Source organism: Siphateles boraxobius, unplaced genomic scaffold (genome assembly GCF_051911475.1).
Source record: "Siphateles boraxobius isolate OS27281-9 unplaced genomic scaffold, OSU_SipBor_1 208, whole genome shotgun sequence".
Lineage (NCBI taxonomy): Eukaryota > Metazoa > Chordata > Actinopteri > Cypriniformes > Leuciscidae > Siphateles > Siphateles boraxobius.
In genome coordinates, this window is record NW_027508820.1 from 8,673 (window position 1) to 80,000 (window position 71,328).

General features: G+C 42.8%; 3 protein-coding genes and 1 long non-coding RNA gene across 5 annotated transcripts in view; all 4 read right to left on the reverse strand.

The window, feature by feature from the left end:
* Positions 1 to 6,252: 6,252 nt before the first annotated feature.
* On the reverse strand, positions 6,253 to 10,620 carry LOC143745624 (uncharacterized). Of its 2 annotated transcripts, none has more exons than XM_077237752.1 (5): positions 10,059 to 10,620; positions 9,234 to 9,389; positions 7,378 to 7,589; positions 6,832 to 7,145; positions 6,253 to 6,720 (listed from the first exon to the last, which is right to left on the reverse strand). In XM_077237752.1, the coding sequence occupies exons 1-5, from the start codon at positions 10,238 to 10,240 to the stop codon at positions 6,499 to 6,501; spliced, it is 1,086 nt and encodes a 361-aa protein (XP_077093867.1). In that variant the 5' UTR covers positions 10,241 to 10,620; the 3' UTR covers positions 6,253 to 6,498. The 2 variants fall into 2 exon arrangements, with proteins under 2 accessions (XP_077093867.1, XP_077093868.1); XM_077237753.1 differs by having other exon boundaries at positions 10,046 to 10,620.
* A 23,207-nt stretch (positions 10,621 to 33,827) lies between these two features.
* LOC143745627 (uncharacterized) lies at positions 33,828 to 40,654 on the reverse strand. The gene is made up of 4 exons (XM_077237755.1): positions 40,316 to 40,654; positions 40,126 to 40,230; positions 39,804 to 39,997; positions 33,828 to 34,099 (listed from the first exon to the last, which is right to left on the reverse strand). Exons 1-4 carry the CDS (start codon positions 40,320 to 40,322, stop codon positions 34,013 to 34,015), a joined length of 393 nt encoding a protein of 130 aa, XP_077093870.1. The 5' UTR covers positions 40,323 to 40,654; the 3' UTR covers positions 33,828 to 34,012.
* A 6,928-nt stretch (positions 40,655 to 47,582) lies between these two features.
* LOC143745625 (uncharacterized) lies at positions 47,583 to 58,079 on the reverse strand. Its single transcript, XM_077237754.1, has 5 exons — positions 57,708 to 58,079; positions 57,424 to 57,525; positions 48,448 to 48,680; positions 47,748 to 47,915; positions 47,583 to 47,606 (listed from the first exon to the last, which is right to left on the reverse strand). The coding sequence occupies exons 1-5, from the start codon at positions 57,775 to 57,777 to the stop codon at positions 47,583 to 47,585; spliced, it is 597 nt and encodes a 198-aa protein (XP_077093869.1). The 5' UTR covers positions 57,778 to 58,079.
* A 13,195-nt stretch (positions 58,080 to 71,274) lies between these two features.
* Positions 71,275 to 71,328, reverse strand: part of LOC143745626 (uncharacterized) — an 810-nt gene continuing 756 nt past the window's right edge. Inside the window, exon 3 of the long non-coding RNA XR_013206045.1 lies at positions 71,275 to 71,299. This is a non-coding gene — a long non-coding RNA (uncharacterized LOC143745626). The remainder of the gene's footprint in view (positions 71,300 to 71,328) is intronic.

The following is a 71,328-nucleotide window of genomic DNA, read 5'->3' on the forward strand; positions in this document are numbered from 1 at the left end:
TGACATGTCTGATCTGCAAGTGTGCAAAGTAGAAAAACAATTGGTGCAGATAGCCTTATGGGTAGCACACTGACACAGGACACTGTTGCGCTTCTGGTGTCCCGAGTTCCCTTTCAGTCGATAACGTCGGACGTAGTCGACGCGACTGAAATGGGATCACGCTAGGGAGCCTATCATCTTCGAGTACTATTGAACGAGCCAATGTAATTGGCGTGCGTGATTCGCATCACACACTCCGCCCCCGCGGCGCGGGTATAAATACGGAAGTGGATGCACGCACTAGTTGCCTTTCGCTTCGGAGCCGATCGTTTGATGTCTCTGAGAGTGCTGTTGTCTACAACGAGCGAGTGTGTCGGTGTTCTTCAGGAAGACTCTCCCAGTGCTGGTGTTCTACAGCGCGAGTGCAGCGGTGATCGCGAGCTTTGAGCTCTCAACTGCTGTTTTAACAGCAACAAATTTCTAAATGTTTGTGTGTGTTGATGGCTGGTTAGAGGGCGGAAAAGTGAGTGCTTCACTGTTTCAGTTCTCTGTTCAGTGTTGCCGCGGTCATTTCCCTGTGTGCTCCGGCACTGGTGACGGTCCTATTTTCTGAAAGAGCAACACGGGTGCGTTTGCGTCTTTTTCAAGATGTCATTCCGCCCGTGCGTTTCTGGGTGCGGTCGTTCCCTGTCTCTCTCTGATGGTCACAACTGTTGTGTCACGTGTTTGGCTTACAGCACGCTGAGACAGCTTTTGTGGACAGCTCATGTTTTCACAGTGGGAACATGACTGTCGCAGTGTTGAGGGCGAGACTCGCCTTCGTTCGCGGAGAGCGAGTCCCCATTACCATGCCCCACCCTCGGGTGCTGTGTGGGATGGGTGACCGGAGGATAGTGTTGGATGTCCCGCCCGGTAACCATTCCCTGTGGGCTCCTCACTCCTCCCTTCCACTGCAACCACTGGAGCCTCCTGTGTTGTCTGCTGGTCCATCTGTAATGGGTGGGCCAGCGGTTTCACTCGGGGCTCCCCTGGAGGACAGGACGCCGATTGCAGCATCAGAGGGTGAGCTGACTTCTGGAGATGATGACTCGGCTGCATTGTCTCCCTCCGGGAGTTCAATGTTGCCCGAGCCGGATCCAGAATTATCAGCTATGCTGAAACGGGCCGCCGAGGCTGCCGGGCTCGAGTGGAACCTCCACCGTGTCCCGTTCAGTCTCGGTTGGAATCTGGAGTTTGGTATCTTGGGGCGGGCCGCGCTGGTTCTCAGCTCGCCGCCCCAGTGCCTTTCTTTCCCGAAATGCATGGAGAGCTTATCAGGTGGTGAACAGCATCTTTCTCTGCCAGAAACTGCTTGAAAAGCTTTTCCCCCTCATTACCCTTGATGGAGGAACGGTGAAGGGTTGCGAGGTGTCCCTCCATTGGAGCGGTCTGTCGACACAGGTGCACCTGTGTCCGGCGGCCGCTGCCTTTTGGGGGGATCCTCGTCTCCCCCCTAGGGCCTGTGAGTTTCGTCCGTTCCGACGGGCAGAGCTTACAAAGCCTGTGGGCAAGCCCCTTCCTCTTGCGTGCCATGGCGTTGCTGCAGGCTAGGGCACCCATGGCATGCACGAGGGTAATCCAGACCGTGCGCTCATAGGTGAGCACCGCACTGCATCCGACCTCACCCTCCGGGGTACGGGTGTCGTAGCGTGCGTGATCGGTCTGGCGATGTCCACCTTGGTGGTCCAGTAGCGCCTTCGTTGGCTCAGCCTGGTTGGTATGGCGGATGCGGACAAGGTTCGGTTCCTGGTCTCCCCAATTTCCCAGGTTGGGCTGGTCGGCGACGCGGTGGAGAACTGCATCAAACAGTTCTCTGCCGCTCAAGCGCAGACGGAGGTCATCCGGCACATCCTGCCCCGGTGGCCAGCTGCTGCCTCCACCCGCCGCCGGTGGCAGCTCCTCCGCCTGCTCGTCGCCGTGGGCGTTCTCCGGCCGCCGCTCCTGCTGGCCCTCCGCAGCAGCCTCCACCCAGGCCTCAGCAGGGAGCCGGCCGCAGTAGAGACGCCCAGCCCGCTCCAGGCGCTGCCAAGCCAGGTGGCAAGCGACAGCGAAAGCATTCCGGAGCGGGCCGCCCAGGAATGGATGAGATGCTCTTGGAGTGGCACGATCACTCCCTCTCCCCGGGTGAGGGCCGGGTGGAGCCTTTGTTTGTGTGTGTGTCTGTTCCGCCGCTGGCTCCCTAAAAAAAAAAAAAAAAAAAGCGGAGCAAGCGGTACCCACACTTCAAAGAGAGAGCAATTTCATCTGTTCCTGGGTCCCAAGAGGGCCAGTCTGGCGGGTGTGACCCTGTATAGCCTTACACCCCTCAGCTCCCCCTTGGTCGCCAGCAGGCAGCTTGGTGCGTTCGAGGACCCGGTCATCCGCCTTCTCACGCGCCCCCTGCCGCTTGTGGAGACAGGTAAGTGTTGCACAGCACACTAACACCACTCTCTCTACTTTGCTGCCCCACCTCAGGCTCGGCTACCCCGCTCAAGTCAGTGATAGTCATCACATTAGGTGTTGAGCAGACGTGCTCCTGAAAATTCAGTGACATTCATCACACCGAGTGTTGAGCAGTGCTCCTGACTTGTGCGTGCTTATCTTATCCTGCTGGCGAAGGATTTGATATAGCCGCTCCTCCAGCCGGTACGAAGGCCAGTTGTAAACTCGTTCTTCGTGCTACTAGGTGGTGGGTCGTGACCATCTTGGCCCAAGATTGGTCTGCAGCTTTGACCTGAAAGACATGTGCTTCAGATCTCTACCTCCTGCACCGCAGGCCATCCTGTGTGTTGCGTCTAAGGGTGGAGTGTCAGTACAGTGTCCTTCCCCTCGAGTGCTCCAGAGCCCGTTGGGTCTTCAGGTCAACTGGAAGAGAGTAATCTCGCCCACGGGCTGAGTATCTCTTTTCTAGTTTTGGAGAGGTACTCGGTCCAACATGTCTCTCCAATGAGAATGTGTTCAGCTGGTGTTGAAGTGAGAAAGGGTCCCACTGAAAGAACTTTCAGAGGCTCCTGGGGTATATGGTAGTCGCAGCCTTTGGCTCCCTCCATATGTGACCGCTTCAGCGCTAGCTTCACGATCGAGTCCCGAGGTGACCGTGGCAGAGCAGCTCACCCTGTGTGACTATAGTTCATCCCGGTCTGCTGCCAAACCCTCTTCAACAGAGCGGCCATGTACAAAGGGCGTGTTTTAACGGGGGCCTGGGCGACCCCCGACTACACGGGCATTCGTGCCTCGAGTTGTTAGACATTGCGACCGTTGCGCAAGCTTCCCCTGCATGTCACAAACTCACCCGTCACCTCCTCCTTGGAGTCAGACGCTTCTGAGGGCGCCTTATTCCACTCCTCCCGCTTACTCAATCGTGCCGCCATCGAGCCTCACGACAGTTATAGCCAGGGCAAGTGGAGACTCCATCCCCTGGGTCCGGCTGGGTCATGACCATTCCGGGGCCGCTCAGTTGCCCCCCCGGTTTTATTTTTCCGCCAGTGTTTGGGTAAACCGAGCGGACTACCCTTGGACAAACACTGGGACTCAGCGGCCCCAGGGGCCCGCAGAAATGCGTTTAACCCCAGTGAGCCTTCTAAAAGTGACTGCGACTCATGGTCGCCTTGCGCCTGCAAGTCAGGGAAATCATCACTCTTCATGTTGAGCAGATTTGCTCCTGAAACTCAGTGAAGTTCATCGCACTCTGGTGTTGAGCAGCAATGCTCCTGTAGCTCAGTGAGTCCATCACAGGTAGCTCAGTGAATTCATCACACGCAGTGCTGAGCAGAAATGCTCCTGGTGCTCAGTGAAGTTCCTCGCACTCAAGTGTTGAGCAGAAATGCTCCTGAAGCTCAGTGAGTTTATCACACTCAGGTGTTGAGCAGTAATGCTCCTGAAGCTCAGTGAACTTGTCACACTCAAGTGCTGAGCAGAAATGCTCCTGTCGCTCAGTGAGGTTCTTCGTACTCAAGTGTTGAGCAGAAATGCTCCTGAAGCTCGGTGAGTTTATCACACTCAGGTGTTGAGCAGGAATGCTCCTGAAGCTCAGTGAACTTGTCACACCCAAGTGCTGAGCAGAAAATGCTCCTGAAGCCCAGTGATCTTCACATGTTGTGTTGAGCAATGCTCCTGTCTTTTGTGCCCGTCACTTGCACCTACGTGCCATGTCAGGAGAGGAACAGGTCTTCATAGTTGCCCCTCATTGGCCCAACTAGACCTGGTTCCCTTCAACAGCCTTCCTGACTTCCCCTGGAAACTCTTTCGGGGACGGGGCACGATGGCACACGCGTTCTTCCCCCGGAGATTCCGGGCGGTCTTACATCTGAACGCGGAGGTTCAGGTGGCTATCACAAGATCATGTGTTAGTTACCATCACTTCTGCGAGCACCCCCTAGAATTGGGTAGCGTGCTTACGCCTTTAGAAGTGGAACCTAGTCGTTGAGTGCGTCTTCTCCCCTGAGGAGATCCTGAAAGCTTTCGATCACTTCAGTGCTCTCTTTCCTGCAAAATGGGTTGCAGTAGGCTGTTTTCCTAAATCACCCTCAAAATGATGTTGCCTCGGTGTTTAAACGACGCTCATCGTGTTGCAGAAGTATGCAGAAGCACGTTCTGATCGTCAGGTTCCTGAGGAGCAAGGTCTTGTAAATCCTTGTGTCCCTCTTTATCCTCTTGGGCCTTGTCCCTGGTGCGACTGCACTGCAGAGACCGCCCCTGAGCCACTGCAGGTAGTGAGTTAAAAATTCTGTTATATCAGTTCTCCTGCTCGCGTGGTCTCTACTAGAGGGTAGGGACTTGCTCGCTTTCGGTCAACGTATTGCGCCTGGAGTCTGGGCCGGCTAACTCTCACAAGCTGAGACCCCGGCTCGGATTGTGCCCAAGGTTCCTACCTCTCCCGTAATAGGAGCAGGTGGTGAGCCTGCAAGCGCTGCCCTGGAGGAGGCAGATCCAGCCCTGGCTTCTCTGTCCGATTCGCTTGGACGTGTACAGAATGCAAGTAATAGACCTCAGACCAGCTCTTCAAATATCTGTTGGAATTCAGCAGAGAGGGAAGGCTGTTTCCATGCAAAGTTGCACTTAGTGCTTGCCTTCATTTCGGCAAAGATCCGAGATGCAACATGTCCACTTAGGTGTTGAGCTCCTCTATGATGAGTGTAAAGTGCTCCGCCTGGGCGTTGACGATATACTTTGCTAAACAGATTCTAGAGTTGGGGGCTGGACGACACCTAGTTGAACCGCTGCTTCCCGTGGGCTCCCTTCTCATGAAGCCAGTTTCACCGTGAGCCCGGTTCAAGTGTCGGCTTGCGGCGCCATTCCCCTCCTATGGACTGGATACGTGCGCCTTTCTACTCCAGTTGAGTTCCCTTAAAATTGAACCCTGTTGAGTTCCTCCACACCCCTCCGACGTCGGACGTGCGGAACGTCTGGTGTTAGGCCTACCACTCGTAAGCAGTGTGGAACCTGTGTTAGGCTGGGTCCATATGTTGCGGTCCCTTCGGTGACCCCATATGTGTATTCTTCCACGATACGGCTCCCTGCGGTGAGCCCGTGTCTTCCCTCGGCAGAGTCTCTCTGCCGTCACTGTCCGGTGTGTCTCCCCCCGTCTTAGGCTGGAGCCACCCCAGTGACATTCCATATGTTAGACTGCCCGGTTTCCGCCCAGTTCATATGTGTATTCTCCACATTTCCTCCCTCGGGTTGGATGTGGCTTCCGCAGCGTCCCTTCCTTCCAACGTACGGGGAACGCTTTCCCAGTGGTCCTGTAGGAACAGCAGTGACTTCCCTGGCCTAAGCCCTGTCCTTCCCCGCCTTAAGTTTGCGGGGGCATCAGGAGGCTTTGGTTTAGGCACTGGAAGGTGGCAGCGTTAGTGGCGTGTTCAATGGTTGATCCCATTTCAGTCGCGTCGACTACGTCCGACGTTATCGACTGAAAGGGAACGTCCTGGTTGCGTATGCAACCCACCGTTCCCTGAAGGAGGGAACGGAGGACGTAGTCCCCTTGCCACTACCGCTGGACCACCGCTGACCCCGGGTTACTCTCGGCTCCTCAGCGAAAAGCAACTAGTGCGTGCATCCACTTCCGTATTTATACCCGCGCCGCGGGGGCGGAGTGTGTGATGCGAATCACGCACGCCAATTACATTGGCTCGTTCAATAGTACTCGAAGATGATAGGCTCCCTAGCGTGATCCCATTTCAGTCGCGTCGACTACGTCCTCCGTTCCCTCCTTCAGGGAACGGTGGGTTGCATACGCAACCAGGACGTTCCGGCTTATGGACCTTTCTCGATCACATCCCCCTCTAATTAGGCTCCCACTTAGCTTTTTGTCCATTCTGTACTGTCCTGTCTAAAAAAAGGTGAAAATAACAAAAACTGATAAAAAAAATAAAAATAAAAAAAAAGTAAAAGGCTAGTATATATATATACATATGGCTAGTTTGGAATCCACATCCTCCGAACCTAAAGGAGTTAAATGAATGGTAGGACAATGAGGTTCAGATCCATTTTAGTGATTGTTCACTACTGAATGTTGTTCAAAACACTTTGAGCAACCATCAGTGCCTCCTGGTAAATATCCACACCAAACAAGTCACTGTTTTTGATAGGGTCAATGCTACCCTGGAGTTGGGCCTCCAGCATCTCTCGAAGTGCTGGTTGCGTCATTGGAATGTCAGTTTGTTGACGCGGATCTTCAACAGGAACTGGTCCATCCCAATCAATACCCCAGTCAGACATTTCAACCTATAAGAAAAATAAATAATAGTAAGGTACGTTAATAATTTGTAATAAGATTTGTAAATATAAACATTGGTCAAGAGTTCAATATTGAAGTAAATCTGGAACTGTTTATACCTCTTCAGGGAGCTGTTGTGGTGCAACAAGTAGTCCAGCCACCCACAGCTGCTGGGGAGACTTGTAGCCCTCCGAAGAGAGGGGATGTCGGGCCCAGGTGTCAGAAAAGAACTTCAGATGCCAGTTCAGTCTCGGAATCATCACAAAGTGTAGGCATGTGATATGAACATCACTGTTCGGGTCAAGAGCTCCAATGTCCTCCAGGTGCCGGAAGGCCGCATAGTAAATATGGATGACTGTGCACCATAAATCTCGCCATAGCCTCTCTATGCGTTGATTATGGACACTCTTGCCCGTGATGTAGCTCTTGCGCTCTGACAGAGAATGTACACATTTAATAATCTTAATTTAACAGAAACATCAATAATTCAATAATTCAACAAAAACAACTGCAATCAATGGAAATATTCACTGATAATCTAACTAGGGACAGATGACAGCCAATCCTTTTCTAAATGTGATACAATAATGAACACCTGTGTAGAATTTATATATATATATATATATATATATATGTATTTTATACTCTTGACTTACTGCACCTACCAGGTCCTCGATCAGGATGTTCTAGCATGAACCTTGCCACATCTACATTTTCCCCACCATGGTCACTACGGACACGCTGAGGCAGACCATGAACATGCACAGCTTCCAAGAAACATTGCAGTACAGTAGAGGCCCTGTTGTTATTACTGGCTTTCAGGAACATAATTTTACGGCTAAAGCCATCAATGCCCCCATGGACAACTATTCTCCAACTGTGAAAAGAGGGAGGAAGAGAGAATATATAATTAGAAATAAATTATTTAACAGGAACAGTTGACAATGTGATGGTATAGATATGATGGCTGATTATTGTAATGCCTCAAATGATAAATCAACTTTTTAAATTTTATATTGTGTATTTGCAAATAGAGGGTATGCGCGTGACGTCACCGTCGCCGGAGTGCCTGCAGTTACTCACAGTGAGTGGCAAAAAGACTGAATGAGCCGTGAATGCCGCGAAAAACAAACACAACACATATAAAGTGCGAAAGAGCTTTGCGATTGACTGTACAACTAGATTTGACAAAGAATCAGAGGTATATTTTTACAGACTGCTATAGAAAGAGGAGCAAATGGATCGCTGCAATTCACAGAAACAACTGGACTCCAGTCAGCGAAAGGTGGATTTACAGTTATCATTTTGTGTCAATATGCTGAATTTAGGTGTAAAACCATACCCATATATTTTGTATTGTTATATATATTAACAACTCATCAATTAAATATTTATCATTGCATATTCTGCATTATTGGATGTTTTTTAATAAACACGGACCAAAAAAAATATATATAAAGTTTAAGGGCTGGAGGATATGATGCTATATATAACACTGATATAAGTGATCACCCGGATTTAGACCTACCTATATTGTATTTATATAAAGAGTTCACGGGCAAATTTGCTTTATGTTTAGGTCTATATTGCTTTTATCTCCCCGGTGTCGAAATCAGGCTAACATAAATGTCAGGCAACACGATTCCTGGCTGCATGTCAATATCCATGGATCACTGGAACTTTAGTAAGTTGTAAGGAACACTTGAGTCCAACATTTAGTTTAAATTGATCAAATTGTTCGTTTTAGTCGCATTTTCGCAGTTTCTCCTATTAAATCCAGTCACGCAGCAGATCTTTTGCCACTCAGTCAGGCTGAGAGGGGTTGTTCCGGCGGTAAAGTGACGTCAATGCATTCCCTCTAGAGTGCCGAAGTCATGACGTCACTTTGTAGGACAACTCGGAAGCTAGCGGCGCATGGATTCCCTCGATCGAAAAACTATGCATTTTCCCCATAGACTTTTGGAAAATCGCAAAAAATAAGATCTGTGTTTAACAAAGAGTTGTGACCCTTACACATTTTGTCTATCAAGATAATCTTTACAAGTTCATCCAAAATTTATACATTTTGAAGCCTATATAAAGTTTTTTAAAAACACAAGCAGACACAATACAGTTTAAAAAACCACAAGCAGGTTATAACTGTGTGTTCAATGTCATAGATCAAAATGTGAAAATATTTAGAAGCTTTGTTAACCACAGACCTTATTTCAGGCGATTTAGCAAAAACCCATTCAAGAATCCCATAGACTTTAGAGCGAGGGAACCAGGAGTGCTAAAATGCTAACTCACTTCTGCGTTTTGACCTACAGAGTGACGTAGTAACTTCAGCACTCAGCTATGTATTTACAGTTGTCTATTTTTTTCCCGCATTAGACGAATAATCGAAAAAATAAAAACTTAAAAATACAACAAAAAAAAATTTGTTGTCCAGAAAAAATACTACCTACTAATAATGTTACTAATTACAAAAAAAAAAAATAATGATAAAACATTAAACGGTACCTTCTTTTAAAAGTCTTACCGGATGAGTTTATGGTTGCCATCAATATGCCACAGGGAGAGAGGTGCTGGAACTGAATAAGGGCGTCTTGGAACAATATTCAGTTCCAGTCCACGTAACATAGTTCCAACCGGATCAATGGCTCTCATAACCTCCCGAACTCTTCGTTGTTGTACCCTAGAAACAGAACTGTTATAATGACATGCAAAAGTTTCTCCTCCTTAGTCAAAATATGTTGCTATGCATATCAATGTCAGTAAAAGACAACCTTGTTTCCTAAATTGATGTATTGTATGACAACAACTAGTCTGTTTGCCTGCTCCTGGAGAGTTACCGTCCTGCAGATTTTAGCTCCAACCCTAATCAAACACACCAGAAGGGGCTAATGATGTGTTCAGGGTTGCTTGATAATTACAGGGTTGGGACTGAAGTCTGCAGGACAGTAGCTCTCCAGGAGCAGGGTTGAAGATCCCTGCTACAAGGGTAAACAGAACAGAACCAAATGTATAGCAGATGTCATTAATGTTTCTATTGGCAATAGAAATTAATCAGATTTGAATATCAGAAGGCGAAGTCCTACTTTCAAAGAGAGGTGCCTGGAGCTGGGTATGGAAGAGGCTAATTAGCTCCTGAGCAACACACTAAGCTAATGAATAATACTGAATGGTCTATATAGAGATACCATGATAGGAACCGTACTCCTATGTAGACGTAGATCAGCTGAGAGTCAGCGAATACAAGCTAGAAGTAACATGACATGCTAGAAGTTTGATGAGGAATATAAACCATGTCTCTATGGTTAAGAAGTAACACTCTTTTTGAAACATACTCACGTTTGAAACGTACCTTATACCTCTTGCTTTAAGATGTCCCATGACCATCTTTTGTCCTGTATTAGGACAACTGGCAATAAATTCTATTACATTTCTTTTTAAGTCTTCAACAGTGATATCACTGTAAGTCTGCCTCACAGATAACTGATACTGGGTCATTCTGTTCCGGATTGTTCGTTGACTTAGAGAATACATTGCAGCAATTTCTTTAACTGTGAAATGTTCGTCAAGTAAATATTTCAGTTGCTCTTCACTGAGAAAGAAAAACCTTTCACAGGTTTGGACTGGCAAAGAAAAGATATGTAGCTCATGCAATGCAACATTTAATAGTGAAAATATCTCCTCTTCATGTCGCAGTGGTCTGTACACAACAAATCTGGACAAAACATGGACAATGCTTTCCAGTCTAAAGAAAAAGTTATCACAGTGTGTATCTACCGCAGCCTGTCTCAGCTCTGCACCTAATGACTGCAGGCTCTCAGAGATGGCACTCAGCACCTCCTGAAGAACATGTGGTTCTTCGCTGAAAAGAGAGAAAAAAGAAAAGAAAAAACATCAGATCAATAAAATACAGTCCAGTGTAGCAATCAAGACACTCCTGAGGGATACAATTACAGGGTGATATTACCAAAATATGTAAATACTGCTTAAATTTGACATTTTTACTTTTTTAAATTACAATGTGATAGTTTGTTTCACTGTTTACTTAAAAGGTTGGAAAAGGTTGTGCGATTTTGTCTAAAAAAATAAAAACATGTTCTTGGTGCTATGTAACCAGAGGGTGAAGCTTCCAATAACGCATCTAAAAGCTATCAATCAACTCTCAGACAAGAAAAAGAACACTGTTTCACACCAGAGTATGTGATTGGAGTGGTAATATTTCCAGAGCGGAGAGAGACTTTATGAAGAGGGGGGATGGGCTTGTCTGTTTATTAACCATGGTTTTATCATGTTTTTTGGGCTTATTTACTACAATTAAAAATTTGGTCAGGATTTGTTAAGTGCGAAAGTTTAAATGGTTCCCCAACGAGCAAAAATGCTTAGTTTAATTACACGGGTAACAAAATACACAAGTAAACCGTTTCAATTTTATTTTTATGTTTAGTTCTATAGACAAACTTTAACAAATATCAAGTCAAAAAAGAGCGCCACATTCATGAAAGTAACCGAAAATTGTAAAACATTTTTTTCACTTGAATGTTGCTAGTGCGAACTGACCAAACAACTGGAAAGCTAATGACAGTCACAAAACTCCTGCAAAAAGCGGACTTCCCTCTTACCTTGACATTGATTGTTTCGTAGCCTATACTTTTAGACTACACACAATACATGATTGACTTTTAGTTAGTTGGATGAGTCAAGTTCTTTAACCATAAAGTCTAACTACACAATGAGAGGAAAATAACATTTAACCATCCACAAAATGTTATTACGTTGTTGAATGCGCATGCGCCAAAACTACTACGTCATGATAATGCACTAGGCTACTTGCAGTATTTGTGTGTGAGTGCGCTGGTAATCCCTACGTTCTGAGGACCAATTGACCCCACAAATATAGTAATAGCAGTAAATTTTGACCTTGTGGGAGTGTTTTGGTGTCCATGAGGAAACAATCTTATAAATCATACAGAAATACGTTTTCTAAAATGCATAATATTCAGACTGGTACCTTTTGTATGTGAGGGAGAAAATGGATGTGCATGTAAGCCTCATTGTCCTCCAGACTCTTTCTAAATGAGAGTTTTAGTGTTGTAACTGAGTACAAAAACTGACCATCACTTAAACGAAATATTACCTTGTTGATGCTTAAGCCACTGCAAGGATTCTAAAGAAACAATTTTGATTATATTATGCATTCCTTTGGAGTAATTAAGGGGGGGGGGGGGGGGGGAGAGGTGATTTATTACTGTGCCACCTTTGTGACAGTTCATCAAATTCAGCACACTTGATTCACACAACACATGACTGCACTGGTTCTTATAATGGTAAACCATTCGGATTACACATCATTATGCTACAAAATGACTAACTGCTGGCCGCAAAAAAAATAAAAATAAAAAAAAAATAGAAAGAAGTGGGGAAAAATGTAAAAGAAAATACAACTTGATTCAGGGGAACAATCTTTTTTGTATAGCCTATCCCTTGTTGTTCAAGGGTAATTAACATACAAATACTTGAGAGACAGTGCAAAATCTTACACAAATATTGTACACTTACACTAACAATAGGCCTACACCCTAATGGTTACTTGATGAGAGAAATGAACATATTGTACATACAGTAAACTATCACATAGAACTGATTGTCATTTATTTGCAGACATTTTTAGGGACTGTATTTTACCATAAAAAAAGGAAACCTCACTGTTTCCCAACCCTGTTCCTGAAGATACACCAAACACAACACATTTCCCTGCTCTTTATCATAATCACTTCCTCTCGGATCATCATCTCGATCCACACATCAGCTCTTCAGTGGAGACTCTGAGACATAGCCTAAGCAGTGAAAGGAGGAAGACTTCAGCAACGGGTCTTCAGGGTCAGGAAACACTGGACTACATGACTAGTGAGCTTCAGAAAGAGTTTGGTGACAAGGCCAAGAAAATGTTTCTTATTTTTAGAAGAGGTGAACAATTATACATTAACACAATAATTCAAACACAGTGTTGTAAATATTTATCCCAGACTATTGTTGGGCTGGTGCAGTATAGCACAGGAGTCCTGAAGTCACCCCATCACCACACATGCTCTTATGTATAAAGCCCATGTTAATGACCTGATCTGAATCAGATGCTTTTGATTGAGGAGACAATGCAGAATAAACAGAACAGACAGAGAAACCCATAAAACATTATCCGTACATAAACCATCTCCTTATGCGCTTAGAGAGAAATGCACATAATGGATTATAGACAGTAGTGTATTTATTTTAGTTTTGAATTGTTTCGTTTAAAGACATTTCAAACTGTCTATATAGGCTATTTCTCATAATTTTGTTTTAATTTATGACGAGATGCTCCAGTTCACGAGTTCACCGCGCTCGCGACTCCATAAGTCATAGGGACCCCCATAAAAAAATATATTTTTGGATTTTGGGGGGTCCCAAATAGGCTATATTTTAACATTAAAAATGTGAGGCAGCAATCAGGGCAGTAGCTATAGCACAGGAGTCCTGCCACAGGGCATTTTCATCTAGCAGAGTGAGTTGTTGTTGTGGTGCACCCGCTAAATAAGGACTGTACAAAGTTGCGCTGTTGGGGCTCGGACAGTTATTTATAACATATTAATTTAGAGTTAAGAAACGATATATAGGCTACACACGACCAGAGTGCTGTTTTCCTGAATGCCGTCACGATTGAAACCGAAATATTGATTTCATAACAGTTCAATAAACAAATAGGCCTAGTTAAAATTAAGTTAGGCTACTTACGAGTCAAAGATTAAATTACCCATTATAAAACCGGCTCATTCTGAATAAATGAGCCGTTTGAACGAATCGTTTAAATTAATGACTCAATGACTCGCTCATTAAGACGGCCGCCTGCCGCCTCCTACTGTCGGTTTAGTTTCAAAGTATCATTCTTTTCAACATTCCTTATTTGTATATATATATATATAAAAAAAATATTTAAAACAATCTCATAATCTCATTTAATACAGCTATAATTTTTCAATTTAACTATCCGGTATGTAATTTGATTGGTAGCAGCCACTAGACTAGGCTGTCTTATTATTTTAATTGAATAGCCTATTAATAAAATGTAAGAATTTGAAATGAAATTTAGAGCATACATTAAATAAAATTAGGGGAAAAGTGCCCTTTATAGAGATACAAAAAAATATTCAGATAAGAGTGTTTTCAAAAATTAAACATTGACAATTTAAGTTTAAAGGGGGTAAAGCCTCTGTTTAAAGGAAATGTAATTTTGCCAAAAGAAGAACTTTTCAGTTAAATAAATGTTAATTTTAAATCGGTCTACTTCAGTGTGATATATTACCATATTATCATAATTGAATAATTGTAATGTGAAGATCAGATGCAGATATCTAAATCAAATATGGGTGTTGGCGGGTGGATTCTCAATTATTTTTAACAACAGATTCGAGTGACAACAAAGTGCACCAGATTAATGAATTTATCATGCCCCCCCAGTGTTAGGATTTTGCCACCTCTGCCTCATTTTGAGACAGGAAAAATCCTAACATTGGTCCATATATATTTTGCCTACAGTAGGGTACATAACAAGGTAGTCTTCAGAATTGATCATTTTATAATTACATAGCCTACATTTTCGTGGACCCCCCAAGAGTCATAAATCAATTCGAACGCTGCCCATAGAAAATCATTAGGCTACAAGAACGCTTAGAGTGGTTTAGTGCAGATTAGACTGTCCCGTTATTACGTCGAAATAACTATGTCGAAATCACAGATTAGGCTACTTATGTTGAAATAATGACTCAATATCTCAAAATAGAACTGTCACGGTATACTATTCTCTGGTTCCTTCTCGTCTCGTGTTTATGTTGTGGTATGAATGCACGTGTGTAGTGGGCGTGAGTGTGATGTCATTACCTGATCCGCTCCAGCTGATCATCATATCACCACCAGCTGCAGTCCATTTCCTCACCCTATTTATAACTCACCGGTTTTTGTCCTCTTTGTCAGATCGTTGTTTGATGTCTCCTGTGTCGGTGTTCCAGTCCTGTCATCCCGCTCGTCCGGTGTTCGTGTTCTTCGTGGATTGTCGTTTCGTTGTGGATTATCGTTTGGGTTGTGTGGATTCCGTCTTCTGTGTTTCACCACTTCACGGTTCCTGTCATCACTTCTGGCCATCGAAGTCCCTGCGCTACCATTCCACGCCCGTGTCATTGTTTTGGTCATTAATAAATTGAGTTACTTGCTATTGCTTCCTGTGTTCTGTTCCCCGCCATGACAGAACGATCTGACCAAACCATGGAAGCAGCGAGTGCACCATCGTCTTCGTTGGAGGACTTCATTCGGCACAGCATACGTAGGATGGATTCCCAAGAGAGAAATTTGAATGACACGGGTCGTGCGGTACAATCTTTGGTGGCGCAGGTGTCCGAGCTTACCCAGCAGATCCAACAAATGCGAGCTCCCACTGCGCCACCCGCACCAGCCGTTCCCCCCACACCACCAGAGTTCCACCACCAGTCTGAGCCCCGCCTACCGGTTCCGGAGGCTTATTCCGGGGAGTCCAGGTACTGTAGAGCCTTTCTGACACGATGCTCAATGCATTTTGCGCTACAACCAAGAACTTTTCAGACTGAACAGGCCAAGGTAGCGTTCGTCCTGACCCTTCTGACGGGAAAGGCGGCGCTATGGGGAACGGCGGTGTGGGAGAACCAAGACCCATGCTGCGCCTCGTTCCAGACACTCTCCTCCGAAATCAGACGAGTTTTCGACCGCGCCGTCGCGGGGAGAGAGGCCGCCAGGGTGTTGGCCGACCTGCATCAGGGAGAGAGGTCGGTTGCGGACTTTTCCATCGAGTTCCGGACCCTGGCGGCCGAATGTCGATGGAACGAGGAGGCGCAGTGGGACATGTTCCTGCATGGGTTGGCTGACCGCGTCCAGAGGGAGATCTACGCCCTGGACCTCCCCACATCTTTAAAAGGAACTAATCGAGCTGGCACTGCGGGTGGACGCTCGACTCTCACGAGTCGAGCGAAGAGGGTCGTTCACCCGCACACCGGAAGGAGCCGAGGGTCCTAGGTCCAGCGGCAGGGACGCGGTCAGTCCCGTCTACGATCACGAACCCATGCAGGTGGGGCGAGCTCGGCTTTCCCGGGAGGAGAGGGAAAGGCGGAGGTCCCAGGGCCTTTGCCTCTACTGCGGGGGTACGGGACATTTCGCATACAACTGCCCGGTAAAAGGTCAAGCCCGATAGTAAGTATGAGGCTACTATCGGGTGGGATCTCCGCCAAGAAGACCTCATCCACATCTACCCTCCTCCCGGTAAGACTAAGATGGTCAGTCCACCAGCACGACTGTAGAGCACTTTTGGACTCCGGGGCTGAAGGTAATTTTATGGACAGATCATTTGCACTCAAGTTTCAGATTCCCCTCAAGCCCCTCACTCACAGGATTGCAGTACACGCACTTAATGGTCAAGAACTTCCCACTATTTCACTCACGACGGAAGATATTACCCTCATCACATCTGGCAACCACACTGAGACTATTTTTTTTTACATACTGGATTCACCCCTCGCACCCATCGTTCTTGGACACCCCTGGCTCATCCACCACAACCCCCGTATAGACTGGCAGCAAAGAACTGTGCTGGAGTGGAGCAAGGAATGTCATAAGTCCTGTCTTGTGTCTGCTTGTTCATCTGTGCCTGTTTTTATGTTTCAGGAGGAAGCAGGGGATTTGTCTAGCGTGCCCAGGGAGTACCTGGACCTGAAGGAAGTGTTTAGTAAGTCTCGTGCTGCTTCTCTCCCTCCGCATCGTCCCTATGACTGTGCCATAGATTTACTGCCAGGTAAGTCTCCGCCCAAGGGCAAGTTATACTCACTGTCTGTTCCTGAGAGGGAGGCCATGGAGAAATATATTTCTGATTCTCTAGCAACCAAGTTCATTCGCCCTTCCTCTTCTCCAGCGGGGGCGGGGTTCTTTTTTGTGGGGAAGAAGGATGGTTCTCTGCGACCTTGTATCGATTACCGGGGGTTGAACAACATCACGGTAAAGAATACTTATCCTTTGCCGTTGATGTTTTCAGCTTTCGAGAGGTTACAGGGAGCTTCCGTCTTCACGAAATTGGACTTACGTAACGCATATCATTTGGTTCGCATTAGGAAGGGGGATGAGTGGAAGACTGCGTTTAACACCCCCAGGGGGCACTTTGAATACTTGGTCATGCCGTTCGGGCTGTCCAACTCCCCTGCGGTCTTCCAGGCACTCGTCAATGATGTGCTGCGTGATATGATAGATCAGTTCATTTATGTCTACCTGGATGACATATTGATTTTTTCATCTTCTCTCCAGGAACATGTGCAGCACGTCCGACGAGTGCTTCAGAGGTTGCTAGAGAATGGGCTTTTTGTCAAGGCGGAGAAATGCGAATTTCATGCACAGTCTGTTCCTTTCCTAGGGCACATCATTTCGTCTGAAGGAGTGCGTATGGATCCTGAAAAGGTTAAGGCTGTGGTCGAGTGGCCAAGCCCAGATTCCCGTAAGGCCCTACAGAGGTTTCTGGGCTTCGCCAATTTCTACCGGCGTTTTATTCGCAACTTCAGCCAACTAGCCGCACCTCTGACTGCCTTGACCTCCCCCAGAACGGCGTTCAGGTGGACAGACACAGCGGAAGCTGTGTTTGCCAAACTGAAAGGCCGCTTTGTTTCAGCCCCCATCCTTATTGCCCCTGATTCTTCACGTCAGTTCGTGGTGGAGGTTGATGCGTCAGAGGTGGGGGTAGGTGCAGTGCTATCCCAACGCTCTTCTACAGACGACAAGATGCATCCCTGCGCGTTTTTATCTCATCGCTTGTCCCCAGCCGAACGTAATTACGACATCGGTAACAGGGAGTTGTTGGCAGTCAAAGTAGCGTTGGAGGAGTGGCGTCACTGGTTAGAAGGGTCAGGGGTACCTTTTATCGTCTGGACTGATCATAAGAATCTAGAATACATTAGAACGGCTAAAAGATTGAACTCCAGGCAGGCTCGGTGGGCACTTTTTTTCGGCCGTTTTGATTTTACTCTCTCGTACCGCCCGGGTTCTAAAAACATCAAACCCGATTCATTATCTCGTATTTTTGAGCCTTCCGAACGCCCGTCTACTCCCGAGTGCATTTTACCCGAAACCCTATTTGTTTCCACACTCACATGGGAGGTCGAATCGAAGGTCAAGTCGGCCTTAGAAGGGGTAACGCCTCCGCCCGGTTGCCCACCGAATCGTTTATTTGTGCCGGAGGAATTACGGTCCGACGTCATTCAGTGGGGTCATTGCTCCAACGTGGCTTGTCATCCAGGAGTCAACCGAACCAGTTTCTTGGTTAAGCAACGATTTTGGTGGCCACTTATGGCTCGTGACATTCACAGTTTTGTCTTGGCTTGCTCAGTTTGTGCCACTGGTAAGACTTCTAATCGACCTCCAGATGGGTTACTCCAACCGCTGCCAGTCCCTTCGAGACCCTGGTCCCACATCGCGCTAGATTTTATTACCGCCCTCCCGCCCTCCCAGGGTAACACAGTCGTTTTGACCGTGGTGGACCGGTTCTCGAAGGCGGCTCACTTTATCCCCTTACCCAAATTACCCTCAGCTAAGGAGACAGCGTTGACTGTCGTAGATCACGTCTTTCGTTTACATGGCCTCCCGATGGACGTGGTCTCCGACAGGGGACCCCAGTTTGTGTCCAAATTTTGGCGAGAATTTTGTAGATTACTGGGTGCGACGGTTAGTCTGTCCTCAGGGTTCCATCCCCAGAGCAATGGCCAAACTGAGAGAGCCAACCAAGATCTGGAAAGGATGTTACGGTGCTTGGTCTCCAAGAATCCTTCCTCATGGAGCCAACAACTATCCATGGTGGAGTACGCCCACAACACGTTACCGGTGTCGTCCACGGGCCTTTCTCCGTTTGAGTGTAGTTTAGGTTACCAGCCACCTATTTTTCCCAGTCTGGAATCCGAGGTCGCGGTCCCCTCTGCTCACGCCTTCGTCCAGAGGTGTCACCATACCTGGACTAGAGCCCGTGAGACTCTACTCCAGGTGGGGGCGCGCACCAAGGCCAAGGCCGATCGCCACCGGTCAAGGCCTCCCGTATACATCGTCGGTCAAAAAGTGTGGCTTTCTACCAGAAACATTCCTCTCCGCTCCGTCTCCAATAAGCTTGCTCCCAAATTCATTGGCCCGTTCACTGTCACCAAGATCATTAGTCCGGTGGCAGTCCGCCTCAAATTACCTCCGGCGTACAGGAGGATTCATCCCGTCTTCCACGTATCCAAAATTAAGCCCGTGTTTCATTCGCACATTAATCCGCCAGTCCCGGTTCCCCCCCCGCCGCGACTCGTAGATGGGGAAACCACTTATTCGGTCAACCGTATTCTGGACTCTAGGCGGAGGGGACGCGGATTCCAGTACTTGGTGGACTGGGAAGGTTACGGTCCGGAGGAGAGAAGTTGGGTACCTGCTAGAGACATCCTGGATCACTCCCTTATCGATGATTACAATCGACAGGTAAGGGAGTCTGAGAACGCCAGGAGGCGTTCTTAGGAGGAGGGGTACTGTCACGGTATACTATTCTCTGGTTCCTTCTCGTCTCGTGTTTATGTTGTGGTATGAATGCACGTGTGTAGTGGGCGTGAGTGTGATGTCATTACCTGATCCGCTCCAGCTGATCATCATATCACCACCAGCTGCAGTCCATTTCCTCACCCTATTTATAACTCACCGGTTTTTGTCCTCTTTGTCAGATCGTTGTTTGATGTCTCCTGTGTCGGTGTTCCAGTCCTGTCATCCCGCTCGTCCGGTGTTCGTGTTCTTCGTGGATTGTCGTTTCGTTGTGGATTATCGTTTGGGTTGTGTGGATTCCGTCTTCTGTGTTTCACCACTTCACGGTTCCTGTCATCACTTCTGGCCATCGAAGTCCCTGCGCTACCATTCCACGCCCGTGTCATTGTTTTGGTCATTAATAAATTGAGTTACTTGCTATTGCTTCCTGTGTTCTGTTCCCCGCCATGACAAGAACGTTTTCTTTTTTCACTGCACCATTTGTTTCAGGGCTGCATAGAACACAGCCTGAATAGGTTAACGTTAATTGATTCCAGAAATAATATTTGGCGGTGCTTTGGTCTTTACTAGCCCGCCCTAGCGCCGCCCATTATCAATATTAAACACACAAAAATATATATACATAAATGAGATATATAATAGTGTTGTAAACCCCCTAAAACATGAAGACAGTGTTAGTTATATCCCAAATTAAAAAGGTACAATAGTGAGATGATAGAATTCAGCCTAACTATTAGGTTAATAGCCAGACGTTGATCCACACGTTTATCCACACGTACGTTATCCACACGTTTATCCACACGTACGTTATCCAGATGTTGATCCACACGTTTATCCACACGTACGTTAACCAGACGTTGATCCACACGTACGTTATTCGGACGTTTATCCACACGTTTACCCACGTGTACGTTATTCAGACGCAAAGTAAAAACAATCATTTTTCAGCTACGTCGCCGCCACGCCGCCGCGCACTTTGAGCGCAGCTCCAACACGTGACCGTGACGTGTGACGTCTCAAATCTTACGTCTGACGCCTGAATACTATGGGATTTTGGCCAGACGGCTCGCGAGCGTATACACGTTAGTTCACCTCTCAGTTTGCTTAGCGATCGCCAAAAAGTGCACAAATCACACCTCATATGACGTCTGCATAGATCAACAGCTACGCGTTATTGACGTCTCTACGTGACGTGATATTTGCGTGTACGTCTCCATATAAAACAAATGGAGACGTACACGCACGTATACACGTGTGTTATCTGTCGTGCTTGTCAGTCTCGTCACCGAATGGAACATTTCGAGCGCCATAGTATTAGCGCCATAGTGTGTGTGTGTGTGTGTGTGTGTGTGTGCGCGTGCGTGCGTGTGTGGGTGCGTGTGTGCGTGCGTGTGTGTGCGTGTGTGTGTGCGTGTGTGTGTGTGTGTGTGCGTGCGTGCGTGCGTGCGTGCGTGCGAGTGTGTGCGTGTGTGCGTGCGTGCGTGTGTGTGTGCGTGCGTGCGTGCGTGCGTGCGTGCGTGTGTGTGTGTGTGTGTGTGTGTGTGTGCGTGCGTGCGTGCGTGCGTGTGTGTGTGTGCGTGTGTGTGTGCGTGTGTGTGTGCGTGCGTGCGTGTGCCTATTCATCCCACTAACTGCCTATTCTCAAGGTGAACATACACTGGCTGCCAGTTACATTTACGATTGATTTTAAAGTATTATTACTGGTGTATAAATCACTAAATGGCCAAGGACCTCAATACATTGCAGATATGCTCAGTGAATATAAACCCAACAGATCACTCAGATCATTAGGATCACATCGGCTAGAAATACCAAGGGTTCACTCTAAGCATGGCGAGTCTGCTTTTAGCTACTATGCCAGCCGCAGCTGGAACCAGCTTCCAGAAGAGATCAGATGTGCTCCTACAGTAGTCACATTCAAATCCAGACTCAAAACACTTCTGTTTAGCTGTGCATTTACTGGATGAGCACTGTGCACCTGTTCGTCCGACTGTTTGTATTGTATTTAATTTTTTATTCAAAACTTTTTTAATTATTCTTATTTCTTTTGATTATTTTCAAATCTTCTATGTAAAGCACTTTGAATTACCATTGTGTATGAAATGTGCTATATAAGTAAACTTGCCTTGTCAAATACCCAGCCCTAGAAGGTAGTGTGGCACCGATTATGATATATTAGTAAATATATTGTCTCATACTTTTTTAATATATGAAAAGCAGCAATTCCTTATGTATTATTCAATATATTAACACAATATACTATTCTGTATATTTTCAGATATACTGTTATTTCATATTGATCATTCATATTTGGGAAATATATTTTCTTTTCGCGAGGGCACTTACCATTTATGGGAAACTACACTGTAAAAATGAATCATGGGTCTTGTAATTTTTATTTAAAAAATTAAGGTGATAATTAAAAATATTGTGTATATTTCATTAAGAGAATTGTGTGTTGTATTGAAAATATTGAGAACATGGCACTAATAAAACCAAGAGATACATTTTCCTAATTTTTTTCAGGAAACATACACAATTTTTAAACTTGAATTGAGGAACTGATTAAGCTGATCAAATTAAGGGAAAAAGGCTACCTATTTATTTCAAGAGAACTAGCTCAATTATTCAGTTTTATTTAGAGACACTATTGTTAGTTCCCAGCATACTTTGCTCAGACCTGGAATTAGAGAGTAATGTTAAAATGAAGTGTTATTTTATGTTTCTGATTAAAGGGAAACATCTGTTAATGTTTAATGTTCAGTTATGTTTGACATTTGAAAGTGTTTCTATTTTGTTGAAGTTTTGATCGTTACCCTTGTGCAGAAGAGTAGGGCTTATGGTTAGGTTGTAAATAACTGCATGTAATGAACTTATGTTGCATTGTTCACTGAGTAAACACTTTGTTATAATACTGATGCATTAACAAGTTTGATTCTGTTCTAGGTGATGCACTGTTCAGTAGTGCATGTGAATATGAAAATGGGCCCGATTTATCATATTTTAATTATGTCACGAGAGTAAGTTTATCTCAGGTCAGTGATATCATGAATTCTGACAACAATGACGTCACTCATCCAGCTTAAATAATTGTATTTCAACTGATTAATATGCCATATTACTTTGGAAAAAGTTTCCTATTACTAACTTACTTGAATTTATAGGTTGCTTTTAAATAACTTAAAGCAATCCCTATGAAATACTTAAAAGTTGCTTTGTTGTATACTGTATACAAACTAATATTATGATGTATTGTGATGTTGTATTTTTCTATGTACCCAAATTTTAGATAAAAAAAAAATATAAGTTTACTATGGATGTTCATTGTTTAATATAATAGCATCATAATTATGTAATTGTTCTTTTACAATGGATGAAAAGTTTGATTTGATGTAATTATTCAAAAGTTTTTCAAGATGTATACGTATAAATAATAGGACACTTTTTAACGCTAAAACAAATTATCACTTTATATAGTTACATAGAATAGAACATATTAAGTAAGAAAATAAATATTGCAATAATCATTTCAATGTTGTTTTTTTAAAGTAAAGTAAACCTTTTAAATATACATTGTGAAGATATACACATGTAACTTGTACAAATTTTTTATGATAAAACAAACCTTCACCTTTTAGTTTACATGGAATCGATCATATTTGTAGGGGTAGTTTACCCAAAAATGAAAATTCTGTCATCATTTACTCACTCTCATGTTGTTCCAAACCTGTATTAGTTTCTTTCTTCTGTTGAACAAACAGTTGACGGAACCCATTGACTTTTCTAGTAGGAAAAAATTTCAGATGAAGTGATTTTGGGTGGAGGTTTGGTGATGGTGGAAGTGAGCAATGTTTTTCTTTTGGTTACAACTGTGTAAGGCCGTCTAACTTGATCCAATGGCGGTATTCGAATTAGCGGTGAAGGTCTTTGCGTGTTACGTCTTTTCTCGCGGCAAAGTATTTTTGGTTAAATGCAATACATTTTATCTTATGTATTAACTCGTTTCATCTGACTCCATAAAATGAAAAGGTTTTTCAATGATATCTGTGCATCATTAAATATACGTTAATGTTTGACTATTCCCTTTAACTCCAATGAAAATAAAGTCAAAGTCTGTTAGAATAATCAAATATAACAATTTATTATGTCAGGTAAATGTATTATTATAATTCCATAATCAATTGAAAGATAATCAAATGCAAACCATCAAATGTTCTAGAACAAAGAGGACAATCCTTTACCCGACACTGTATGGCTACGTGAGCTGAGAGTCGCGAGACCCTCAACCACACAGGCTAATCTGAATACAGAAAAACAGCCCTGAGCTCTCGTTGCATTTTCCTTATATAGCCAGACCTTATTTGATATGTAAAACTTGAGTTTAGTGGAAATTTACTGTATTCCCCCACCATTACTGGGGGTAGAAGTTGACCATCTGCTAAGAATAGTGGAAATTAGCATTCATGAATTTACACCTTTGGGAGTGCCTAGAGACCACATTCCTTTGTGTGCCAGTTATTCCTAAACTCTTAAAAACCTTATTACCTTTTGTTTTACTTCTTTGAGAATGAGACATTTGTACCAGTTGCACCGAGACATTTCAAATAATACCAAACATGTATAAACCTTGATGAAAATCATTCACATTAAACCATTTAGATTCTTGTGTGAGTTTGGGAGATCTCTGCCAGGGTGAAGAATGGGGGAGAGAAATGTAGATTAGGATGAGGGAGGTGAGACCTTCGTCTCAATAGTGCATGAGGGGGAGTTCAAATGTTAATTTCCTTTTTCTCAGAGAGTGGCCCTCTCTTAAAGTCCTTACAGTTTTTCCAGTCTTACAACTGTTTCTCTCACTGGCAGTGGTAAGTGGGGCATCAGTGCAGCCTTACTGTGTTGTAACTGTTAGAGAGCTTTTGGACCTGGCATCGCAATGTCTGTTCTTTCTTTTGAAACCTCTGTCCCTGCATTGCTTGGAATGTTCTCATACTCGATCTGCGTGTAGTCGGGTGGAGGGAGGACTGACGGCTGGCATGGTGCTGGAGGCAGCTCTTTAGAGGAGATCGACACAGTCTTCAGGGTGGTGGCAGAAGGCATTTTTGTCGACTGCAGGTTGATGAGACTTTTTTTGTCGACGAATGAGATCACGTACAGCGTGTTTCCCCAGTGAGTTTTGTACAGTTGGTGAAACTTCTGTGGCTGTTTGTGGTTTGTTTCTCTGTTCCGTCGATAAGGTCAGCTTGTCCTCAGTCAGGCCAAATATTCACCAGCAGAGAACAGATCTCTTCCAACTGCTGGAACCCGGCAAGTGGGTTGTGACTACAAGCGTCCTCCTGTTGACAAGTACAATAATTGCATGTTTAGTTAAAGTGCTTTCATTTGTATAGATTAGCTGCATTGTAAAATAATACCCAGGCAAAAAGGATGCTTATATTTAATTCTAATAGGGTGGAGAGTGAGCTGCAGTGGTCTCGTCAGTGGCAAGGGTGATGTGGGCTGGGATGGCAGTCACTGTGTGGTTATCTGCCTCTGTGTTACTGTGGTACGCCTCATCATTCTCATCTGGGTCAAGCTGGCCAGGCTCTGAACTAGGTCTGTCCTCTAAGATTTCACTGAGGGACCAGATTCACCTGTGCTTTGACTGACCAGGTATTCCAACCCAAGTAACTCATTCGACGTCACATTAGCAGGTGCGCGGAAATTCTCCTAGACAGTCACTCCAAATAGCTGCTGGCAGCGGGTGTTGAGGTGCTCAATCAGAGGGGCCGAGTATGTTCTGTGGCGTCGACCTTTGACCCCGTACACAGCATCAGTACAGCGGTCTTAATTCCAGCGAGCGATTCCACTAATCAGGTAAACCTGATAAATAATATTGCCCGTTTAGTAAAGACAATGATATACAAAATAATATCTTGAGTAAGTGCTATCACAGGTTTAGCATTTATGCATAGACTTGTGTGCAAGACAACTATTACAGAAATCTTCATTAAGCTTTTTAACAGAAAAACAGTTATTTTACGTACATTTCTTGATTTTTGTACTAAAAAACATGCAGTTAACTACATGCATGATTTACTGTGACTATACGTCATTGCATCAGCAACTACACAGTTACTGTCTGTTAAATAAAGCTACATGTAGCATTTCATCAGTGTTTCTCTGCTCATCCTGGAATGAAGCACAGGCTCTACACTTCAACACAATGGTGACACACAAAACAGACAATACAGAAACACTTTACATCCCAACAGAACATTAAACACTAAAAAATCTCTCAAGATCTCTGCATCCTCACTTATTACTTTTTTTCTTTCATACTAACATTCTTATTGAGAATTAACAGAGGTTTAGACGTTGATGTTTTATTGTAAATAATAAAGTTTAATGTCACCATGATGGAGATCAGTGTTCGCTTTAGTTGGGCTCTTGACCCTTTATTTTTTAACACTGATTTTTCTCTGGCTGCTTTAACTGCGTGTCTGTGATACATATTTGTTATTGTAGAAATCCAAAAGAAACTCAGATAAGAAGATCTTGGTCACTTATTAGTGAAAAAGGTCATCATCATAAAAAAATATGATCAACTCTGAACTACTATATAGAGATTCAAGTGTCGATTATTGATGTCTCTATACTCCTGAAAAATAAACCAGTTCAAAACATTTTTTATTAAATAAATATTTCTCAAATTTCAGATTGTTACGGAGCCCCCCTAGTCCCACTTTGTAAAAAAAAAAATTAGAACTATCTCGTGGCCTCAAGATAGTAACTCGTGGCCTCAAGATAGTAACTCATGGCCTCAAGATAGTAATTCTAGCCTCAAGATATACTAACTCGTGGCCTTGAGATAGTAACTCGTGGCCTCAAGATATACTAACTCGTGGCCTTGAGATAGTAACTCGTGGCCTCAAGATATACTAACTCGTGGCCTTGAGATAGTAACTCGCGGCCTCAAGATAAGTGTATATAAAAGGAGAATGCACAATAGAGCAGCTTTTCTCCCCAAAGCAGAAAGTGCACGCTAAAGCTGCCACCCGCTTAAGGCACTTCTTGTCAGGCTAATGGCTATGGATAGAGAGCATTTGATAAAGTTGAATTTTAATTTAGGGATGCGTTACCAGGATATACTGAACACACTTGCTTTGCAAGAGATTATTGTCAGTAAAAGGCAGTTATAGGAACACTCCACCGTATTTTGAAATTGGGGTTATTCACTGTCTCCCCTACATTTAGATAGGTGGGCAAATGCATTTTTGTCTCAGTGCATTTAAATTGTCTTAGTCTGGCAGCGCCACCGAAGTAGCAGGCGAAGCACTGATAAATTTGTAAAATCTGACCATCAGAATGAAGATGCCACAGTCATTCCCGTAAGGTTGTGAAGGAAGTCCCTATTTCAAGAGAAAATAAAACATGATCAGCTCCAAAACATGACATATTCAAATCATTCACTTATTGGTTGGAAAACACTGCTTAAAAACTATTACCTTTATGTCCACGCCAGTTCTCTCTGTCCAAATCCCATTCACCCGACTTTTTGCAAAGTCACTAAGAAACCAAAATCAAAAATGTAGTCTTACTAAATACATAAATTCAAGATACTCACAGACGGTCGAACATGGGTACAAATGAGTACAAATCTTTATCATGCATTAAATAAAATAAAAGTATTATATATATATATATATATATATATATATATATATACACACACACAAGGACCAAGGAACATGGCCAGAAACACGCAAAAACAGAACATACTGTATACGGTCAGCAGAACAGGACCATTAGGTAACATCTATAGGTCAGGGGAACGTGACCGCCAAATAACATGCATTCCTCAGATGACCTTATAACATTTTGATATCCCTCATGTTGAAACCCTTGTGGTTTGTATGGATATTTGGAGTCCAGTAACAACATTTCTTGTTGTTGTGGTCTCAAGACCTATAGAGAACATGCACTCTTGATGAAAAGTAGATAACTTATAGTGACAATAGAACAATGACCTAGCAGACTAACACTCCCAAATGTAGTGAACTAACCAAACATTACATTGTTAGAATTCAAAATATAAGATTAACATTTTAATATTATTTCATTGTCTATGGTTAACCAGTCACCAACTGTGTCAAGTATAGATTAAATCCTTGCCCAGTTGACAAGGGCTGTGGGCAGAGCATTTCAAAATTCCATTTATAAAGCACCAGGAAAGGCAAGGCAAGTTTATTTATATAACACATTTCATACACAATGGTAATTCAAAGTGCTTTACATAGAAGAAATTAAAATAATCAAAAGAAATCAGAATAATTAAAACAGTTTAGAATAAAAGATAAAATACAGAAATAATCAAATGAAATCAGAATAATTAAAACATAAAATAAAATACAGTGCAAATGTGGCAGGCAGTACAAGAGAGGGAGGATAGAGAGAGAGTAAGAGAGAGACAAAGAAAAATCGACTACGCCACCCTGGTCGCTAAGCCAGGGAAGTGTCCTATTAAAGACACACAGGTTCGGTGTTTCCCTTACATAAATACTCCGAGACGTGGATATGGAAAAATACAAAAATATATTCTTTATTTAGACAAAAATAAAATACTGACGTGCCAGTCAGTTAGGTTCAATTATAACATCACACAATAAACAGCTCACAGGACTCGTGGTCACCCGAAGCAGGACGAGCTAGTGCCAGACGTCGCTAGTGTCAGCGATGGTAAAAGAGCACCCACACGTGCACTACACGTCACTCAAATCACGTCAACCAAGACCAATCACCTTGGATTGCAGACCACACACTGTGTCTCATCAGGACCCGCCACCTTAATTGGACAACTAGCCCTCCTGCTCCGGGCTCACAGTGCCTGAAACACAAGAAATAAAGAATTACAAAAAAATAAATCAAAGCAAATAAATCAAACAATTATCCTCACCTATGGGTACCCATATACAGGACACAACATGAGAGACATACAATAATATACGTAACTAAAAGAAAACACTCCGCAATCCACTCAAACCTGCACTCATGAGTGTCAGTGATGGTGAATGGATCGCTACGGGCCAACAGGAACAATCTCCCCAGGCCGGTTACCACTCACAATCCCTCTTTCCCTTGGGACCAGTCGGGGATAATCTCACAGTGAGCAAAGAAAATAAACAGTAATTATAATACAAATAAAACACAAAACAAAACCCAAAACTAAGAAAACAAAACACCAATTACCAAGCAAACTGATAAATCAACAAGCAAACCCCAAAAAAACACAAAAGGTAAATTACACAGAAAAACAAAACAGAATTACACACGCAAGCAAAATAACTCAAACAAAAACATTAATAGGAACAGAACAGCAGCGACGACAAGTCCTAGAGCAGGCAAGTGTAGTCTTCAAGTGCCCTTAAAACGGCAAATCGATCCACCTGCAAAAGCCGGACTATGAGCTAAAATATGCATAGCATTAATTTACTGTTGTACAATTGATCGCACATACCAAACATGCAGAGATCGCGCCACTCGCCCAGTTGACAAGAGATGAAAAAGCCCAATGATACGCTGGAATACACAGACCCCATAATATTAACTATTCGCTCATTAATTAAATACAGCCAAAAGGGCCAAAGAGAGACCTACCAGGAAGTCAAGCAGCAATACACCCCCGATGCTGAATGCAATTCATACCGAAACGGTGGTATCCGGAAACAGCACGTGTTGCCAGGCATGCAACCCTCAGCACAACGTGTGCTTTTCTGCGAACAGCCCAGAACCTGACAAAAGTAACACTCAATCTAATGTTCATTAGGCTCAAGCATAAAAACCAGCCGCCACACTCACCTCAGCCAGAGCACCAGACAGTCGCAACAATAATGACGTGCTAGAACGCGGTCGCACATTCACGCAATCTCTGGTGACAACACCGTCACCTTAATATACCCCTTGGAAGGAATTACCATAATTATTATCAATGAATTGAATGCCGATCACCTGCGTGCATCTAGGGCGGAGTCTCACTCTACAGAGAGGACGTCAACAAACAGCGGCACTTCACTACACAAACAGTAGGACGAACAGGTGCACAGTGCTCATCCAGTAAATGCACAGCTAAACAGAAGTGTTTTGAGTCTGGATTTGAATGTGACTACTGTAGGAGCACATCTGATCTCATCTGATCTGGAAAGTGATATTATCAATTAATGATGTGTTGATATGAAACACAGGCCAATAGCATATTAAACCTATGTTTATCCTCATGGCTTGTAATATACACAATAGGAACTAAGTTTGCATAACTTACACACAGCGTGCAGTGCCCAGGGGTCCACAATGGAATAATCAAGGCATCTTTCATGTGCGAATTCACCTAATTACAAGAGGCAAACAAATTGTACAGTCATGTACTAAAAGGATGATGGTGGTTAAATACTGCTCAACACTTTTTTTGATGTAACTGAAATCCTTACATGTCATCCTTACTTCTACTTTAATTTAGCATACAGACGACATACATAGTTGCTAGAGCAAACAGGACTCAGTGATTTGCCCAAGTGTCACCCTGTTTGCAAAACCCAATAAACCCAATGTGTCCCAATAAAGCAGCAAACTGACATTCACAGTCTGATTTCACGAAAACTGTTTCTTACCGGAAAACTGGAAAGGGGAGATTGATTAATGGGTGGGAGCCAAGTTGGAGGAACATAGAGATCAACGATGAAAACGTCTTTTCCCTGCAGAATGTCAATCATTCCAATAAGATAAACGCCTTGAAATTTATTTTTTTGTCCCCTACAAATTTACAGTAAATATAACATCGAACCTGCAACTGTAGAATCTCTCTGAGGATCCTAAAACATCCATTTCCGACCTATAAATGAAATATATTATTTATACGAATCATTCATATAAGTGTATTTGCTGCAAGTACTCATTGTGTGTTTCCGACCGTGGATTTCATTTCTTTTTTCAGGCCGAGGGTTTGAAAGTCTGGTCTGGTGATGCATGTTACTCCATCTTTCACAATCAGCTCATTCCCGGCTTACTCTGATCCAGGACATAGTTTATCTGAAAGTTTTGAAAGAAAACACTAAAATTATGCATGAAAAAATAATGCAAAACAAAGATTGTGAGATACATATGAAAGGTGTTCGATATAAAGTTCATGTGTACCAACTGCTCCTGAAGACAATGATGTCCCAGAGTCCAGCATGATCGAGAAGGCTTGAGGTTTACTGGTAGAATCAACTCTTGACAGTGCTCACCACACTGGTTTTCAGGTTCTGTTGCTGAAATTAGATAAATGTTGTTGAAGACATTGTTAACTCATTTGATTGAGTATACATTTATCAGTGTACATTAATACATACTTGATGCATGTCATTGAGTACTCAATTACAATTTAGGAACATAATGAATTTATTTTTTATAAACAAACAGTTTAACCTTGTACATAAGTTTTTCAGATAACAAAACATCTGTAAAGAACCCAATTTTGCATATGTGTGGTCTAAAAATACATATGCTTTAATTTATGCTTATACACATACTTAGTCTCCACTTTTTAAGTATCATGTTTGTTTTTGTCTAATGTTGCAGGAACAAAAAGATAATTATTAAAATAATAAATAAAACATTAGCCCGGTTTTTGAATCTGTTTGTTGAGAACCTTTGAACAAAGTCAACAAATTATGATTCATAAAGAAATAGTAACAGGCTTTATATTTGTTTGAAATGTGATAAATTCCAAGATATATTTTGTGTTTTGTGTTTCAGTGTGTGATAGGTCACACTCATGAAATTATTTGGGTGCTACAATGTATTATGTAAACCAGTGAAGATCAATTATTCTGTATGTGTGAACCCTAATGGGCTATGAGTAATACATTGACATGTGAAGTAACAACCGTTTTAAGTTCTGTGATTTTGCCCGGTGATATTTTCCTAATTTGTGTAATCTTTTATTATTTATATGTCAAGTCAAGTCACCTTCATTTATATAGCGCTTTTTACAATACAGATTGTATCAAAGCAGCTTCACAGTGATAACATGAAAATAATATAACAGAGTTTGTTTCTAAAAGAAAATTGCGTCAACGTCCACCTTAAGTAAGGCAGATCAATAATATTATTGAATATTAAATGTCCCCAACTAAGCAAGCCAAAAGCCAAGGCAACAGTGGCAAGGAACCAAAACTCCATCAGGTGACAGAATGGAGAAAAAAACCTTGGGAGAAACCAGACTCAGTCGGAGGGCCAGTTCTCCTCTGGCCAACGAAGGAACAGTGCATGATTTATGATTCGGGCAGCATTACAAGGCAGATTGCATCGGAACATTTAGAATATTTATCCATTTCCATCTTTTGGAAGTCCAAGTAATCACGCCGGTGTTGAGACGAGTTGTTGAGGATCAGTGCCGTCCACCATAGAGGGTCCATATCGCCGGTGTTGAGTCGTCTCTTCACAGGCTTTGTGATTGGGGTATCTGAAGTCTCCGTGAAAGGCTGGATACAAACTGGAGCTGACGAACGCCGTTTTTCTCGGGACTCGCGTCCCGAGATAACAGCAGAAAAGCAAAAAGGGAAAATAATTAGCGTTCATAATGATTTCCATAACACGGGCGTAAATGATAAAAAACTTGAAGACAGTGTTTCTTGCGTCCCAGAGTCACCCCCCTCCGTCCCCCACTCAACTCAGCCCTGCTTACTGACCTCTACATCCCTCCTGCTGCTGAGACCCAACCACAATCTCACAATCTCTCCGCAGCCCAACCATACGCGCCGACCCGTTTGACTAAGGCTGTCGAGCCCCACTGTCGTTGTTAAAGCAGGTTCAGTGGCAACGGTTCCGTATGGCATACCACCTACCGCAAAACACAATATCTACCCAACCACCCGTCATTCACGCAATATACACAGGAACGTAATGACTGTAAATACTATTCAACCTATACAAATAACCTACAGACTCTTCAAGTTTTATAATATTAAATGCATTTGATCTGATTCAGCAGTGGTATAAAAGGTAAGCATTATGTAAATGCTTGGCTAAAGTGATGCGTCTTTAATCTAGTTTTAAACTGGGACAGCGAGTCAGAGCCTCGAACAATATCAGGAAGGCTATTCCAGAGTTTAGGAGCTAAATGTGAGAACGCCCTTCCTCCTTTAGTGGACTTAGATATCCTAGGAATGACCAGAAGCCTCGAATTTAGTGATCTTAAAGAACGCGATGGATTGTAGGGCGATAGAAGGTCCATTAAATACACAGGAGCTAAACCATTTAGGGCTTTATAGGTCAGTAATAGTACTTTGTAATTGATACGGAACTTGATAGGTAACCAGTGTAGAGATGATAAAATTGGTGTTATATGATCATATTTTCTTGACCTAGTAAGAACTCTAGCAGCTGCATTTTGCACTAACTGTAGCTTGTGTATTGAGGATGCAGGACAGCCAGCTAATATAGCATTACAATAATCTAGTCTCGAGGTCATGAATGCATGAACTAAAAATATGTGCATTTTAAGCTACAAAACCATGAAATCAAACAGTATGTTACAACTAGAATGTAAAAACATGAGATTGCAAGTGACTTACCGGTACATAGAACTGCCTGGCCATAGTCATTGAATTCAGTGTCTGTCACAAATGTCTTTCTGGCTCTTTTGATGAATTCATTGTTAGTCCTTTGTTTGTGGTGGTGTACAATGCTTCTCAAAAGGAATATATTTGTTGCTGGTGCTGCATTATTCAGGAAATAATTGTTTTTCCTCATTTGCGAAAAAAAATTGTTCCACAACTTGGCTATTTATCTTCCCAGCAAGCTCAGGAACCAGAGAAATCTTCCTCAAGATGTCCCTTGTGTCTTTGGTGTTGGACTCATGAAACGTGTTGTACAACACAAAGTGGTCAGCAGATCCAGTAATAGGATGACCATTTTCATCTGGTGTTTCTTTCTTTTCACGGAGCCATGACAGATGGGAAAATATCTTGCCCTCTCTGGCCATGGAGATGTTTTCCGTAGTTGGCTCAAGCAATCTTCCCTCAAAAGGCTGAAAGGGAACAATGTCTGGGGCCCTAGTCACATTTGTATGTGCAACCAAACCTCTCGCAAAATCATAAATACATTTTTTAGGAAGATGTTTCCATGACAGAAGTAAACCTGCATAGTCTCGTGGGCTCTCAGCTCGAATCCGGAATTTTAGGCTGTACACAACACCACAAGGGCACATTATGGCACACCAACCACCTACATGAATACAGGAGAAAAAAAACTGATGAGCAATACAAACCATGTAGACTTGAAATGCATATTTCATATATTTACACTTTCCAAAACACTGACCTGATGCACCCCATATTTTCTGGAAAATCTTGTCGTAGCTGTGCCGTGTTTGCATTTCACTACGCAAGCGTGAAATGAGGTCCAGTTTTGATCCAACTGTGTCAAGACCACATTCCTTGCACAGTTTACGAACAACATCAACCTGATCAAAGTAGGATTAGGAAAATACATTTTGATGTGCCCCCAAACAAATTCAATTCAATTCAAATTCAATTCAAATTTATTTGTATAGCGCTTTTCACAATACACATTGTCTCAAAGCAGCTTTACAGAAAATGCATTTCGGAAATGTACATAGAAAAATACAGTTAGTTAATCATGTATTAATTTATGGCATAACATATCGCCGGCTTTGAGTCGTCTCTTCACAGGCGTCGAGTCGTCTCTTCACAGGCGTTGGGGCATCTGAAGTCTCCGTGAGAGGCTGGATACAAACTGGAGCTGACGAACGCTATTTACCTCGGGACTAGCGTCCTGAGATAACAGCAGAAAGGCAGATGGGAAATAATTAGCATAGCTGATATTCATAATGTTAATGCATTCGAACTGATTCAGCAGTAGTATTAAAGGTTAAGCATTAAGTGAATGCTTGGTTAAAGAGATGCGTCTTTAATCTAGTTTTAAACTGGGACAGCGAGTCTGAACCTCGGAAAATATCAGGAAGGCTATTCCAGAGTTTAGGAGCTAAATGTGAGAACGCCCTCCCTCCTTTAGTGGACTTAGATATCCTAGGAATGACCAGAAGCCTCGAATTTAGTGATCTTAAAGAGCGCGATGGATTCTATGGCGATAGAAGGTCCATTAAATACACAGGAGCTAAACCATTTAGGCCTTTATAGGTCAGTAGGAATACTTTGTAATTGATACGTAACTTAATAGGTAACCAGAGATGATAAAATAGGTGTTTGAGGATCATATTTTCTTGATCTAGTAAGAACTCTAGCAGCTGCATTTTGCACTAACTGTAGCTTGTTTATTGAGGATGCAGGACAACCAGCTAATAAAGCATTACGGTAATCTAGTCTCGAGGTCATGAATGCATGAACTAACTTTTCTGCATCAGAAACAGATAGCATGTTACGTAGCTTAGCAATGTTTCTAAGGTGGAAAAAGGCTGTTCTTGCAATATATGAAATATGATTTTCGAAAGTCAAGTTGCGGTCTAGTATAACACCCAGGTCTTTTACTGTAGTGGATAAAGTTGTAACAGTTCGAAATAGACCCAAACGCGAATAGCAGAACGGAGGCGGAGCGCAGGTTTAATACACGAGACATGAAAAACAGGATGGACACGTTTGAGGGAGTGTGGTAACCTGAGCCGTACAGCCGCCGGACTGATGACCTTAGTGATGGCATAAGGTCAAATGAAACGGGGGGCCAGTTTCCGAGCGGGTGCCTGAAGGGGTAAATTCCGTGTGGAAAGCCAAACTCTTTGCCCACAAACATACCTGGGAGCTTTGGAACGGCGACGATTGGCGATACGACAAGTGCGTTCCCTGGTCCGGCACAGAGCTGACCTCACCCTCCGCCAGGTGCGACGACAGCGCTGAATAAAGGCCTGGACCGAGGGGACGGTGACCTCTGGTTCCTGAGAGGGAAACAGAGGTGGCTGGTAGCCCAGACAACAAGAAAACGGGGAAAGGCCAGTGGACGACGAAGGCAGAGAATTATGAGCGTACTCCGCCCATGTCAATTGTTCACACCAGGAGGTGGGGTTATGAGCCGCCAAACAGCGGAGCATCCGACCGAGGTCCTGATTAGCGCGTTCAGCTTGCCCATTACTTTGTGGATGAAACCCTGAAGACAGACTGGCGGTAGCACCAATCTGTTTGCAGAATTCCCTCCAAAAGTTAGAGACAAACTGGGGTCCCCTGTCCGAAACAACATCAGAAGGAAGCCCGTGAATTCTAAAGACATGGTCCACAACCGCCTGCGCAGTCTCTTTAGCCGACGGAAGCTTGGGGAGTGGAACAAAGTGAACCGCTTTCGAAAACCGATCGACGACAGTGAGAATCACCGTATTGCCGCTGGAGGGGGGAAGCCCCGTAACGAAGTCCAGGGCAATATGGGACCAAGGCCGGGAGGGAATAGAGAGAGGGCGAAGCAGACCATCGGGGAGCGAATTACTGGACTTCTGCTGGGCACAGACAGAACATTACGCAACAAATCGGCGTACCTCCCGTTCCATGGCAGGCCACCAGAATCGCTGGCGGACAGCTGCCAAAGTACGACCCACCCCCGGATGAGCGACCAGTTTAGATGAAGGACCCCAACGAAGGACGGCCGGACGAGCGTACTTGGTGACAAATAGCTTCCCCTCAGGACACCCACGGGGAACGACAGTGTGAGAAAGAGCCTTTCGCACCAGCTGTTCCACCCCCCAGGTGACGGACCCAACCACACATCCCTCAGGTAGGATGCGTTAAGCGTCAGGCTTAATGTTCTTTGACCCGGGACGGTAAGAGATAGTGAAATTGAAACGCCAGAAAAAAAGAGCCCATCGAGCCTGTCTAGAGTGAAGCCTCTTGGCGGAGCGGATATACTCAAGATTACGGTGATCAGTCCAGACTATAAACGGACAGGAGGATCCCTCCAACCAATGGCGCCACTCCTCCAGGGCCAGTCGAATAGCTAGAAGCTCCCGGTTACCCACATCATAATTACATTCGGCAGACGAGAGTCGATGCGAGTAAAATGCGCATGGGTGAACCTTCTGATCAAGAGCAGAGCGCTGCGAGAGAACCGCTCCCACCCCGACGTCAGACGCGTCCACCTCAACGATAAACTGATTCTTAGGATCAGGCGAAATCAGAATGGGAGCGGATGTGAACAAACATTTAAGACGCTCAAAAGCACATTGGGCAGCCTCGGACCAGACAAAACGACACTTTGCGGATGTGAGCGCAGTCAAAGGGGCGGCAACCTGACTGAAATTTCTAATAAAACGGCGATAAAAGTTTGCAAACCCCAAAAACCGCTGAAGCACCGAGCGAGACTCAGGAACAGGCCAGTCAGTGACCGCCTGAACCTTGGAGGGGTCCATGCTTATGCCCTCCGCAGACACGACCGAACCAAGGAAAGTAACTGACTGGAGGTGAAACGCGCATTTCTCGGCCTTAACATAGAGGTGATTCTCTAATAACCGCTGTAATACGCGACGCACATGTTGGGTGTGTACCTGGAGAGATGGGGAGAAAATGAGAATATCATCCAGGTACACGAAGACGAAAATGTTGAGCATGTCTCTTAATACATCGTTTACGAGCGCTTGAAAAACGGCTGGGGCGTTTACCAGCCCGAACGGTAAAACACGATATTCAAAGTGCCCCAACGGAGTATTAAACGCCGTCTTCCACTCATCCCCCTCCTTGGTGCGCACTAGGTGGTACGCGTTGCGAAGATCTAACTTCGTGAAAATCTTTGCCCCCTGCAGGATCTCAAAGGCTGATGACATCAATGGTAAAGGATACCGGTTCTTAATGGTGATGTCATTCAGCCCACGATAATCGATGCAGGGGCGCAAAGAGCCGTCTTTCTTTTTCACGAAGAAAAATCCCGCACCGGCAGGGGAAGAGGAAGGGACGATGGTACCGGCCATAAGTGAAGTATCAAGGTACTTCTCGAGCGCCTCACGTTCAGGAGCGGATAAAGAATACAAACGCCCGCGGGGAGGAGTGGTGCCAGGGAGGAGGTCGATACTACAATCATAAGGGCGATGGGGAGGGAGAGAAGCGGCCCGGGGATCGACTGAACACCGCTCGCAGATCGAGATACTCCTCCGGAACCCCAGATACATCAATAGACTCCTCCTGAAAAACAGACAAAGAAGAAACAGAGGGAACAGCAGACACAAGACAATTGGTGTGACAAGACAAGCTCCAAGAAACAATAGAACTATCAGACCAGTTAACATGTGGATTGTGCTTAGTTAACCATGGATGTCCTAGGACAATGGGGGCCATAGGGGACTGAAAAACAAAAAAAGTAATCTTTTCTTGGTGGTTGCCAGATGTGGTGAGACTCACCAGGGCAGTAGCCAGGTGAATATTGGAAAGAACGCGACCATCCAGGGCGAGGGCTGTGGGTGTCTCCTTTAATTCATGAAGGGGCAAACCATGTTCAATAGCCCACCTCTCATCAACAAAATTTCCCTCCGCCCCGGAGTCAATAAGAGCAGAGCAGACAACAGAACTGGTACCCCAGCGAAGGATGGCTGAAATCATGGAGCGGGAACTGAAGGATGGGGATAGTGGGGTAGCGCTCGCCAATATTCCCCTAACTACTGGCGAGCTCTCTCTTTTACCGAACATGTGGCAGCAAAGTGACCAGTGCCACCACAGTAAAGGCACAACCTCTCTCGAATACGGCGCTGGCGTTCAGCAGAGGAGAGGTGTATTCTCCCTAGCTGCATATGCTCAGATTCAGGGTGAGGTTCAGGTGACACAGTCTGAGTGAGTGGGGCTCCCCGGAATCCCGTGACGTCAGAACGAGCACGTCGGTGTAGGTCGAAACGGTTGTCTAAACGGATGGCTAATTCAACCAGCTCATCCAGACTGGAGGGAAATTCTCGAGCAAAAATATCGTCCTTAAGCTCATCATTCAAGCCCTCCAGAAAGCGTGCCGTGAGCGCAGCTTCATTCCATTCGCAGGTAGCAGATAAAGTCTTAAATTCAATGGCATAATCAGCTGCGGAGCGTCTTCCTTGACGAAGCGCAGCTAACTGACGAGAGGCCTCGCGCCCGAAGACATCTCCTCTTTGAATGAGTTAAACTGGTCGCAGCAATCAGCTCCAGCCTCCCAGACAGCCGTTCCCCATTCACGGGCTCGACTAGTGAGAAGGGAAACCACATATGCAACCTTGGCGCGGTCGGAGGCATACGTGACAGGTTGAAGAGAGAATATCACTTCACACTGGGTGAGAAATGCACGGCACTCAGTAGGCTCACCAGAGTAGCAGGGAGGATTGTTAATATGAGGCTCAGAGGTGTGTCACGACCCAGAAGAGAACTGGTCTTGACGCAGGTGATGAAGCTGACCAGTAAGATCCGACACCTGGGCAACGAGTGAATCCACGGCGTGCTTGGCGGCGGCTAATTCATCGGAATGTCTACCCAGCAATGCTCCCTGCAGTTCAACGGCTGAGCGGTAGTATCGTAGTATCGTTCGCTGGGTCCGTCATGGTCGGTTTATTCTGTAACAGTTCGAAATAGACCCAAACGCGAAAGCAGGTTAAAGATTTATTGAAAAGAAAGAAGATAAATGCAACATAGGCTGTCTGCCGATCACAGGTAGTCTTGATGAACGCAGAACAGGTAAACGATCTCCAGACAGAAACCAGGCAGGATGATGGATGCAGGAAGGCAGTCAGGGAGAACTCACAGGAATAGGCAAGCGCAGAGTCCACCAGGCAGTTACCGCAGCACAGAGAATCAGACTTGACACAGGATAGCCGGGGCAGAAACTCATCTGACATATGCGTACACACAGGACAGGAAACAGTAGCAATACTCAAGCGTCAGTAACAGACATGAACAAACAATAAACCGACAAGAGGGAAAGAGAACATGAGGTCTAAATAGCCAGAAAATCAGGGCAAGGGGAAACAGGTGTGAGAAGAGCAGGAGAAAACGCTGATTGAGAATGGGTTCAGCTGTGCGAGAGCACACGTAAGAGAGAGAGAGAGAAACAAGCAGAGGAATAAAACTAGACTCCTGACAAAAGTAACAGGACATCCTTCTAAATTAAAGTTGTATTGTAAGGGATTTTGTAGGTAGTTTTTTGGGCCAATAAGTAGTACCTCCGTTTTACCTGAATTTAATAGCAGGAAATTACACGTCATCCAGCATTTTATATCATTTAGACACTCTGTCAATTAAGATAAGTAAGTTTTTACATCTGGTCGTGATGAGATATATAATTGAGTGTCATCAGCATAACAGTGGAAATTAATTCCATGTTTTCTTATAATATTACCAAGTGGCAGCATGTATATTGAGAATAGCAGAGGGCCTAACACCGATCCTTGCGGCACTCCATAGTCTACTGACGTTATCTTTGATTTTTCCCCATTTAAACAGACAAAATGGTAACGGTCTGATAAGTACGATCTAAACCAGCTTATGCATGTGAAACTAAACAAAAACATATAATAAAAATACATTATTCAAAACAAATATACCTTTTGGTTCATGAGCTCCTCCATCAGTCTATCTTCTGTAACATGGTAGACTTGGGACTCTTCAGACACCTTAGCAGTCTTAATCTTTTCAAATTCTGTGTTGAGCACCTCATTGGAGGACCTTGTTTTGTGCCCAATCCAAGGAGCCCAGAAATGGTAGGAGGGCAGTACCTTGAATGGATTCTGATTATTACCTTTGGACACACAAGGTTAGTATAAATAAATATTTCAGTTTTGTTTTTTAAAAAGCTTGTCATTTGAATTGAAAAAAATTAAAATTAGAACTAAATACAAAGAAATATGGGATTGAATCCACAATTACTTGACACAAATCCCCGTCCAATCATCTCCAGGGACACTGCTTTCCAAAACGCCTCAATGTTTACCCTTCCTTTGAAATCCTTCGGTGTCTCTTCAATGTCACTCACTATAACAAACACAATGAAATATTAAAAAAAAGTGCACTGAATGGTTTAGATATTTGTCAAATATGTCATATTTGCAAAAGTTACCAGCCATGGAAAAAACTCCTCTTTCCTGGTAAGCACTGTTCCATCGTCATCTCCAGTGAGTGATGTCTCAGCCTCTTTCCTCGTAAGCGCTGTTCCATCGTCATCTCCAGTGAGTGATGTCTCAGCCTCTTTCCTGGTAAGCACTGTTCCACCGTCATCTCCAGTGAGTGATGTCTCAGCCTCTTTCCTCGTAAGCGCTGTTCCATCGTCATCTCCAGTGAGTGATGTCTCAGCCTCTTTCCTGGTAAGCGCTGTCAGGGTATATCCTGGTAGTAATGTTTGGAGCTCTTTGCCAGGTGCTATACAATGGCTTTTACTTAAATGATTGAATAACCTATTCTTATGGGAAAAAAAAGATTTACAAACACAATGAAAGTGAGCCTGTGCCTTGCAACCAAGGCTGCACTTGTACATGCAATAGCCTGTGGAAACAGACACAAAAAAACATTAACTACCACTGCATGAAAAGTGGGATTTTCGTCCCCGTAAACGGCCGGAAATCTCCATTATTTTCGTCAGTTAACGACAATTTACAGCATGTGAACGTCGCGTTCGTCTGAACCACATATTGACGGAAACGAACCATGACGTATGTGGAGAGCTCGAGGGAGGTGCAAATGGCTACAATTAGCATATGAATAGCAGCACGCGCGCCTTTCCAGAGAATGGCTTGAATTTCCTCTCAGTATTGGTTGAACCACTACATTTAAACAAGAAAAATCACTCGTGATTGGTTGGCAGCTCTGTTACTATTGGTCACCCTGCCTCATTATAAATTTAAACCCCAAAATTATAATAATAATTATATATATAAATTATTTATATACATATATATATATATATATATATATATATATAAATTATTTATATTTAATTATAATTATTTATATATAAATAAATATATTCATATCATATGCTATCATGTTGTATATATATATTGTTATACTATGGACAACATTATTATTATTACCATCAAGGACGAATGAATTTGAGGAAAATTAATTGCCAGGGACATGCTGTTTATTCAAAGAAAAAGCTTTATTTTTACAAACACACAAACTATACAAACATATGAGATCTGCCCACACAACAAATTGGAAGCTCACAAGAAGCCCAAAATCCTACAGCACCATGAAGTGTCTGTTTCAGCTTCGGAGCTGTAGGTAATTCTTTCCGAATTTGGTCCATTTTGCAGACGTCTGTGGTGCGTTGCCCTGTATTTTAGCATCGCCTCTGATCTAAACTGCAGTGTGGCACAGAGTTCTGTGAGCTCCTGGCAGCGAAAAGATGGAGGTCGCACATTCCATCCAGACACCCCGCCAACGATGCCATCTTCCACATCCGACATTAGGTCTATGGAAGCGCGTTTTGAGGAACCCATCCTTGACCCTCTAGCAGAACTACGGCCCATCGTAAAGCAGTTTATAGTTGTTAATGTTGTGTCAAAAGGTTCTGCATTCAAACATGTTATTGCGCAAGTTTCCTGGCTTCATCCCCACCCGGACAGATATTTTTATGGAAAGCCAATAGAAGTTTGGAGCTTGCAGGGAACAGACACGTCATACCCAGCATCATTTCTGCCTGTTGAGCGCATTGCTGGGAGATGTGTGGTTAACACATCCACTGTGCATTTAAGCAAGACCAAAGAAAAGGTCACTGTAGTCATGCCACTATGCACAGTGGTTGAGCTCTAGGAGACTGTGATGTTGTTTGCGTGGAATGCACATTTTACCTTTGTGGCAAAGCCTGAATAAAATTAATTGTTGAAATAAATTGTTTTGTGTATCTTTTTTACACAATATTGGCCATTGCTAATGACATGCAGTAATTAATCTAGCATACTTTCATTAAATATATACATTTAAAATGTAGGCAAGGCAAGTTAATTTATATAGCACATTTCATACACAATGGTAATTCAAAGTGCTTTACATAGAAGAAATTAAAATAATCAAAAGAAATCAGAATAATTAAAACAATTTAGAATAATAAAATAAAATACAGTAAATAATTAAAACAGTTTAGAATACAATACAGTAACAGTCGGACGAACAGTGGCACAGTGCTCATCCAGTAAATGCACAGCTAAACAGAAGTGTTTTGAGTCTGGATTTGAATGTGACTACTGTAGGAGCACATCTGATCTCTTCTGGAAGCTGTTCCAGCATAGTAGCTAAAGCAGACTCGCCAAGCTTAGAGTGAAGCCTCTGTGTTTCAAGCTGATGTGATCCTAATGATCTGAGTGATCTGTTGGGTTTATATGCAGTGAGCATATCTGCAATGTATTGAGGTCCTGGGCCATTTAGTGATTTATACACCAGTAATAATACTTTAAAATCAATCCTAAATGTAAGAGTCTATAATTACGCTATACTGAGCCTGATCTATTTCTACCAGAGATTTTCTTAGGCCACGTCCACACGAAGCCGGTGCGTTCCCTATCCGATTATTTTTTTTCCTCGTTCTAAAAAAAAACTCCGTAAACACGGCGTCGTCTCAAGAAATATCTGCGTCCACACGAAACCACTGAAACCGACTGAAAACGGTGCAGTATATATGCCAGACCAGTATGGGGCGCTGTAATTGTGCCACAGAGATACACTATACACGGAGAAGAAGACTTTGAGCATGCGCCGACACGTGATGTGATGACATCATCGTTTCACCAAATATACGGATTGGCTGTACACACGAAACCGCAAGGGTGTCGTTTTCAGATTTATCCACTTTGGGACCCGATTTCAAAAAATAGCGGTTTCACTCTCCCAAAATGCCGTATCCGTGTGGACGAAACGCCAATACGATAAAAAATGTATATGTATACAGCGAAACGCGTCTTCGTGTGGACGGGCCCTTAGAATTAAGTTATACCTTTTAGAAAAATGTCACCTGGGGTAAAACTCCCCCTGCTACCCTCATTTGCATTTGTATAGCTCACAGCATTTTCATTTACATGTTAAAGCCTCCCCTAGAATTAGGAGGAGGGGGGTCATGGGGGGACAACTGCCAAGCAAGGCCCACATCAATTTCCGACAATTCACGGCAGTTTTGGGTGTTGCCTGCAAATTGCCATGTGCAGTCGTAAACCTGAACTTCCACGACAATCTACAGTGACACTTACTGACGAAAATCCCACTTTTCATGCAGTGTACAGATTCAAACATTATACAAATGGTGTGTCATATTGAGAAAATTTACCCACCTTTGTATTTTACAGATCTCGCAAGGTGAGCCTTTAAATGAATGATTACACGGTATCGGTCTGTGGGTTTAACATTTTTTGAATTGCACAGCGGGCAGTGATACCGGCTGCAGCACTCTGTGCATTTCTGTATTGGTGGTAGCTCCGTCCCTTTACACACACTAATGTGATTTGCCTAAAAGAAGAGGGAAGTATTAATAGATTGTTTACGTAATAAGTATAGTGACACATATGAAATACCAGTAGTACCTTATAATTCATAAGAGTTTACAAAAATCCAATAACTTTCCCAAAAAAAAGAAGGAATTGAACAATGTAGGTGAAAAGTTGTGTGTGGTAGATGGACTGTAAAAAATAGTGAGGTAAGAAAAACCAAAAAAAACTTAACATTCTCCTATACAAAATATGTAAAATGGTAAATGGACTGCATTTAGGCTATATAGCGCTTTCAACAGACCCATGGCCACCAAAGCGCTTTAAACATCATCATAAACATATTAAACATCAGGCATTTACACGGGCATAGGGAAAAGTACTACTTCAACAAAAAACAAAAAAACATAGCTAGCTAACAAACTCTCGTGTGCATAGACAACCTAGCATTTTAGACTATTCTCTGCCAAGACTGTTCTATGAGATCTCGTTAACTGGGTACAATCTTCACACATCCAAGTGAAAAAAACGCATTTACAATATTAAATCATACCACTCAAAGAACGATTTAATTGGAAAATCTATTGTAGCAACCTAGCTCTAGAATTGAGGCACACCAGAGTTCACTAATACCTTTAAAAAACACGACACAGTACCTTGAAAACAAGACGATTCTTTTTAACTAGCTAGTTTGTGCATTTGAATTCCGACATGACCTATAAATCATCGACAGTTTATTATTTTTTTCTTACCGCTGACATCTGCATGACGCGTCAAATTTGAAAAGTGAATGACGATATGGAAATTACGTCATTTTGAAAAGTGAATGACGATATGGAAACTACGTCAAATTTGAAAAGTGAATGACGATATGGAAATTACGTCAATTTGAAAAGTGAATGACGATACGGAAATGACGTCTGCTGTCCATCCACTGGTGTCCATCCACTGGTGTCTAGCAAGAAGTGAGTCTGCGGGGCTACAGCTAGATGCCTCTCATGTAGCCTGCAAGACAGTCAAATGGATAGTGGATACTAGACAATAGACAAAGTGATGTGATGGTTGGGGCAGCGAGAGACTCATGCTGAAAAGTCCATTTCTCCCCTACCCTTCTGTGTGACATTGAGTTGCTGGTTTGCCCTGGGGACAAAGGACCTCCTCAATGTTGAACATGACAGAAGCCTTCTACTGCAAATGATCCTCGGTTTGTTAAATGATTAACTCCAGCTCCATGCCAAACACAGAGCCAGCTTTCCTTCCCAGCCTGTCCCAGCGGCCCTCTTCGTAATGCTGCCTCCCCCGCACACCACAGCATAAACAAGGACTCTGGCCATGTTTAATCTTGCTCAGAGTCACTACTGGTATGGTATTCTTCAGAATCACTATCAAAGTTAATTTCTGTTTCAGTCAGGACTTGAACATAACAGTTCTTTGCATGCTTTGCCAGGCTGTTGCTTGCTTGTTCTTCATCGTCAAGCTCCGTAGACCTTGGATACCATCTTGAAGCAGGCCCCACGTCTCACCTTACATGTTAAAACATGTTGAGCCTTTATTAATTAGAAACTTTCAGAAATATTGTAATGTATGCCAAGTATAACCAATACATACCTGATGTCATCATGATTAGAAAGCTGGGATGACATCTGCTTCAGGGTGTCTGCACGGGTGCAAAGAAACTTCCAATGCTTGTTCATCTCTGCAATAAGAATCCTCTTCTCCTCCTCAAGTCTCCTTACTGCCATCACTATGTCGAACGCCTTCCTCTTTGTCCTTAGATCTACAGAGTCTGGATTACATTGATGAAACATAAGTCGGCTGTATTTAAGATCAGTATTTAAAGATTTTCTGGGGTTACAATCGAGGCATGACAGATTTTGTGCCACTATGTGACTATTTCACATAGTCAACACAATTGTGTACATACCACCGTGTGTAAGCTGCCATGCCCAAATAATCTGGTCAGATAGAATGGTGTCCAAGGTCAGTTTTTCTGCATTAGGAACCAAGGTGTAATACATTTCCACTACAGAATTTACATTTATTTTTCCTCCCTGATCTTTCGCCGGATCCGGGCGCGTCCTATGCATCCGTCACTATCTTTATAAAGACGCTGGGACCTCCTCTTACCACTTGCCACCAGCTCCTCAATTCGGCTGGCAACAGCAGCAACATCAGCATCATTTGGGGATGTTGTTGCTGAGAGGAAGAAATGAAGAGATAAGAAATATGATTCTTGATTCCATGAAAAAATATTATTTCTGGTGTATGAGCAAAATAAAGCCTCAACAATCTTTTCATATTTCTCTGTAACTGAGGCTACACTTGTAGCTAAGGTTGAGTATAGTTAGGTTAGTTAGGTTCTTTATTGTCCACATCTTTTCCACACGTCATCAGCAATCAGAGTATGTGCTCTTTGACTACGATTACAATGAGCCTCTTTGGAATTGCAGCCAAGCTTAGTCAGAAGTGATACATCAAGCACCATATCAAACAGTATAAAACATTATATTCTACCTTCTGGCCACTCATTATATCAATGATCCAGCTCTCCAGTTGATTGTCTGTGATGTCCATTTCCGTTTTCACGGCCTCCAGGTTATGCAACTGGCATTGCAGGGCTATTGTGGCCTTCAAACACAAATGACAATGAGGCTACAACTTTGACTATTGTTGATATGGATTGTAAAGTACCTTCACTATTAGAAAACCACATACAACACTGATTAAATATACAGTATATTCATATATATATGTGGACTATCAATATATGTGGTGTGAACTTTTAATATTTTATATCAAGACACTGAAAAATACAATTGACAGTACACATGCAACCATCCGTATATTTAATTGTATTGAAGAATATCTGGGCAAGTCTTCCCTATATTTTTAATATATGCCACTTTATTTTACAATATCGCTATGCATGTTGCATAAGGGAAAACTGGAGTCTTTACCTTCCGATATCGGCGGGCAAGGGTGGAAGCCAAGTTGTCAAACTTTTGTTGGTTTCAGCGCAAGGCCATGACCGTCAGCATGTCTATGTGTCTTGCAAATAAAATAGGATGATGGTATTGTAATCGATCCATCCATTTGTGTTGAATATTCTGAGCTTTATATTTTCAGAATCAAAGTGGCTCACCATTGTCATCAGGATCAAAATGTACTGTTTACCTTACCTGCTTTTGACATGTGCTTTGCGGTAACAGCAATCCTCGAGAGGAAGGCGTTGCACTGCTCCACCTCTTCCCCAAGAGTCGAACCAGCCCCCTCCTGATATGCTCCACTCCATTTTACCTTTAAAAAAGACAAGAAAAAACAAAACCTAAGTGGCAACAACCTTATGCTGTTTTTTTTAGGGAAAGAAAATGTCATGGACAATCATTTTTTCTTGCCTCACATTTGAAATCATGAGCTTTGGCATGAAAAACAGAGAGAAATGGCCTCATGGTGAGGAGATCCTGAAGCTCAGGGCATTTCTCTGTCACTCTCCGGAGGTAAGGCCAGTACTTGCATGCCAGATCCATAGCGAAAAATGTCACTGGCTTACAGGCCATTTGCTTTTGGAAGTACAGGGGGTAGGCAAAAATCTCCACCCTGAACATATTGAGGGCACGAAGGAGAACCCCATGACCACATACAGCGAGTTCCAGACCCTCCTCGTCTGTTTTTCCTGAGGACTTCTGAGACGTTTCACGTGCCGCTGACCACTGCCCTCCACAGACACCTCTTCCAGAGACCTAAAACATGGAAGATAGTTAACAGTCCAAACTTGTTCGAACAAAGTCCTCTCTAGGACGTGGTGTTTTATAGGTAAATATAGTGAAGTTGTGCAAGTTTACATGACTGGTTGAGGTATGGACATAATCCACGAGTCTTGCGACATCATCATCATTCGCGATGAACACGCCATCAAAAATGGCTTGTTCCTCCGATCTAAATAAGAGAGATCCATATCACACTGTCGTTTTTTGAGAAAATTAAAGGCTTTTAAGTGCGCCTTTAGTGCGGAAAATACGGTAACTTTAAATATTCATTTAAAAATTCATATGATGCACACACAGGATTTGTAAGTACCTTGAATCTGTAGTGCTTGAGGTTTCCATCAATGGATACTGCAAGCATGTCTGGGCTGCACGCTGGGCAGTCAAAGTGGTCCTCCTGGCATAATTTGTCCAATTCGAATCGGACAGCCTCCCACTCTAAGAAGCTTTTGCGGAAGCTGTCTGCTGTGATGTTTCCGCTCTATTTCAAAGAAGAGAAATGCTCTAAATGGATACATTTCTTGATGTTTGTACTAATTTCGTAACCACTCTTTAGAATACATATCAAAGGAAATAAACAATGAGTAAACTTCACTCACACACTATACACTGGTGTATTTGGGAGAACTGGCCATTAAACATGCAGGATATACAGGATACAAAGAGGGCTACAACAGCTTCCATATTGTTTAGAAGTAAGCCTGTGCAATGTTTGGCCCATTAATCCAAGGGAACACTTCTGGGATCAGGAAATGATATTGGGGAGAAGATGTCAAAGTCTGTAGCCAATGGAGTTGAAGTTGAGATCTTCAGAATGACCTGTTTTTTCAGAAATGTCTCAGTGCAAACTGCATGACTGATGAGAGAACATGAGTTTATGGTTGTTTACAAAGGGTCTAAATTTAACACAACTTTTTTCCTAAACAGTGCAAATGTTCATGTGTACTATCATTATCATCATGCCCTCATAATATTATTTCTTGAGTTACGCAATTATTACCACAAATACTTACAAGGCCAAAGCCAACAGTGCGTTGATCCAGCATTCTAAGAAATGCTTGGCTAGACATCCCTGGAGCTGGCATCTTCAGCTCTTCAAAAGAAAAAAGGATATCTGTCACATACACAGTTGAATAGTGAGAAGTGGCAGACCAGTAGTCATTACGGATCAGGTCATCCACTCCAGGACTCCAAGTGGCTTTACATGCCTTGCATCTAATCTGAGGCAATCTGAGATCATATTGCCCTGGAAAAAGAAGGAAATATATACTCAAAGTTAATTCTGACAGACGCAAACTGTGTCATTCTGACAACTGATATGGGAACCTTTGACTAAGCATGGATCAGGAGGACAATAATACAAACATTTTGTAAGGCACTATATTGGAAGTCACACATTTGTCAGGCAAATTAACTATCCCCATTCAAACAAAGCTTAATTGTTTTCCTCCACATAGGTGGGCCCAGCCAATCTAATCAACATACAACCTATTGACACCTCTGGATTTCCAGCCATGATAAAGAGCATTTTTGGCACAAAGTAACATGTATGAATGTAACATTCATGAGTCGTATATGTGCTTAATTCCCTTACAAAAATTAACCATGTATTTTTTTTGTAGAAACTATGTGTTTTTTTGTAGTAACCATGGTTTAACTATGGTTTTTGTAGTAAAATCATAGCAACTACAAATGAACCATGGTTTTAGTAATAAAGCAATTTTTTTTAAATTCACTCTCAGAAAAAAAAAGGTACACGATGGTAGAAATAGTCTTCCTCAAAGAACAGTTTTGTACCTTTTCAATAATAGTGCCTACTCGGTTTCTATCGTAACCTCAGTTCCCTGAGAGTAGGGAACGAGTATTGCGTAGCTATTCGCAGTGGGGAAACTCCTTTTCCTCGATTTACTGAAGCCTATAAATGTAAAACACATTTTGCAGCTGCACAGCGAGTGTCTGGCTCACTCGTTGGCTGTGCTGCGGTAACTGCACATCCAAGGGGCGAGGCCTTAACCTATATTAGTCCCCCGAAAAGTGCCATTATAGCAGGTTTAAATGACTGAAGCGACAACTTGCCAGATTACTATAGTGCGGCTGGCGACGCAATACTCATTCCCTACTCTCAGGGAACTAAGGTTACGGTAGTAACCGAGTAGCAAACTTTATAAATGTGGAAGGCGAGGACCAGCCGGCCGCATCACAAATATCCTGAATGGGAAAATCAGAGGACCAAGCCCAAGACATGGCCATGCCTCTAGTTAGGGCTGTATTCAAGACCACCTTTGTCGAGTCCAAGACAAGTCCAAGACCAGGACTAGTCGAGTCCAAGTCAAGACCGAGTCCAAAGAGCTTCGAGTCCAAGACAAGACCGAGTCCAAAAAGGTTTGAGTCCGAGTCAAGACCGAGTCCAGGACAGGAAATAAATGTCTTATGCATGACATTATCAAGACAATCATTTTGGGTTATTATTTGTTGATCTAAAAGCAAAAACAGTGTCACAACACCCAGGTTTTTTAAGTATAGACATTCCCCTTGATATCATATAATCTTCTAATCTAAAGAAAAAGAATGATGACCTAACCCTACATATTTTCTATTCTTATTTTGCAAATCCAAATTGGCGGAGAGCAATGTCGAAACGGAGATCACCACTCCTGACAATTTGAGAAGCGATGTGTGGAAGGTGTTTGGATTTCAAACCATAAATGGGAAAATCACAAATAAAGAAGTGGCAATCTGCAGAATATGCAAAGTACAAATGAAATATCACTCTACAACTAGCAACCTGAGGTCACACCTGACAACGTTACACCCTGACAGGCGATCAGTGCTTTCCATCACCACTGACAACGCGGCTAATTATATCAATGCTGTCGAGAGGCACCTGCAGGCCGTCAATGTCCCGTGCATGGCACACACCATTAACCTGGCTGTGAGTATAAGGCTGGCAGTGCGAGCTATAGAAACTCCAATCAGCAGACTGAAGGCCACAGCAATGCATTTTAACAAATCCACTACCGACAGCTACTTTTGGAATCCAAGCAGAAGCTGCTTGGTCTTAAGCCTGCGAAGCTAATTAACGACTGCGCTACCCGATGGAACAGCACTTACGACATGGTGTGTCGGGCAACCGAGCAACAAGCTTCGGTAGCAGCGGTCATCATGGAGAAGAAACTTGGTCATCTCGAGTTGACTACCAGCGAGCGGACCCTTATGGAGCAGGTGAGTAACAAAAATGATGTAGGCCTACGTACTGTGTGTATGCATAACCAGGTGATATTGATTGACCAATTAATAGGCTAGATGTTTCATTAATAATACCCTACAGAAGAGGGAATAGCAGCATATGCATAACTGCGTTACGTTGAGCTGCTAGCCATAAAGTTATTCTAATTATGTTTGTGTGTATTTTCGTAGGTGAGAGCAGTGCTTAAGCCATTCAAAGTGGCCACTGAGGCGTTATCCACCGACCAATTTCCAACAGCATCAGCTGTTCTCCCCCTGAAGTATGTACTTTTGTCACATCTTCAGCCATCCACCGGTGATCCGGCAGCACTCAATGAAATGAAAACGAAGATAAAGACGGACCCCTACAATCGATACAGTCGAGACAAAGATGCCTTCAAGCTGCTTAATACGGCTAGCTACCTTGACCCGCGTTTCCATCAGCTAATTCATTTGGAACGAGACCAACGGCAGGAGGTACGACAGAAAATAAAAGGTGAGATAAGTCAGCTGCCAGTGTTTGCGGAGCGAGCAGCCTTGGCTACGGGGATAACGCGCCAGGAGAAAATAGCTCTCAGTGCTATGGGGGACCTTATTGGTGATGTTTACCGCCAAGGAGCAGACGCATCAGAAAGTCCCTTAGATATAGGAGCCGTGCTAGAGCAAGAAATATTGATCTACGAAAGTGAGACCCCACTACCCCCCGATACCAACCCATTATCATGGTGGAAGACGTCACAGTCAAATTACCCCTCCAGTGGTTTAACCTCAATTTTATGAAGCGATGCAAGTGCTTTGTTTTGGGCAAAAACCCCAAACATAATTTACCTCTATATTCACAAAATAATATTATCTGCACATTCACAGAACAACTTCCGGTCTTGAGTCAACACAATACGCATGCGTTGTAGTGCTCCCCCTACTGGGAATCTATGATTCCTAAATAAAGTGCTAAATTGTTTTTTTTTTTGCAAAAACAAACAAAGCACCCGCATCGCTTCATAAAATTGGTTAAACCACTGGAGTCACATGGATTACTTCAATGATGTCTTTCCTATTGTTTTGTGCCTTGAATGTGTTAGTTGCATTGCTCCCAATGGAGGGACTAAAAGCACTCAGAATTCCATTAAAAATATCTTATTTTGTGTTACGAAGGTGAACCGAAGTGGGAGAGGGAGTGCGCAGTGATTGGCTGGTGTGAGAGCCAGGCAGATCTATAACCAATTCAAATTGAATTTGAATCTAAAATCTTGTTCCGTGTTGTTAATATATTTTGACATCCACACAGAATTGTCTATCCCATGCACAGATCTTAAGCATTACATTTAATGACTTTGGACAACTTGTGAATGGCAAAAATATAATTTCTAATTATCATCTTCTTTAATACAGACAAGAGAGAGTGTGTAACCATCAGCTGTTTGCCAGGTAAATAGTGAAGTCATAGTGACTTATCACAGTAGAAAACCTTTTTTTTTTATGTTCCTGCAAGTTTATGTCAGATTAGTGACAACTAATTGGCATCAATTCACATGTACTTGTTTTGCAGAGAAGAGTTATTTCCGTTTAGGGCAGCAAAAATACTGCTCGACCAACCTAAATCTGGGTGCGTCTGTTTTACCTCTGTTTTAATTTAATGTTACTTTAGATGAGTGTATGTGGGAAACCGACATGGCCAATCCAAAGCTATTTGGTTAGGAATAAAGTTGGTTAATTTATATCTGTAATAGTGGCCATAGATCTGCCTGAAGCAAACGTTACTTTAAATTAAGTGTATACAAATTCAAGGGGGCTATATAAAAGTATTTTTGATTGTGTAAAGGTGAATTCGACCGTCTAAGATATTAGCCAATTACCTCTGTTTGGTGACCGAAACTGGCGAGATTGCGATCATGAGATCGGAAGACGCGAGGACCTCTGAGTGACATAGCTTCCTAATCTTAGCGGGTAAAACATAATTAAAGAGTTAAAAAAGAATAATCAAACATTCGCTCACTTTTAATGATGCCCAGATATCATTAAAACCTTTTTCATTAATGGAGTCAGATGATTAACGAGTTAATACATATGAGGAAATGTATTCCATTTAATCTTCTTGTGTTGCGTAAAAGGAAAGACCGTAACGCGCAGAGACCTTCACCTGTATTATTGGAAGACCGCCATTGGACCGATAGTCGGGCTTTCACATGGCTACTCGATGTGCAACTGACCAATAACAGTTGAGTATTCCAGCAAGCCGTGTGTTAATGTGGTGTGTATTCTTCTCACTTTAGGTCCTGCGTCCATTTGGGCTGAAAGACCGAACCAAACCAAAGCCGGACTGTAACCTACTGGCCTACATGACAGACTCAAACTGACACCTACTGGCATGGATGCTGCATCACCTAGAATTTAAAGTGTGGAGGTGACTCCATGTCTCCATCTCTTGTGAGTGGATATCATTTAAAACATTCTTAAAAGAACTGCTCATTTCTTCTGAATTTATAGTATTTATTGTTCTTGTTAAGTAATATTGTTGTAATCCTGTTAATGTATGTACAGTATAAATTGCAAACATGCTTGTGTTGGGCAAGTGTTTACAGGTTATATACATTTTAGAGGTGTCACGATATGGGTTTGTGTCCTGTCATGTTCTTTGGTTCCCTGTCTTGTTCATTAGTTTTCCCAGGTGTTTCTGATTTTCCCACGCCCCCTTGTTATCCTGTTAGCTCGTTTGTCCCTGATTATTTAAGCCCTGTGTTCCTGCCCTGTCTTGGTGAGTTGTTGAATGTATGATAGATGTTAACGTTGGTTATTTCTGTATCCTTGAGTCCTGTTTCTGAGTCTTTGAATCCTGTTCCTGTCTAAGTTTGTTAATAAAGCCACACTGCGTCTGGATCCAGCCTCATCGCTATTTCTAAAGCACTACGTTACAGAACAACTCACCACGAAATGGATCCAGCAGTTGTCAGCAACCGGGCTCTGGGAGAATACCTGTCGACGCTATTGCAAGAGGGCCAGTCCGTCCAAAGGTACGCGAAGGATTTTCTGTCCATTTGCCATCTGGGAGCGCTAGATGAGATCCAGCTCATGGACCTGTTTTGGAACGGGCTGGATTATAAGATCGCTCGATGGATGCCGAGGGATTTTACTGAATGGACTCTTGACCGGTATATTGCTCAGGCTTGCTCCTTGGATGATCTCTTCTCGATTACGGGCTTGTTCTACTCGACACCTGCCGGGCTCTCGTCGCCTCTCGTAAGCCCAACCGAGGCCGCGCTTCACGTGATCCTCGACGAGCATGCATTTCACGTGAGCCCCGACGAGCATGCATTTCACGTGAGCCCCGACGAGCATGCATTTCACGTGAGCCCCGACGAGCCCGCACTTCTCGTCTGCCCCGCCGAGCCTGCGCCTCATGTGAGCCCTGCCGAATCCAGTGAGTCAAGTGCCGCCGAGTCAAGTGCCGCCGAGTCAAGTGCCGCCGAGTCAAGTGCCGCCGAGCCAGGTGCCGCCGAGCCAGGTGCCGCCGAGCCAAGTGAGTCAAGTGCCGCCGAGCCAAGTGAGTCAAGTGCCGCCGAGCCAAGTGAGTCAAGTGCCGCCGAGCTAAGTGCCACCGAGTCAAGTGAGTCAAGTCCCGAGTCAAGTGAGTCAAGTCCCGAGTCAAGTGAGTCAAGTCCCGAGTCAAGTGAGTCAAGTCCCGAGTCAAGTGAATCAAGTGCCGAGTCAAGTGAGTCAACTGCCGAGTCAAGTGCCGCCGAATCAAGTGAGTCAAGTGCCGCCGAGTCAAGTGAGTCGAGTGCCGCCGAGTCAAGTGAGTCAAGTGCCGCCGAGTCAAGTGAGTCGAGTGCCGCCGAGTCAAGTGAGTCGAGTGCCGCCGAGTCAAGTGAGTCGAGTTCCAAGTCAAGTGAGTCGAGTTCCAAGTCAAGTGAGTCGAGTTCCAAGTCAAGTGAGTCGAGTTCCAAGTCAAGTGAGTCGAGTTCCAAGTCAAGTGAGTCGAGTTCCAAGTCAAGTGAGTCGAGTTCCAAGTCAAGTGAGTCGAGTTCCAAGTCAAGTGAGTCGAGTTCCAAGTCAAGTGAATCCAACCAAGTGAAAGTTTCAAGCCCAGTGAAGCGCCGTCGCAGGAGGAGGAGGACTCGTTTTGCTCGCCAGGCTCCGGAGGGCGTTCCCAGATGCCTCGCCCTGCCGGCCCCGCCTCTGCGCCTCGCCCTGCCGGCCCCGCCTCTGCGCCTCGCCCTTCCTGCGCCCTTCAAGCTCCGGGAGGGCTTTCCTGAACCCGTGGATTTCCTCAAGTATTTTTTGGGGGGGGCCCAAGGGTCCGGTGAGGAGACCATGAGGGCTGCGCCGCCATGGTCGTCTGCAGGGGCTTCACCTCCATGGCCGCCATCACGTCCTGCTCCGCCCTGGCCTTCGCCTCGTCCGAACTGGGCCCTCATTAAATTATGGAATAATTGTTAAAAAATAAATAAAATAGGCATATTTGTGGAAAAAATATCTAATATTTGAGTTACATAAAAGCTTTTTATTTGTTTTCTTCCTAATTGTCCTTGAAATAGTGGTCAAGAACCCCCCCACCCCCAAAACAAAAATGGTTTGGCCACTGATCAAAATTTGATGTTGTCATTTGATTTGAAGTTCAATAGGATAACGTTACGCTCAAAATGTCCGGTCAGCACAAGTCCGGTGCTCAGAAAAGAAAAGAAAGGAGAAGAAGAGAAGAAGAAAATAGAGGCCTTTGAGATGTCCTAAACAAATATTTTAAAAAAGGTGGTGACTGTGAAGTTGGAACTAACGTTAGTAAAGTCAACGTAGAGCAAGGTAAGAAACAGCGCAGCCAACGTTTTTGAGTGTTGTCGAAGACCCGGTACTTCGGTACCAAGTCGGTACTATTTTTTTTTTAAACGTCACGCCACAGTACCAGGTTTTCTCAAACCCGGTACTTGATGCGCGTGCATGCCCGAAGCGCGTGCAGTTGCGTCCTCTTCATAAAAGTGCTGAGACATTGAGACCGGCGGTGCTGCTGATGTGGTAGCTGTAAATCCACTTGTTGATAAGAAAGGAGGAAAGAGCCACATATGGAAATATTTTGGATATTAGCTCATAATAGCGACGCGGCGCGCTCGTTTTGACAGGCGCGCCTAAGTTCATTGTTGCATAGCAACGACAGACGCCACGGGAGAGCACGCGCTCGTGGAAAGGAGAAAGCGGTGCGAACTGCGCTCTACATGATGACGAGGAAGTATTAGCAAAGAATTAATTGATTTCCAGCCCTTGCATTAGCTTTACTACTAGATATATAGCTACAGTTAGTGCAAAATGCAGCTGCTAGAGTTCTTACTAGATCAAGAAAATATGATCATATAACACCTATTTTATCATCTCTACACTGGTTACCTATTAAGTTACGTATCAATTACAAAGTATTCCTACTGACCTATAAAGCCCTAAAGGGTTTAGCTCCTGTGTATTTAACAGACCTTCTATCGCCATACAATCCATCGCGCTCTTTAAGATCACTAAATTCGAGGCTTCTGGTCATTCCTAGGATATCTAAGTCCACTAAAGGAGGGAGGGCGTTCTCGCATTTAGCTCCTAAACTCTGGAATAGCCTTCCTGATATTGTACGAGACTCAGACTCGCTGTCCCAGTTTAAAACTAGATTAAAGACGCATCTCTTTAACCTTTGATACTACTGCTGAATCAGTTCGAATGCATTAACATTATGAACATCAGCTATGCTAATTATTTCCCATCTGCCTTTCTGCTGTTATCTCGGGACGCTAGTCCCGAGGTAAATAGCGTTCGTCAGCTCCAGTTTGTATCCGGCCTCTCACGGAGACTTCAGATGCCCCAACGCCTGTGAAGAGACGACTCGACGCCTGTGAAGAGACGACTCAAAGCCGGCGATATGTTATGCCATAAATTAATACTTGATTAACTAACTGTATTTTTCTATGTACATTTCCGAAATGCAATTTCTGTAAAGCTGCTTTGAGACAATGTGTATTGTGAAAAGCGCTATACAAATAAATTTGAATTGAATTGAATTGAATATTTATGGAGATGAGAAATAAAAAGCCGGCTGAAATGCGTCACTGTCATCATCGGTGAACAGATAATGGGCCGGATCCGAGTCTATTTTTGCTGCACTGCTCATGCTTAATTAAAAGTGAAAGCACACTTTTGATGGACAAAAAATAAATATGATTTCACACAAAAAGTGCCCAAAATGCACAGATTTTGCATGTCTGTGTTTTAACAAGAACTGTAGTAGGCTATGTCAGAAAAGAAAATGAAGTCATTTATAGAAAATGTACCCATTTAAACGTGTTTTTATTATTCAGTTTGGGTAAAAGTATATGGTGTTTTATAAAAATAAAAATAAATCGTGGGGGGTGGGGGTCCATCTAAGATTATCTTGTCCCGGGCCCAGGCAAGACTGTCAGCTGGCCTGGTTGTAACTAAATGGCTTAAATGTAATTCAAGATAATTTAGTAAAACTGCAGTTTTACTATAGTATTACTACAATATAACTGTAGTAAAACCATGGTACCAAAACCATGGTTTTTAAGAGCCATTGTTCGCACCAAAATACCATGGTTACTACAGTCGTAGTTAACTACAGTTTTACTATAGTAAAACCATGGTTGATTTTCATAAGGGTTGTGACAGAAAGTGAGAGGGAGTATATACGAGGTGTGATCAGCAAATAGCTGTGGGTGAAATTCTGCAGCCACTTCTACAGAAGTGACCCCCACCCCACCCCACCCATAAGTTCTTCTTACCATTCATTGTAACCACAACTATGGACTGTCCTGCGATGACACTGGACGATCCTCGTAGACAACCGCATATTGTCTCTGGCATCTCCAAATGTACAAGACGCTCTTGAAAAAAACAAAAAAACACATGGACGAGAATTAAAGAATAACATTTATTTACTGGAACTATTTTTAAACCAGATGTACTTGATGGCTTCATCAACCTATCAGAAGACAGTATTTAGTTTTTCAGGTGATAACTGGAATTAACAAGTCTGAGAATGAGACTTTCAAAAACTACAGCTTACCACACTGGGTTAGAACCCTCTCCACAATACGAGTTGTGGCAGGCAACGGATGAAAAAATGCACGTGTCATTCAATCCCTGTTGTGGAACACTTGACCTCGGTGGACCCTGACATCACACTGGCCACAGAAGAATGGGTGTGGTCGGCAGTCACAACAACGGATAACGGCTGGACCGTTTCCACACTGTTGGCAGATCCGAGTTGCCGCATGTTGTCGAGCCACCATGGTGTTGACCAGTCGGGGTCTCTCTTTCTCCCATCACCCTGATATGAGGCTCTTTCGGGTCGACCAGTCTGTTGAGGCTTGAAGTGCCGTTTCATCCTCATGTATGTCCTCACCCAGTGAGCGTTTAAGCTCTTGAAGGAATGACTCTGTTGAAACAATGCACAATATTTAAATAACAGTAGTTTATTATAACAAAAGAGAATGGCATTAACAATGGTCATTTTATAATAAATGAACATACTGTTTCGAACCAGTGCAGTCAAAATAAAGAACACACCTGCAGTAACAGAAGGAAAGTCACTGGTCACTTACTCACTGGTTTCCGGAGCCCTGACATGAGAGACACCAGTCTTCCAACTCTGGCTGTGACTGGGACCTGCTGTATCAAAAAAGCTGTTGCTTTTTACACTCAATGACACAAACTTTACATGTTGCTAGGCACAGGTGTGTAATAATAACCTCAGATTTGTTCTAATTCAGACCCATAACCTTGTGATCATATTATATACCATTCCAAGATGTAAAGCTAGATCTGGAGATAAAGTCTACATTTTAATTAACATGAATTTAAAAAAATCTGACCTGCTTGTTTTCGGGATGATCTGGACCTGCCGTAAATAATGTTTCCATCACTGTCCCTCTTAAAGGATTAGTTCACCTCAAAATGATTTTTTTTAATAATTCACCCCCTTCCAATGCCATCCAAGATATCCATGTCTTTCTTTCCTCATTGGAAGAGAAAACAAGTTTTTTGAGGAAAACATTTCTGGATTTTTCTTCGAATAATGGACTTCAATGGCAACCAGAGTGTTGAAGTCCAAATCAATACAGTTTCAAAGGTCTTTGAAGTGCTTCAACACATGCTGTGCACGATCGCAGCTGAGGAAGAGAGTCTTATCTAGCGAAACGATAGGTCATTTAAAAAAAAAATATATATATACAGTGTATATATATATATATATATATATATATATATATATATATATATATACATATACACATACATACTTTTTAAGTACAATTGTTCAGACTGAGCTGATCTGCAACGTGCCGGGAACTACGTTATCACGTTGAATCACTCCGTAATTTTTTGGTCATACACATAAGAGTAGAGTAGCCTACATCGTTCAAAACTGTATCGTCCGTAACAGGGAGGTCTTCTGCATCGGCACTGTACTGCCGGCACCAGTAAGTTTCGCATTCTACCCGCTCGTGTCGGCAATCCGACTGAAATATCCAGCTCCAGATTGCCAGTACTGCCGGCACCAGTAAGTTGAGGAAGCTCAGGAGGAACTATTGTTGTTACTATTGTATTGTTGAACTTTTATTGTTAACATAATTATTTTTGTTGATATCATTATTGAAATAAATGGTTCACATAATCACATTTACGTTGTGTTCCTTATTAGTGTTTTATTCCACGTGTATGTTAAATAAATTTGGACGACCAACATTCCATCAGTGGAACTAATGTTACTAACCTACTGTTACCTTACATGATAATAGATAACAAAAATGGTCATGCCTACATATTTTTATTCTTATTTTGCAAATCCAAATTGCATTACAATGTTCGGACTGAACATTCAACATAAATAGAAACGAGGAGTAATTCAATAATGATTTCGGCAACAAACTAGATTTTTTTTTCTGTGAAATGAATTTCAAACTCTGGCGGCACCCAGCCTTGTAGACGGTAGAGTGCTTTCTCTGAATCTGATAGGCGGATACCTCCTCAGCGTTGTTCTGGATTAGTGCGAGTGGCTTGCGGAGCTGTGCAATGTGGTGCATTGTGGGAGTTGTGGTTTTCAGTACAAATGCGCCCTAAAGTTACTTTCTGTCTTTACTCGGTCAAAAAGGCACCAAATTCGAAAATGTTATTATATTTCGACTACATACATGACCCACTTTCAATAAAGATGAATGTTCCCACGGGTGAAATGCTCCTTTAAACAGGACACGCATTAGCTGAATAAACGTTAGCCAATACAAACATATTTCTAGAAAATAGTTGACAATTAATAGACAGGAGTCCTGTCACATAACCAATAATAGCAAAACGAATCACTTATTCTAAAAAGAATATCAAGTATAAGTTTAGATGAATCTGAAATATGGGGCTGTGTTAACAGTACAACGTCTGTCTTTTAACGAATTTTAAAAACACGGATGGATAATACACAATGCTTTCTGACATTTTGACAGAAAAAAAATTTAAACTTAGCCCGTCAATTTACAATTATCTTCTCTCTTCTCTCTCTGTGCGCGCGGTCTGTGTTTGTGAGAGAGCTCGCGCAGCACTGATACGGTACTTTTTAATCCATAAGTAACTAATGCGCTAGTTTTCATACAAAATAATTATGTAACATAATTAGGTACTTTAGTTATTATTAACACAATAACGTAACATGCAGGCTACGTTTCTCAACACTGAGAATGAATAAATAAACACCTCACGTTTATCAGTAATCCACAAGTCACAGAACTTTCATAATCACTAAGCCACAGCGATTTTAATTTTATTTAGATTTATTGTTCATCAATGCTTAAGCATTTTATAATTTGCATGGCTGAAGGATGTTTTCCTCTTATCTGAGTGACCGTGAATGACGGAGTATTTTAAGATAATCCATGCGATCACTCCCGTGAGATCATCGAATCCAGATTAAGTTAACTAAAAACAATATTTCAACTTTCCACATCCACCCAAGCCCATTTACCTTCAGTAGTCAGAAGTGCTGTGACTACTGTGGCCTACTGTCCTTGCTGATGAACTCAGTCAGTCTGCGGGCCGCGGGAGTGGAAGAGGATTGAGCGGGATTCTTTATTGCTGTCGATTTTCAGTCTCTTTTTAATGATAGGCCTTACGCATCTGTCAATTATCGCTGCTTGATATATGATTGGTCGAACTCCACTTCTTTTGCTGTTGCTTGATTTGAGGACTGCGCGTGCACAGAAGCGTCACCAGGTTTTTGCGTAGTTTAGAGTGACAAATCGTACCACCGTACTTTGCGGTCAAAATGCGAATGGGAGTGAGCAGTGTAATATATACAATATATATAGTAGTATAAACAGTGCTCTTTAATTCGCGATCAACCTCGTTTTATTGTAAGGTGAATTCAACTAGGCATGCTGTGTCTTTGAAGTAACAAAGGCTAAATAATTTGTTACAGTTTTTTCCATGATTTGTATGGATGACACGCAGCGCCATATACAGTATTATCAGCTGTATGATGTGTTTTTACCCTGAAATGTTTAATTTCGAGAGAGACCCGGCTCGCGCAGTGAGGGAGACAGAATAAACTTGCTAAAAAGAGATCCAGCGCGAGAGAGAGGCAAAGAAAAACACATGTTCTTAATTTATGTTGCTTTGGACTATTTTCATTTTGGACTATTTAATTGTTTAATTTAGGTGCAATTTCTTTTGCAATACAAATTTAAAATATTGCAAGAATAAGATTCTGTGTTTCTTATTTTGCATCGCAAAGGAAATAAACTCTAAACTCGATGCAACCCTGTTTTAAATAAATAAACTGTCCCGACACTTTATTTAAACCTTCAATTGTGCGATGGGGTTTCAAACTTCATTAATTTTAGTGTTCTTTTACATTTTCATTGGTTTTTATATTGAAAGCAATACTATTTAGTTAGTCTGTTATTTTGTGCAGCCAAGTCAACAAAATCAGTCTTTTTCTGATTTGTTCAATGTATGGACATGTTTTGAAAAAGTTCTTCCGTTGCTATGGCCGGGTATCACTGTCAGTCATCTCAATTTCCTGAATGATTCACAAAACAATAATTTAGCAGATTAAAGACGAGCTTCTTCATTCTCATTTTCTGACGCGATCGGCTGACAGTCTTCCTTCATCAGTTTTGTCGTCTGTGCAGCGGCTCTACAGGAATGTTGCAAATGTATGTTGTAATGTGCCATTGATAATTAAACATAACACTTGACTTTAAAGGAGCTGTATGTAAGAAATTTATTTCAATTAATCATAAAATGGCCCTGATATGTCACTAGACATTAAGAAATCATGTTCATTTCAAATACTTATATCACTGACAACAGTAGTCCGGCCAGGATATTGTCATTTAAAAAGTGAAGTTGCAGCCCTCAACTGATGTTGATGTTGTCATGTTGTGTTTTGGTCTGATGCGCCACCCTCCACCTATCTACCAATCACGAAGTCAGTAGTGTTGCGGCATCCGGGCTGCCAGCTCTGCTCTAGTTACCACAGCTGCAGCTACAAACGTGTCGGAATTGGATAAAAAAAAAATGTCTAACGTTGCGAAACCAAAAAAAAAACTTGTTATGAATCAGAAATACTTCGAGTCCGAAATAAAACAAGGATCTGTATAGGAGATGCCTTTGAAAGATGGAAACGGCTGAAAACGGAGAAGAATTTGAAGACAGACGCCAACGTTGCTAATTTTCTCCTGGACAGGTAAGATTCATCTATGTTTGGCTAACTTGTACTTGATGTAAATGGACATTTCAAATATTCATGACAGTCGAACAAAGTTATGCATGTTCGTGCAAAGTAACGTTACGTTAGCTCATATGGAGGAGGTGGGTCATCGAATTAGAAGCACTAGGCGCAATTCCACGGTAAAATAACTTTTTCTAGTTATTTCTTTTGCAGCCTACTTGTTTATCATGCAAGTTCCACAGCCAAAAATAATAGAATGACATGTAATCTTTCACATCACATATTTTAGCGTTATGGATGTGTACTGCAGGGTAAGTTAAAAGATACAGCTGGTCGCTTTCACTTATAGCGTCAGCTAAATGAATAGCTGTAGGCTATCTTTGATAACCATTACACACAGTGACCGAGGCTTGTGCTTGTACTTACGTTAATGACAGATACCTACCGTTACAAGTTATACAAACAGCTACTGTTCTAACAATGTACTGTCACATACGAGCGTACATCTTTACGATACGAAGCTTAAATGGGATCTGTGGTCTGACCTCATCAGCACTAAGACACAACAAAGAATGTACTTTTTAAAGAACCTGTTATCCTTTAATGTCCACAACAAAATGCTGCAGATGATCTATTGTTCTTTTATTGAAAGTGTTTTGGCTTTCTGCATCACCTGCTGGTTTGGTAATGCTACTGAGGCACAGAAGAAGTCTGTAAGAAAAACAGTAAAAACGGCCAGTAAACTATTAGGGATCAAGTTACCAAGTGTGGAATGCGTTTACAGGGAAAGAGTAATGAACAAGGCAAAAACTATTGTGGGAGACAAGAGGCACCCCCTTGCCTCTTCATTCGAACTGCTGCCATCTGGGCGACAATATTGCCTCCCTCTGTTGACCAAAAATAGATCTAAATCTACATTTGTGCCTCAAGCAATTAAGTTTCTAAACATGTAAGTTTAATAGTTAGGATACTCAGCTGGTTTGGTATGCCTAATTTAATCGGTAGTAAAGTGCGGGGTATGGGGAAATATGTGTTAAGTGTATTAGTATGTGTCTTTGTATTTTTAAAGGTTCTCTTTTTGGTGTATGAAATAGGATGTATGTTGAAATGCCTACTTGATAGCCATGCAAACAAATGTTCCTTACAGGGACAAATAAATGTACTTTACTTACTTATTATATTTGGCTAATCGCCAATTCGCCATTAGTAAATTTTTGCGATATATAATTACAAAACATCTCTCATTTGAAGCATAAACATAATTAACAGAAGAAAAACGTACTATGTAGGACTTGTCACTTGCCATTGGAAGCTTCTTGTAGCAGCCTACGTTCCTGCTGGATCCTGCATCCTATCTGGCAACCTCGTGTCAGGGAGGAGGGGAAGGGGATACAACGCTCTACAGTAATTTGAAAGTGATTGCAGTACCAGTTTTCGCCACAATCCTACATACGGCTCCTTTAAATAAATAAACAGTTAATATACTTGCTAATAAACGGTTACCAATTTAAGCATCAAGAACGGTAAAACATAAACGCTGTCATCGATTAACAGCATGTCGGCTACAATGAGATTCGATCTCGGATGGCATGAAGCTCCGCGAAGCTCATGTTGTTGCGTTGACCACAGAGCTAACGTCTGAACGCTGTTAAGTTAACGTCTTATGCTCTTGCAAAGCCTCACTGATGTAGCCTAATATGTTTCTATTGCAATGTTTTATGTTGAAATGTTTTCATTATTTATTCAATTTAATTTAAGTAATTTCAGTATTGTGATTTTGAATTCGTTTAACTACAATATTTCACTTGAATTCATCTGCTACCAGCTTTCAATCGCTCTGAATGAGCCGCGGCGCGGCGGCAGATTACGCAATAGAGAGAATAAATTGACACTTTTCAAAGTCTGTGATTGTAGCGCCTCTTAGCGGTAAAAGGCAGCAAATACACCCCGATTTAAGTTCCTTTTAATAAAAGTATTATTCAGGTTGAGTACCAACTGTCTATACCTGGTGACTTGAAGAGGCTGACTCCCCTTTCGTCGAGCCCAGCAGGACCTTTGAGCTCATCAATGTCTATCTGGATAAGCCTAAAGGTCTCCTGAGCACCAAGTGTGACCCTGCGGACGTGGTGAAGCTGCACCATGTCTTCATCAGTGACATTATGCATATAATAATTTATGTTTAATACTAATATTACTCACCGGGGAGTCACTCAGAGACGGTTGTGCAGAGGAAAGATAACTTTGGCTATGGATGAGGACGTCTATGAGGATGGTGTAGATGATGCTGTAGATGAGGACGTCTATGAGGATGGTGTAGATGATGCTGTAGATGAGGACGTCTTTGAGGATGGTGTAGATGATGCTGTAGATGAGGACGTCTTTGAGGATGGTGTAGATGATGCTGTAGATGGGGATGTCTTTGAGGATGGTGTAGATGATGCTGTAGATGGGGATGTCTTTGAGGATGGTGTAGATGATGCTGTGTGTGGCTGTAGATGATGCTGTGGATGAGGACGTCTTTGAGGATGGTGTAGATGATGCTGTAGATGAGGACGTCTTTGAGGATGGTGTAGATGATGCTGTAGATGAGGACGTCTATGAGGATGGTGTAGATGATGCTGTAGATGAGGACGTCTTTGAGGATGGTGTAGATGATGCTGTGTGTGGCTGTAGATGATGCTGTGGATGAGGACGTCTTTGAGGATGGTGTAGATGATGCTGTAGATGAGGACGTCTATGAGGATGGTGTAGATGATGCTGTAGATGAGGACGTCTATGAGGATGGTGTAGATGATGCTGTAGATGAGGACGTCTATGAGGATGGTGTAGATGATGCTGTGTGTGGCTGTAGATGATGCTGTAGATGAGGACGTCTTTGAGGATGGTGTGGACTCAGATTTTATTACCTCTAATAAGTGAGTGCCATCCAGCCATGAGGGGTCATTTATGGAAGAGCTTGATTTCTGTGTAACAAAGTCAAAAACATCCTGATTAACATTTTTTTATCACGAAAGAAGTAATGTGCTGAAATTGTAATAATTTTAAAACACTGATTTAATGTTGTGATTCAGACACCTTACTTGATTATTCTTGTCATAAACAAACTTCCTAAATCTTTTCAATTGTACACTAGTGATATTGGTCACAGGTGTATCGAGCCACCGGCTGACAGAGCTGAAAGCCTTCCTGACCAAATCCCTCTCACTCAAAGATAAATCCTCTTGCCTGGCCTTCTGGACAGAATGCTGGTTATAGAGATCCCACATCTCCTGAAAAGTATGGTTCTCTAACCCTTTCTGTTCATAAGCACATTGGTGGATGTTGGCCTCCAGGACAGATGACAGTTGTGGAAAGCTCTCTGCATACTCTGCCAGAAAGTCTCTAATCCAGGCACTTTGACCTTTTACATGTTTGTTGCAGAGTTCTTCTCTATGCTTGTCAACTAAACTGCAATACATCAATTGCAAAATTAGCATTGAAACTTTGGAAAGATGAAAATATTATTTCCTTTTCACCTTTATTTATTTTTTTATAATCACTTAAAGGGTTAGTTCACCCAAAAATGAAAATTATGTCATTAATGACTCACCCTCATGTCGTTCCAAGCCCGTAAGACCTCCGTTCATCTTCGGAACACAGTTTAAGATATTTTCGATTTAGTCCGAGAGCTTTTTGTCCCTCGATTGAAAATCTATGTATGGTATACTGTCCTTGTCCAGAAAGGGAATAAAGACATCATCAAAGTAGTCCACGTGACCTCAGTGGGTTAGTTAGAATTTTTTGAAGCATCGAAAATACATTTTGTTCCAAAAATAACAAAAACGACGACTTTATTCAGCATTATATTCTCTTCCTGTTCTGTTGTCAATCCGCGTTCACAAGGCCAGTGACGCTGCTGACGTAAGACGCTGCTGACGTGTTATCTGGTGCATCCGTGTATTCGTGTTCAAATAAATATGTCTGGTTAAAAAAAAATGCAAGTCTTCCCCTGTGTGGAAATCCTTAGACATGTTTGCAAAGATTGTTTTGTTTACAGCGTGCGTCTCCCTCAGACTGTAAACGAAGCTCGGGCGCACCAGATAACACGTCAGCTCGTCTTACGTCAGCGGACTCATGAAAGCGGATTGACAACAGAACCGGAAGAGAATACAATGCTGAATAAAGTCGTCGTTTTTGTTATTTTTGGAACAAAATGTATTGTCAATGCTTCAAAAAATTCTAACTAACCCACTGAGGTCACATGGACTACTTTGATGATGTCTTTATTGCCTTTCTGGACAAGGACAGTATACCGCACATAGATTTTCAATGGAGGGACAAAAAGCTCTCGGACTGAATCTAAAATGTCTTAAAATGTGTTCCGAAGATGAACGGAGGTCTTACGGGCTTGGAACGACATGAGGGTGAGTCATTAATGACATAATTTTCATTTTTGGGTGAACTAACCCTTTAAGCTTAAATAAAACTTTAGCTTAAATAAAATATGCTTACTACTTCATCTATCCCACATCATGTGACAAAAGCCAGTGAAATGGGGCATTGAGGTATTGGCCAAATGGGAGTACCAGCTTGCCCAGACACTGCTGTGGTGATGGTGCTGGGACCCCATCAGCGTGAAGTGCTCTTCAGCGAGGGCTAGTGCAGTGGACTGGTTCTGTCGTGTTGTTGCTGGGACCCCATCAGCGTGAAGTGCTCTTCAGCGAGGGCTAGTGCAGTGGACTGGTTCTGTCGTGTTGGTGCTGGGACCCCATCAGCGTGAAGTGCTCTTCAGCGAGGGCTAGTGCAGTGGACTGGTTCTGTCGTGTCGTTGCTGGGACCCCATCAGCGTGAAGTGTTCTTCAGCGAGGGCTAGTGCAGTGGACTGGTTCTGTCGTGTTGGTGCTGGGACCCCATCAGCGTGAAGTGCTCTTCAGCGAGGGCTAGTGCAGTGGACTGGTTCTGTCGTGTTGTTGCTGGGACCCCATCAGCGTGAAGTGTTCTTCAGCGAGGGCTAGTGCAGTGGACTGGTTCTGTCGTTTTGTTGCTGGGACCCCATCAGCGTGAAGTGCTCTTCAGCGAGGGCTAGTGCAGTGGACTGGTTCTGTCGTGTTGTTGCTGGGACCCCATCAGCGTGAAGTGCTCTTCAGCGAGGGCTAGTGCAGTGGACTGGTTCTGTCGTGTTGGTGCTGGGACCCCATCAGCGTGAAGTGCTCTTCAGCGAGGGCTAGTGCAGTGGACTGGTTCTGTCGTGTCGTTGCTGGGACCCCATCAGCGTGAAGTGTTCTTCAGCGAGGGCTAGTGCAGTGGACTGGTTCTGTCGTGTTGTTGCTGGGACCCCATCAGCGTGAAGTGCTCTTCAGCGAGGGCTAGTGCAGTGGACTGGTTCTGTCGTGTTGGTGCTGGGACCCCATCAGCGTGAAGTGCTCTTCAGCGAGGGCTAGTGCAGTGGACTGGTTCTGTCGTGTCGTTGCTGGGACCCCATCAGCGTGAAGTGTTCTTCAGCGAGGGCTAGTGCAGTGGACTGGTTCTGTCGTGTCGTTGCTGGGACCCCATCAGCGTGAAGTGCTCTTCAGCGAGGGCTAGTGCAGTGGACTGGTTCTGTCGTGTTGGTGCTGGGACCCCATCAGCGTGAAGTGCTCTTCAGCGAGGGCTAGTGCAGTGGACTGGTTCTGTCGTGTCGTTGCTGGGACCCCATCAGCGTGAAGTGTTCTTCAGCGAGGGCTAGTGCAGTGGACTGGTTCTGTCGTGTCGTTGCTGGGACCCCATCAGCGTGAAGTGCTCTTCAGCGAGGGCTAGTGCAGTGGACTGGTAGGAACATCACCAATGTAGCCTGCTGACGACCCTCTGGAGCACTGGGGTTATGAAGACGGATGACCAGCGTTGACATATCAAGGTACACAGAAATAAAAACACCACATTAAAGGTAACTATATTGGACTCATAATAGTAAGATTTCTATATCCACCAGTCTGCAATGTATTCTCTTTCAGCCAATTAGTTAAGCCTCATAAATAAACATCACAAACATCAACATTACTAATGTTCATATGCAAAGCCTTATAAATTACAGGTATGTAATGTGCAGGTCATTACTTAAAATAACTTATTATCGATAGAAATATCATGAAAGGATGATTAATGTAATCTCATTCATCTTTATATTTAAATATTCCTAAACTACTAAAGTATGCTTTATTAAACCATGTAATAGTTGGCAGTAGGTTAACTTCAAAAATCAGAGAAGGTGTATAATATTAAGTGTATTTTGGTTTTGAATTCTTTAGTAATTCTGAATTCAGCTTTTGTACACTGTCCTTTTGTACTATTGTCCTTACAGTCTGTAAAAACCTAAACTTTGACTGTGTCCTTCAATGTTTATTTAGAAGCACAATGTAATATTACATTGTATTGCTAATATTAATAGTAGCTACACAATGTGATAGCATTTCAAATATCTTCCATTTTTTATTTCACCTTAAACAGGGAAAGCAAACCTAGCCTGTAGCTAACTGTCTGCCATCATCAATTTACTAGCTAGATGTGATGTGGACAATTAACAGAAGCTGACTTACCTTTTTCTCACTTTTGTGCTGAATGTCTTTTCACACTAGATTTTCCGTCTGTAGAGACAGAAAGAAAGAATTACGATCCAACTTGATAATATGCTTGCGCTCGTAACTGATAGATGTCAAATCACATCTGAATTAGCGGTTGTGGTCTCTGATTGGTAGTCTTCAGTCGACATCGACCGTGTGATTGGTAGTCTACAGACGGAGTCTACTACTCTCGGCCAATCAGAAGGCCAAACTGAATACACTAGACAGCCCAGCATCTCTGGTCTCTGATTGGTAGTCTACAGTCGACATCGACCGTGTGATTGGTAGTCTTTCACTAAAAATATGTAATTCATTGTGTCATAGACTAAATAATTTAGGGCATTTTACATGATTTATTTAGGTAGATTCCATGACAGAAATCAAGCCTTAACTGCTCAAAAAGATTACGTGTAATATTGTAACCATATTTTTAAAGTAAATAAGAGTAACATAATGTAGTGTAGTGCTTATATTTTTCAATATACAATATATGCATTGACCATGCATGGCCATATATTAATTTACTATAAACACAATGAATTACAACAGATATCTAGTTCCCATCATGCTTTGCTTCTGACTGTTAAAGGAGAGCAAATGTTAAAATTAAGTGTTATTTGATGTGTTTTGCTCAATATTAATATACAGGGGAGATCTGTTAGTGTTTAATGTTCTATTATTTTGGAATTTAAAAGGTTTTCTGGAATGTCTGATATTTTGGGGTTACCATTGTACTGAAGAGTCGAGCCTGTGGTTCGGGTGAAATTGGCCTATTTCACAACAAGATAGTAATCTCTGTATTTAAAGTTGATAACATTATTCACATCAGTATAGTACTAATTTTATTGTTTTATACTGCGGTACAAACATACTGTTGTGCTTTTGATAAGTAGCTTGTAAATATGAATATAATGTATGTAATTTAAAAAAAATTCAGAGATTTATGACATATGTTTCTGAATGTATTTTTCTTATAATGCATGAGTAAATACATCTGCAATATATTACACATACAGTACCATATCTGATCACATATGCATCTATATATTATTGAATATAAAACTACATACATTAAGTTCTACTATATTACAGTTTTTTACAATCACTTTGCTACTATTTTCAGAACCTTGATGTCATTTTTCAAAACTCTAGACACAAAACTCACAACGGTTATCACTTGTAACACAGGTTGTCTAATGTTCAAAACATTGCATTGTGCATTCACATCTTTAAAGAAATCTTGCACTTGCACAATCATTGGTTCAAAAAACAAATTTACTGTGAAATATCATTGAAACACAACTATAGATCACCCACACACAACCAACCGATAGTTTCACTCTGTCATTGTTCGTACAATCATTAACTATTGTAGAACAAAATAGGTGATACAGGTTTCATTATGGTACTACATGTACAGTAAATACCTCTGTTATGGTAAAGTACTGCAGTAGTAGAGAGAATACAGACAAAGTGGAATCATTGAAGAAAGTTTGTAATATATTGATGCAAAACACTACAGTACAATCACAACATTGGTTTATATTTTAATCAAAGCAAAAATACAGTAATTAGCTATGAAATAGAAAAGAAAAGACAGTACTGTAAACCATCAAATACAATGAAATAGAAAAGAAAAGACAGTACTGTAAACCATCAAATGCAGTGTTCCTCAACTTGCTTGCACTGTAAGAAATAAAACAGCAGTGATTACTGTACTTCTACATTGTCATCAACTCTGTGTTGTGGATTTGGCCACAGGTTCTCATCTACATCACAATGGATGTTTTCATTAGCCAAACATCTTGGAAAAAACCTTCGGGCATGGTGAATCCAGGCCTGACGCTGGTCTGCTGTGATGTCATTGCAGGCGTCATCCATGGCCTGGAGAAGAGTGACTTGTTCATGAGGGTGCCTATCATGAACCTTCCATCTCCATGCGGAGAAAAATTCCTCAATCGGGTTAAGGAAGGGGGAGTATGGGGGTAAATACAGGGTGGTAAATTGTGCATGGGCCTGAAACCATGCTTGCACCACATGAGCATGATGGAACCTGACATTGTCCCAGACAATGACATAGGTCACACCTTCAGCTCTACAAACCTGTTCGAGCTCATCAAGAAAGGTGACAAGGAGAGCTGCATTATATGGTCCAATATGAGGTCTGCGTCCCACCACACCATCTTCTGATATAGCCGCACACATGGTAATGTTGGCCCCACGTTGTCCAGGTACTTGGATGGTTGCCCGCTGGCCAATGAAATTCCGACCTCTCCTCCTTGTCTTGGCCAGATTAAAACCTGCCTCATCCAAATATATGAATTTGTGATGGTCATCATCAGCATCCAGCTCCATCACCCTCTAAAAATACATTTTGGAAAGAGATTTAG

Excerpts from the sequence above, each read along its gene's own strand:
- LOC143745624 (XM_077237752.1), bottom strand. The coding sequence starts at position 10,240 with ATGTATTCTCTAAGTCAACGAACAATCCGGAACAGAATGACCCAGTAT. Across the intron at positions 7,590-9,233 it reads GGCAACCATAAACTCATCCG|TTGGAGAATAGTTGTCCATG; the intron begins GTAAGACTTTTA and ends CTCTTTTCACAG. Across the intron at positions 6,721-6,831 it reads CACAACAGCTCCCTGAAGAG|GTTGAAATGTCTGACTGGGG; the intron begins GTATAAACAGTT and ends TTTTTCTTATAG.
- LOC143745627 (XM_077237755.1), bottom strand. Across the intron at positions 39,998-40,125 it reads TGGACGGGGATTTGTGTCAA|GTAATAATCAGAATCCATTC; the intron begins GTAATTGTGGAT and ends GTGTGTCCAAAG. Across the intron at positions 34,100-39,803 it reads AGGAGCTCATGAACCAAAAG|GACGCTAGTCCCGAGGTAAA; the intron begins GTATATTTGTTT and ends CTGTTATCTCAG.
- LOC143745625 (XM_077237754.1), bottom strand. The coding sequence starts at position 57,777 with ATGACACGTGCATTTTTTCATCCGTTGCCTGCCACAACTCGTATTGTG. Across the intron at positions 57,526-57,707 it reads GAGGGTTCTAACCCAGTGTG|AGCGTCTTGTACATTTGGAG; the intron begins GTAAGCTGTAGT and ends GTTTTTTTCAAG. Across the intron at positions 48,681-57,423 it reads AGTTGTGGTTACAATGAATG|GGCAATATGATCTCAGATTG; the intron begins GTAAGAAGAACT and ends TTCTTTTTCCAG.